The sequence below is a fragment of the Zingiber officinale genome, chromosome 7B (assembly GCF_018446385.1).
Source record: "Zingiber officinale cultivar Zhangliang chromosome 7B, Zo_v1.1, whole genome shotgun sequence".
Lineage (NCBI taxonomy): Eukaryota > Viridiplantae > Streptophyta > Magnoliopsida > Zingiberales > Zingiberaceae > Zingiber > Zingiber officinale.
Window position 1 is genome coordinate 100,829,738 of NC_055999.1, and position 67,198 is coordinate 100,896,935.

At 39.6% G+C, this 67,198-nt stretch overlaps 3 protein-coding genes and 1 pseudogene across 4 annotated transcripts; 1 reads left to right on the top strand and 3 right to left on the bottom strand.

The window, feature by feature from the left end:
• Nucleotides 1-23,490: 23,490 nt before the first annotated feature.
• On the bottom strand, nucleotides 23,491-26,829 carry LOC122003989 (AP2-like ethylene-responsive transcription factor AIL1). Its single transcript, XM_042558937.1, has 9 exons — nucleotides 26,437-26,829; nucleotides 25,065-25,647; nucleotides 24,909-24,991; nucleotides 24,780-24,788; nucleotides 24,612-24,700; nucleotides 24,440-24,513; nucleotides 24,319-24,369; nucleotides 24,163-24,239; nucleotides 23,491-24,089 (listed from the first exon to the last, which is right to left on the bottom strand). Exons 1-9 carry the CDS (start codon nucleotides 26,612-26,614, stop codon nucleotides 23,602-23,604), a joined length of 1,632 nt encoding a protein of 543 aa, XP_042414871.1. The 5' UTR covers nucleotides 26,615-26,829; the 3' UTR covers nucleotides 23,491-23,601.
• A 335-nt stretch (nucleotides 26,830-27,164) lies between these two features.
• On the bottom strand, nucleotides 27,165-27,996 carry LOC122003990 (annotated as a pseudogene).
• Nucleotides 27,997-46,097: 18,101 nt separating this feature from the next.
• Nucleotides 46,098-49,386, top strand: LOC122006529 (guanine nucleotide-binding protein subunit gamma 3-like). 2 transcript variants are annotated; one of them, XM_042562074.1, is made up of 5 exons: nucleotides 46,098-46,416; nucleotides 47,658-47,710; nucleotides 47,825-47,869; nucleotides 47,937-47,981; nucleotides 48,245-48,453. In XM_042562074.1, the coding sequence occupies exons 1-5, from the start codon at nucleotides 46,288-46,290 to the stop codon at nucleotides 48,291-48,293; spliced, it is 321 nt and encodes a 106-aa protein (XP_042418008.1). In that variant the 5' UTR covers nucleotides 46,098-46,287; the 3' UTR covers nucleotides 48,294-48,453. The 2 variants fall into 2 exon arrangements, with proteins under 2 accessions (XP_042418008.1, XP_042418007.1); XM_042562073.1 differs by lacking the exon at nucleotides 48,245-48,453 and adding an exon at nucleotides 48,972-49,386 and having other exon boundaries at nucleotides 46,115-46,416.
• Nucleotides 49,387-51,780: 2,394 nt separating this feature from the next.
• On the bottom strand, nucleotides 51,781-52,699 carry LOC122006530. Its single transcript, XM_042562075.1, has 2 exons — nucleotides 52,421-52,699; nucleotides 51,781-52,299 (listed from the first exon to the last, which is right to left on the bottom strand). The coding sequence occupies exon 2, from the start codon at nucleotides 52,233-52,235 to the stop codon at nucleotides 51,822-51,824; it is 414 nt and encodes a 137-aa protein (XP_042418009.1). The 5' UTR covers nucleotides 52,236-52,299; nucleotides 52,421-52,699; the 3' UTR covers nucleotides 51,781-51,821.
• Between the last annotated feature and the right edge of the window lie 14,499 nt (nucleotides 52,700-67,198).

Sequence of the window (67,198 nt, forward strand, 5' to 3'; positions counted from 1 at the left end):
TACGGGGGCAGTCCGCCTTCCAATGCCTAGTCTGCTTGCAAATAAAGCACTTGCCCTTCGGCTTCTTTATTCTAGCTTTTTGTCTTGCACCTTGAGGTTTATTCACCTTCTTTGCTGAGCCATTTTGTTTCTTCTTCTTCTTGCCTTTCGGCTTAGAAGTAGAACCATTTTCTGTTGGAGTGTATACTGAAAGCCTAAGCTTTGTAAACATTCATTATGAATAAAGAATCACATTTGGTCTAATTATCTACATTTGTTTGTAGTTGTTCATTTAATTTATATTGTAGATAACATAGTATGTGGTGTCACATACAGAAGATGATGTTATCAGTACCTTATAAATTATAAACAGTAACTCACGACCAGAATGGAAAGGAACAAACCATTAGAAGGTCGTAGTGTAATTAGGTATTAGTTTATCTTAACTATATAATTACACTAGTACACTCAGAGTGTATTGAGTAGGACCATTTGAGGTCGTTTCTTTTATACTGACTTTATAAAGGAACAAAGACCTCGGTTATTATGGAAGTGTGTGCTCTTAATCCTAATATAATAACAAGCACATATATTTGATATTTATTTCTTTAATTTATCAATGGGTGAGATTTAGTTCGATGAATCAATAAGCCTGATAAATTGGGAAATGATATCACTTATAGTGTGTGTTGTTGATTATAGAAGGAAACTGTGTCCTAGAGATACTAGGTTGATAATGTCCCCAAGAGGAGCTCATAAGGATTGTCATGTTAAACCCTGCAGGTGGACTTAGTCCGACATGACGATAAGGTTGAGTGGTACTACTCTTGGACTTAGACATTAATTAAATGAGTTGTCAGTAACTCACTTAATTAGTGGACATTCGATATCTTAAACACAGGGAGACTAACACACTCATAATAAGAAGGAGCCCAAAAATGTAATTTGGGATTGGTGCGGTAGTTCAATGATAGTTCTCTAGTGGAATGAATTATCATTGATTAAATTAAGTTGTGTGTTCGGGGCGAACACGGGATGCTTAATTTTATCGGGAGACCAAAACCAATTCCTCCTCTCGGTCCCTATCGTAGCCTCTTATTTATAGAGTTCTATACCCACCTATACCCACCTTCTATACCCACCCAATAGGGGCCGCCAAGCTAGCTTGGGATCCAAGCTAGGGCCGGCCTGTGGTCGGCCCTAGCTTGAACCCAAGCTAGTAGGGCCGGCCAAAATAAATTAAAAAGAAATTTAATTTTAATTTTTATTATGTGGTAGATATAATTTAAAGAGAATTAAAATTAAAATATCTCTCTTGTAAAAGATTTACAAAGATTAAAGAAAGAGATTAGATCTCTTTCCTTATTTGTAGATTGGAGAGATTTTTATTTCTCTTTAAAATTATTCACATGTTAATAAAATTAAAATTATAGATATTTCCTTTTATTAACCATGAAGAGATTTTAAAGAGAAATTTTATTTTTTAAAACTTCCGGAAACAAATAAGGAAAGTTTTAATTGTTGATTGAAACTTGTCCAATTTGCTTCCTCTTGATGTGGCCGGCCATTAGAGTTTATTTGGGAAATTTTATTTTATTTTTCTCAAATAAATCATGTCAAGGAAATTAAGGAAATTTTATTGTAAATAAATTTCCTAATTTGCCTAGGCCAAGGAATATAAAAGAAGGGGTGAGGGTGCCTTCATGAGACACAACCTCTATTATTTTCTCTCCCTCTTTTGTTCCTTGGTGTGGCCGGCCATCCTCTCCCTCTCTTCCTCTTGTGGTGGCCGAACCTCTCTCCCTTCCTTGGAGCTCTTGTGGTGGCCGGATACTACTCGGAGAAGAAGAAGAAGAAGGAGAGAAAGCTAGCATCTCTTGGAGCTTGGTTAGTATTTTGATTTTCTTCTTTGGTAAGTTCTTCCTTTGTGGCCGAACCTTGCTTGGAGGAGAAGAAGGTGGTTGGTGGTTTCTCATCTCGGTAGATCGTTGCCCACACAACGTCCGAGGTTAGAAGAGGAATACAGTAGAAGATCAAGAGGTTTTTCTACAAGGTATAACTAGTAATTTCTATTTCCGCATCATGCTAGTTATTTATGGAAATAATACTAAATACAAGAGGCTTACGTTCTAGAATTTCGAATATGTTTTTTCGAAGTTGTGTTCTTTTGTTTCTTTCTTTTCCTTGTGATTTGATTGCTCTCTTTGGTTAACCTAAAGTTATTTTAGGAAATTAAATATTAGCTTTCTATTAAAGGTTTTGTCTAGTCGGTGGTGGTTGCTCCCATATCCAAGAAGGCCATGTGCCTCACCACGTCAGTACTGGGAACCTTTTATGGAAATTAATATTTAATGGAATTAATAACTTAAGGAGACTTGGGTTGAACGTGTTAAGTTCCGCAGGAGATCCAAGTCAAAACCTAAAAGAACAAATAGATTAAGTTTTGGATCAAACGTGTTAAGTTCCGCAGGCGATCCAAAATTTAATTTAAAAGAACACATGGTAGCTAGGAAAAGGTTCAGACCTTTATACAAAATTTTTGTACAGTGGAACCTATAGGTTTTCCGAGTAGCAACCAACATTTTCAGCATAGTGAATTTGAGAATGTTGACGAAACAACCCTTCGGCTGTCTGAAGTTCTGTCAGAAGTTCCGCCAATGAATACATCCTTTTATTCATATTATAGTTCAGGCAAAAATACTCAAAACTTCTGGGCAGTGTTTGGAGGATGATATCGACCTGGGTTTCCCCATCAATTTCCCCTCCAAGAACTTGTATTTCGTTTAAGTAAGTCATCATCTTGAGAATATGATCTCTCACGGGAGTCCCCTCAGTCATGGTGGTTGTCATCAGTTTTCTCATTGCCTCTTGCCTAGCAACCCAATTCTGATGTCCGAAGAGTTCCTTGAGATTGTTCATTATATCATAGGCTGTTGGTAAGTCCTGATGCTGATGTTGTAATACATTTGACATTGAAGTCAAGATGTAACACCGCGCCATCTCATCAGCTTTTACCCATTTACTATGATACTGAATCTCCTCTGGGGTAGAATCATTGCTAGGTGTTTCTGGACATCCCTCTGACAGTACAAACTTATAGCCATCGGCAGTAAGAACAATGTCCAGGTTCCTTTTCCAATCTATGTAGTTAGGACCAGTAAGTCTGTTCTCTTTTAGTATGATGGCCAGTGGGTTGAAAGTCATCCTAAGAATCACAAATAACTTTTGGTCAAAACTCTAAATTTAGAATAATATTGATTCCTCAAACAATAGTATTTTAAATTAACCAACACCTCAAAACACCGTGAATTTTGTATGCCACGATAGTGTGGGCGTATACAAATTTAACATTTGTAAAAGGAGGGTTTTACCCATTAATTTTATTATCTTGTCAACCTAACTTTTTGACAAATAAAATTAATAGTTGGTTTACTTTGGTCACACGAATAATAGCAGTGACTCCGATGGGGAGGATACTATTAGACGTGCCTAAGTGTGTACCATTACTTGACACTAAGTCCATTAATAAGATTGTGCCCCTTCCAATGGGGAAGATCACACGCTCTTAATTAACTTCCTATAGTCATCCTAAGAATGGAAGTTTAATCTAGTGATCCGCTAACAAGCTCATCCGATATGGAAGAAGGCACTCAGAGCCAACGCGCAAGCTTGTTGCATCACTTATAAACCAGTAATGGAGACCGTGGAATTTATTTAAAAATAAATCACTCTCCCACTTAGTTATTTAAAGTGAGGAATTTTGACTATGCTAGTCTACTAAACATGCATACTAACAATCACACACAGTCACAGCATAAAGAGCAATAAATAGAAAAACTAATTTTCAACTATTATAGCTTTTATCTATTGTTGTCCTCCGTGTGTCGCCAACCCTAGCTGCTGCCATCTTTGGCCACTGCCACCAGGTCTAGTTGTCTCATCCATCTTGCCCCTTGTTCCGCTGCGTCTCTGGTCCTCAAAAAGGTTCCACGCCTTGCAAGATTCGATCCGCGACATAAATAAAATTTTACATTTTTCGATCCTATATTCCTCGAAGGAATGTACATGTGAACTAGATCGAACATAAAATAAAAATTTACATCCATCGATCCTATATTCCATAAACGGAATGTACATGTAACTAGATCAAAAAATAAAATCCTAATAAAACTAAATACAGCTCCTGCTGTATTTTATAATACAATCATGCACACATAATAAATGCCCTTGACATGTCCAAGGGTCCAATCACACACATAATAACTATAAGTCATAATAGTTGGATCCTGCATCCACAAAGTTAGCACATCCTACTATTAACCTGCCTAAATTATGTATGACATGTGCATAATTAAACTAATACCAAATACACAGAGGCAAAACCTGGCTCTGATACCACTTGTTGGTTGCTACTCGGAAAACCCAATGGCTCCACTGCACAAAAATTTTGTACGTGATCTGAACTTTTCCTAGCTACCATGTGTTCTTTTAAGTTAAACTTGTATCTCCTGCGGAACTTAACACGTTTGATTCCAAGTTTAACTTATATGTTCTTTTAGGTTTAGATTTGGATCTCCTGCGGAACTTAACACGTTTGATCCAAATCACCTAGGTTATAAATTCAATTAAATATTAGTTTCCAAAATTGGCTTCCAGTACTGCATGACGAGACACTTGGCCTTCTTGGATATGGGAGCAACCACCACCGACTAGACAAAGCCTTTTAAGGAAAGTTAATATTTAATTTCCTTATATAACTCTAGGTTAACCAAAAGGAACAATCAAATCACAAGGAAAAAAGAAAAAGAACACAACATCAAAATTAAATTCGAAAAACAAGAATTGAATGTCTCTTGTATTTGGTATTTATACAAAGAAAAATTAACTAGTATGATGCGGAAATTAAATACTAGTTATACCTTTTTCTTGTATGCTAAAAACCTCGAGATCTTCTGTCGTATCCCTCGCCTCCTCTTGGACGTCGTGTGGGCGACGATCCTCCAAGACGAACACCACCCAAAAAGCTTCTCCTCCTTCCCTAGAATTCGGCCACCACCACCACACAGGAGCAAAAGAGAGCAAAGGGAGGAGAGGGAGAGGGGTCGGCCACTTGATGATCTCCAACAACACAATATCAATTGTTATGTTTTTCAAGGTCTCCCCTTCCCCCCTTTTTATATTGGTTTCCCAACGGAAAATTATGGAAAGAGTTTTATAAAAAATTAGACTCATTCATATTTCCTTTTTTTTTTCTTTTTCTTTCCTTTTAATTAATCAATCCTAAATTGATTTATTAATTAAACAACTATTTGTTGATGTTTAATTATTTGACCGGCCCCTTGCTTGGGCACCAAGCAAGGTAGTCGGCCACTTATTAAAAGGGAAAGAAAAAAAAATTATAAAATTTTAAAAGAAGAAAACTTCTAATAAAAGTTTACAAACTCTCTCTTTTTTTTTCTAATGTGGATATTAAAAGGAAAGTTTTAAAATTTAAAACCAAGTTTTAAAATTTAAAACATCTCTAATATTATTTCTTTTTAAAAGAAAGTTTTATAAATTTTACAACTCTCTTTTAAAACCTTGTGGCCTAATTTAAATTAGGAAAATTTTATAAATTTTTAAAATCTCTCTTTTTACAAATTGTAAATATATGAGGAATTTTAAAAATTCAAAAACAACCTTCCTAATTTAAATATTGCGGCCGGCCCCCTTGCCCAAGGCAAGGACCGGCCATTTCTAGAGAATATGTGGCCGGCCATTGCTTGGTCACCAAGCAATGAACCGGCCCCTTCTTGGACACCAAGATAGGCTTTTCTTTGGATGGACTTGAGGCTTTATTAAGGCTACAACAGGGACCTAGAGGAGAAATTGGTTTTAGCCTTCCGATGAGCTTGAGTATCCCGTGCTCGCCCCGAACACACAACTCAAGTTCTTCGATAATAACTCATTCCACTAGAGAGTTATTACCGCACTACCGTACCAATCCCAAATTACATTATGGGCTCCTTCTCATCATGGGTGTGTTAGTCTCCCTGTGTTTAAGATTACGAATATCCACTAATTAAGTGAGTTACTGACAACTCATTTAATTAATATCTAGCTCCAAGAGTAGTACCACTCAACTTTATTATCATGTTGGACTAGGTCCACCTGCAGGGTTTAACATGGCAATCCTTATGAGCTCCTCTTGGGGACATTCTCAACCTAGATAACTAGGACACAAATTTCTTCTATCATCAACAACACATACTATAAGTAATATCATTTCCCAACTTATCGGGCATATTGATTTATTGAGCTAAACCTCACCCTTTGATAAGTCAAAGAAATAAATATTAAATATACATGCTTGTAATTATATTAGGATTAAGAGAACACACTTCCATAATAACTAAGGTCTAGTTCTTTTACTAAGTCAGTACAAAAAGAACTTGCCTAAATGATCCTACTCAATACACTTAAAGTGTATCAGTGTAATTTATTAGTCAAGATAAACTAATACTTAATTACACTACGTCTATTCTGATGGTTTGTTCCTTTCCATCTTAGTCATGAGCAACTGTTTATAATTTATAGAGAACCGACAACATGATCTTCTAAGTGTGACTCCACACTCCATGTTATCTACTATATAAATTAATTGAACAATTACATTTAACAAATAAATGTAAACATTTGACCAATGTGATTCTTTATTTCAAAATAAATATGTACAAAAGCTAAACTTTTAAGTATACACTCCAACACACGTGGCCCGATATCTGGCGAGAAGTCTAGTTGGATCAATGGGACCTGACAACCGATCGAAGTCCAGTTGGGTCAGAGGCAAGTCAAGTGACTACAAGTGGTGAGTAAAGGTAAGCAACTGGAGGAGAGATTTAGTGAGGGCGCGTTCTCCGTTGAGGGAACTGTAGGCGTCGATCTAACTTAGGTCCATTTGGGAAACCTAAGTTGAGATCTTAACTAGGTCCTGGTCTCGTGGAGATAGGATCTAATTAATACACATTTTATCATGTTGTGGTAATTCTGTTTTGCAGGGTAAAATATATTTTTTGATTTCCAGGACTAACCTTTTCTTGTAGGTGGAAGATGCTGAAGAAAAGGATCTGAGCACCTGGAACAGGCTCGCCCAGAGGGTACCGAGGGTTCCCATGTGATCTGGCCACTTGAACTCGGTCCAGGCACCCAGAATCAAAAAATTATCCACAAGTTGATGTGGAGCGCGTCGATTAGCCGAGCCACATGGTCCAAGCGCCCGGAGGGGTTCCAGGCACCTGGAATGGACTTATTTAAAGGTCTTCGACTCGGAGCTTCAGAACAACAATTCTGACAAGTTTCCTTCTTGCTAGGTGTTCTGAAAAAGCTCCTGCGACACTATGAAACTCCTCCGACAACCGACAACTCAGATTTTCATATTTTCCTTGTTGTCGGTAACCTTATTTTTTGTTCCTGTACTTATCTTGTAATACATTTTGTGAACTATTAATGGATTGGCTAACGAAAGTACTCGACAAGTGCGGGCCTTGGAGTAGGAGTCGTCGAAGGCTCCGAACAAAGTAAAACTAACTTGTATTAGCGTTGTTTGTTTCTTTCATTTTCCGCTGCGTAACTTCATTTTAATTTGAGTTTTTCGACGATCGCTATTCACCCCCCCCCCTAGTGTTCTTTTCGATCCTACAAGTGGTATAAGAGCGGGTACCTGGTTTCGTCGTGCAAACAATATCAAAAGAATTTAAGTACTAAACCCCCTCTAACTATGCTAATGTAGTATAGAAATGACTCAGGTCATCTCCCAACGAATGCAACGATAGGATGGTAATCTAGGATTGTTTGTTATTCCTATTTTTGGGGTTTTTAATATGGGAATGGGGATTTTTTATTTTGATTCTAAATCTAACAAATGAAAAACAAAGCAAGTAGGAAACTAATCTATTGCTGGAATGAAATCTAACTAAGTGTGAATAATTAATCCACAACGCATTGTCACACTATGGTATGGATTAACTATCAACACAATTAAACTAAGGAATGAAATGACAAAGCATTAAATGAAACCTAATATAGTAAATGAAAGACAATGTAAGTAATAAAAGTTAAGTATAACCTAACTATAATTGCAGAAAATAAAAGGCAACATGAAATAAAGTAAACATTTAACGAACTCTAAAGCATTAAAGAAGTCTAATCTAACCTAACTTAATTGCATTCAATCTAAACTAGAACTTAACGAAATTGAAAAAACAAGACAAAATAAGAATTAAACAAACTAAAATGCATCAAATTAAACCTAACGAAAGCACTCGACAAGTGCGGGCCTTGGAGTAGGAGTCGTCGAAGGCTCCGAACAAAGTAAAACTAACTTGTATTAGCGTTGTTTGTTTCTTTCATTTTCCGCTGCGTAACTTCATTTTAATTTGAGTTTTTCGACGATCGCTATTCACCCCCCCCCCCCCTAGTGTTCTTTTCGATCCTACAAGTGGTATAAGAGCGGGTACCTGGTTTCGTCGTGCAAACAATATCAAAAGAATTTAAGTACTAAACCCCCTCTAACTATGCTAATGTAGTATAGAAATGACTCAGGTCATCTCCCAACGAATGCAACGATAGGATGGTAATCTAGGATTGTTTGTTATTCCTATTTTTGGGGTTTTTAATATGGGAATGGGGATTTTTTATTTTGATTCTAAATCTAACAAATGAAAAACAAAGCAAGTAGGAAACTAATCTATTGCTGGAATGAAATCTAACTAAGTGTGAATAATTAATCCACAACGCATTGTCACACTATGGTATGGATTAACTATCAACACAATTAAACTAAGGAATGAAACGACAAAGCATTAAATGAAACCTAATATAGTAAATGAAAGACAATGTAAGTAATAAAAGTTAAGTATAACCTAACTATAATTGCAGAAAATAAAAGGCAACATGAAATAAAGTAAACATTTAACGAACTCTAAAGCATTAAAGAAGTCTAATCTAACCTAACTTAATTGCATTCAATCTAAACTAGAACTTAACGAAATTGAAAAAACAAGACAAAATAAGAATTAAACAAACTAAAATGCATCAAATTAAACCTAACTAATGGTTGAAGCAATTGATCGAACACGTTGCGTGCATAAAACTAATTAAGCATAATATGTGCAATTTAAACATGGGGAATCAAGTTTGATACAAGCATCTAATCAGAAGCATCAACATAAGCAAATTGACAAAATTAATAAACATTAACATGAATAAAACTAAGCTAATCCAACCACAATTCACCCATCAACTCTCAATTACCAAGGACTACCCTTCGCCATCACAAGAGGACCCGGCTCCAGAACCCCCAAAGTCGGTGGACAGTAGCTCACTGCCGGTTGTTGCACACTTCGACAATGATTATGTCATGAACGAATCTTCCCCCGAAAAACCCCCTCGAATGGAAGTTTACTGGAAATGGAGATGCTATGAAATGGGATGAACCGCCGTCGTTGCCTCCTTGCTCTAGCGCCTGAACCCTAGAAGGCAAGAGTGAAGGAAGAACATCGGAAGGTGAAGGATCTTGCTGAAGAACCCCTCCGACAAGGTGGATGATCGGATTTGTCGCCGCTGCTTGCAACTTCCGCCTGTGTTGTCGTTGCCATCGCCACTTGGGATCAAGAAGATGAGGCGGACTGTGGATGGTCGACCGGCAACAGTTAAGAGAAGAAGAAGGGTCGTCGATCGATGGTGAGGAAGAAGAAGGAGACGAAGTGAACTGGGCGTCGTGAGCCCTAGCCGACGCGAGGAAAAGGATCGCGAACAGAAAAGGGATCTATCTGTTGTTCGTTCGCGTGAGAGAAGAGGTAAGGGGAATAGGTTTCGGGTTTTGGATCTTGGATTTTAGGTTGAGAAATTTGAGTGAGATCCGGATCCAATAACCAATAAGGATTGAAATTGGACTTTTGAATTGGGTTTTAAGAATGGGCTTTTAGTGTAACGACCCGGCCCTTTGGCCTCTTGGGCGGCCCTTGCTGCGGCCCAACTAGCGGCCCTTATGTCGTCGGCTCATTTGGCCACCTCTCATGTCGTCGACCGACGACCCTTGGCCATGTCGTTACTCACTAGGACTTTTCACCCCTAGCCAGTGGATTTTTGTCTCCCCTAGGATTTGAACTCTAGACCTCCAAGCTTAAGTACTAGAGTTTATGAATCCTGGTAGCCAACCCCAATACAAAGTCTTGAAAATTGCTTCTTGTTTATATTTTTTGTAAGTATACCAATGTCTCATCAAGAAGGGCGGAGCATCCATGAACCACCACCATATGAGATGTACAAGAGGCACGAATTCAATCTGTGGAGGACGCAGATGGAATGTTTCATCCTTATGAACGACTTCGATGGCGGCATGACACTGAGGCGATCAACCCAAAACACAGAAGCCAATAGAAAGGTAATAAATTTAATTATAAAATTACTACCTAATGAAATTACATACAGAATTGAAAAATACCGAGATGCTACGAGTTCTAGACTCGGCTAACTAAGCTTCACAAGGAGCCGATAGAGCTAGAGGATCAAGTCAAAAGTGAATCTAGATTCGAGACAAATCCAACGGAGAAGCCTACTGAATTAGGAGATGCGCTTAAGGTTAGTATAATTTACAAAATACATTTATTAGTAGTAGTTTAAATAATGTGCATGATAAGTTAGATAAATATGAAATTATCTCAAATATGGTTCATGATAATCTAGATTTATATGATTCAAATTCAGAACTACAAAATAATCTAGATTCTGATCAAGTCAATAAAGATTTTGATCAAATTGATATTAACCTTGACTTGGTCAAACAGAACATTCAGAACATTGACCAAATCAATTCAAGTAAATTAATTAATTTAAAATATTTAAAATTAAATAAAAATTTAGAAATAATTAATTCAAACATTAACATAAATTCAAAACTTAAAAATGAAGAAATAGATCAACATAAAATTAATAAATATCTTAATAAAATATTTGACAATGTATATAATATCAAACTAGAAAATCTTATCCAAAACCAATGTAATTTAATTAATAAAAAATTTAAATCTTAAAGATAATAATATAGATAAAACTAATCTAATAAATTCAACTTATAATATAAACTTACAAGACAAAGAATATATTAGGATAAAATCAAGCAATCTGATAAAATCAAAACCAAATTTAATAAATTTGAAATTAAATATTAAAGATAACATCTTTAACAAAGATAATCTAGCAAATTCAAAATTAACAATTAATAAAAAGTTAAACATTAAAGATAAACCTTTAAAAAAATATAATTCAAATAATTTAACCAATTCAAAATTAAACAGAGATAATTTAATTGACTTAATAAAATTAAAATTGAACAAAATTTTAAATATTAAGTACACTTTAAATAAGGACAATTTAACCAATTTAATTAATTCAAAATTAAAAATGTGAATCCAACCTAAACTACAATTAATTAAACCTTAACTAAAACTTAATTAAATTAAACTTAACAAATTAAAAAAAAAGTTCCTAAAGCTTGTCTAACCAAGCAAGAAGAATCAAATCAAATCCACATAAAACTAAAAAGTTTAAAAATTCAGGGGTAGACTCCAAATTAGTTGGCACATATAAAATAATAGTTTACCCAGAAGGATAATTAAAATCTAATAAAAAGGGATAAAAGTTTGACTTGAAAAATAGTACTGGAGAAGTTTTGGATGATAGTGAGTTAGGAAAACTAAGTCTATGCATGTCTAGAAAGATATGGCTTCGATCTGGTGTATTTGACATAGTGGAACTAACTGAAGCTACCCCTTACCAATCCTAGCTGGTTAGATCAAAGTTTTATTATTAAATTCAGTGGATAGGACTATTTGGAAAACCTCGAAGGCGTGGTTACTCTAATGATGTCCAGGTGACTCACCACAACTTAGAAGTTTATCCAAAAAATACATGTTTGTTGAACCCAAAGATAAATTTGAATCTAACACAAGTTAAACCAAACCCTGAAATTTAATTTAACTCATATCACAAAACCATAAGATCCCTTTGTCTTAACACTTAGACCGATGAAATAAATAAGGATTAAATTAAGATTAAATAAGAATTAAATTAAAATTAAATAAGGATTAAATTAAATTAAATTAAATACCAATCTTAAGTTAATTAAACACTAAAATCAAAATTGAATTAAACATATATTAATTAACGTATTTTAAAAATATTTTTAAAAATTATTTTAAAAAAATTATTTTAAAAATCCTTTAAAAATTATTTTTAAAAAAAATCTTTTAAATATCCTTTAAAAAAACAATCCTTTAAATTTTTTTATAAAAAAATTCCTTTAAAAAAAAAGAAAACACTTAACTTAAAACTTAAATCTTTATTAACAAACGATCAAAATTCAATTAACTTAAACTTTAAATTCAATTAAGCAATTAATAAGTAAATAATTAAATTTTAAGTGTTTAGTCTAACCTTATTTAAGATTTAACTTATTTGATTAGTACCCTAATTTAATCAAATTAAAATATTAACTTTACTCTAATGAACTTTAAATCAAACTTGAATTTATAAGTTAATTAATGCTTAACCTTTATTTAACTTAATCAACTGTAATTTCAACGTTAATAAAAATTTTTAACTTTACTTTAATTAAATCATAATTTATATTAATTAAAATTGACTCAAATTGTACCTTAACTTATTTACTAACTTCAACAAATTTAATTCTGAATTAATTCAAACATACAACTTAGTTAATCCTAACTTAACTTTAATCAATAATTTGTTTAAGTTAAACCTAATCAAAACTTAAAATTAAAACTAATATTTTCATTCATTAATCAATTAACTCGATTAGTTAATATGAAATGTAACTTGTTTTAATCAAATAAGAATTAAATTATTGAATTGAGTCAAGTAAAAGTTAATCAATAAATCATTGATAATGATTAACTATTATTGAATTAATAAAAAATTATTTTATTTAATCTAAAACTTAATTTTAACTTAATACCCCTAAATCTAAGGTTATTTTTTTAATTAATGATTAATTAAACTTAAGTGAATAATTATAAAAGGTGTAAATAATATATTTAATGAACATTTGTGTTACAAATAGTAAATTTCCTAGGCACTAAGATAGAAATCCTTGTTGTTAACAAAGATAACTAGAATGTGCTAGGTTAAAGGGGAGTAAGGGCCTTGAAAATGTGTTCAATTTAATATGTCTAAATCCTAGTACAATTTAAGAGGGAGTGTTAACTTAAGGGGGAGAAAGGGTTCAATTATTTTGAAAATATGTTGAAACATTGATGTGGAAATTTAAAAATAAAATAAAATAAAAAAATTTACAACTTACGAAAAATTATTTACTTTGAGAAAGTTTTTAAAAAATCAAATCATTTTTTGGAAAAAAAATTTCCACTTTGAAAATCTTTTCTGTAAAATTACCTTGAATTTTTTTTTCAAACTTATATTGAAAATTTTCCTTAGAAAAATTTTCTTTCAAATTATTTTGAAAAAATATTTTTACTTTATTCTGAAACATATTTTGACAATATTTTCAAAATTAATTTGTTGAATTTCTTTGAAACATTGATTTGAAAAAACTCTTCTAAAATTTACCTAAAAATATATAATAATCCTTATAACATGCTTTGTTGAATCTTGTTTGAAAAATATGAAATGTTTCAAAATTAATTTGCTTTTCTTTGAAAATGTTTTTCAAAATTATTGCAAAATTTCAAAATTTGAAAAATCTAAGGAGACTAAACTTTTTAAAAATTACAAAATTACTTTAAAAATGAATAACTTACTGCTTTAACTTATCCTTTAAAAATCTCATATTAAATTATGCATTCCAGCATGTTTTTAATATTTTTTTGAAAACTCTCTTGAAATACATTTGCATTCTTTGAACTTATTTGAGTAAAGTTGCTTTTAAACATTACTTCCAAAAATTTTCTTTCAAAAAATAAGCATTTTCTATTTGAAGTTGTTAGGTTTTCAAAGACTGGTTTTCAGAATTATTTAAAGTACTTGACATCATTATTTGAAACCTTGTTTGAAAAACTAAGGTTGCAAAAATTCTCTTTGCTAAATCTTTATTTTATGTCCTATGCATTTATCTTGTTTGATATATACCAAAGGGGGAGGTTAGAAAAAATCAACCCATTTTAAAATTTCATGCTTAATGTTGCTTTGTCTGCTTTACTACTTTATTGTATTTTTTCTAACTTTAACCCGGGTTGTCATTACATTAAAAAGGGGAGATTATTGGTGCAGGTTGCACTAATAATTTGATTTTGATATATGACAAATAGGTTAAACTTATATGTGTTGGTTGTTTAACTACTTTACCAAGTGTGGAGGAATTGACTGGTTTGTGTTGGTGCAACCTTAGGTCAAGGTTGACCTGGTTGACCTGACTCGAGTTGACCTGACTCGAGTTGTATTTTGATGTTTGACTTAGGAAGATTGTTGGTGCAACCTTAGGTCAAGGTTGACCTAGTTGAGTTGTATTTTGATGTTTGACACTCGTGGAAGAGTTGTATTCTTGATATGGGACAAGAATAGATGTTTGGGAAATTATTGGTGCAACCGTAGGTCAAGGTTGACCTGGTTGACCTGATTCGGGAAAAAGTCCAAGTATGGAGACTTGGCAATGGAAAAGTCCAAGCAGGGAGCTTGGCACTAGAAAAGTCCAAGTATGGAGACTTGGCACTGGAAAAGTCCAAGCAGGGAGCTTGGCACGTGAAAAGTCCAAGTATGGAGACTTGGCACGGGAAAAGTCCAAGTATGGAGACTTGGCACTGGAAAAGTCCAAGCAGGGAGCTTGGCACGCGAAAAGTCCAAGTATGGAGACTTGGCACGGGAAAAGTCCAAGTATGGAGACTTGGCACTGGAAAAGTCCAAGTTTGGAGACTTGCCACGGAAAAGTCCTAACTGGGATGTTAGGCAGTGTGGAAAGTCCTGGTGAGTGAAGCCAGGCAGTGGGAAAGTCCTAACTGGGATGTTAGGCAGTTGGAAAGTCCTGGTGAGTGAAGCCAGGCAATAAGAAAGTCCTAACTGGGATGTTAGGCAGTGTGAAAACCCTAGTGTGTGAAGCTAGGTGAAAGTCCTGGTGAGTGAAGCCGGGCAAGGGAAAATCCAGATGGATCAAGGGTGATCGGACATCTGGTGATGGGAAGTCCAAGTAGGTCATAGGAGTGACCGGATACTTGGTGCGGAGAGAAAAGTCTAAGTGGGTCAAAGGGATTGATCGGACACTTAGCGGGGAGTCCTAGCAGGTCAAGGGAGTGACCGGATGCTAGGCGCAATGTACCAACAGGTCAAGATTGACCGGATGTTGGTTTGGACTTGGTTTGGGCGAAAACCATGAGCTGGATCGATCTGGTGATCGATCCAGTGATACCGAGAATATTCTGATCGGTCTGGTGACCGATCAGTAACACATCAGTAGCATACTGTGTGTTAACTGATCGGTTTGGTGACCGATCAGGAGTCGATCAGAAGCCGAACAGGAGCGAGGCGCAAGAGGGGTTGATCGGTCTGGGGACCGATCAGCACAAAGCCTGATCGGTCCCCGGACCGATCAGGGACGGAACAGAAGCGAAGGAGGAGGGAATGGATCGGTCTGTGGACCGATCCACATGGAGCCTGATCGGTCCACAGACCGATCCAGGCACTAGCCGTTGCGACGCAACGGCTAGATTTCTTCTGTGTTTCTTCGTTTTCTTCGCAGGTTATAAAAGGAGGGCTGCTGCTGCGAGCCTCCTTCTTCTTCTTCTTCCTTCTTCCTGTTCTTGGAGCTGCTGCTGTGCTCTTGAGCTTTGTTGAGTTCCGAAGCTTCGTGTGAGCTTCTTCGACTGGGTTCCTGCTGTTGTAGGCGTCTCGTGAAGTTGCTGCTTCAACCAGTCGACGAGAAGGCAAGCGTGTTTGTTTTTACATTCATATTGTCTTGTGCTTCTTTGTATTTTGTGTACTTCTATCTTGCTGTTGCAAGAGTTATTGTGGCGAGGTTTCTCCACCCACAAGGAGTATATATTAGCCGGTTCTCCGGGGACTCATCCACCGACGGATTGATAGGCTTCGTCCACCTTACGGACACGCCGAGGAGTAGGAGTTTCATCTCCGAACCTCGTTACATCGCTGCGTCTAAGGTTTGATTTCTCCATTTACGTTTCTGTTGTTATTTTTCCGCTGCGCTAACCTGATTTGTAGAAAGAAACGAGCGATTTGGGGCGGCTATTCACACCCCCCCTCTCTAGCCGAGTACGTAGGATCCTAACAAGTGGTATCAGAGCGAGGTCGCTCTTCATCGGATCAACACCCGTGGGAGCAAAGCTAGAGATGGATCTCTATGGAGAAGATGTCACGGTTCAACCCTTCTACGAGTCTCACGACAACTTCACATATTGGAAGGTAAGGATAATGTATTTTCTTAGGACTAATATGTTAAATTGGTTTTGTGTACAAGAAGGGTTTTCCCCTCCGATGGATGAGGAAGGAAAACCTATCAAGAAGAAGGAGTGGACGAAGGAGCAAATCCACCAATCAACCATCAATGATGAGGTAACGAAAATCATTGAATTCTCTTTACCTAATGATGTGTTGTGTAGGATAGGTGAATACAATAATGCCAAGGAGTTGTGGAACAACTTGGCCAAACTCCATGAGGAGAGCCCCACTTCAAGCCATGAAGAGGAGCCTAGTGAGCCAAGTAGCTCACATCGTGGAGGTGAGGAATTAGAAGTTAAGGGCTACTCAACATCTAAAGAAGAAGAGGAGGTGAGTTCTTCTTCAAGATCGGAGCACGAAGAAGAAGCTTCTACCTCCGGGAGGGATGAAGAAGAGAGCATCCATCCATCCTCAACCCTAGGTAACTCAAACACTTTAAGTTCAAGTAAATTGCATATAATGTGTTTTGAGTGTAGGGAATTTGGACATTACAAGAGTAAATGTCCAAAGAAGACTAAGAAGACTCCACCGGCGCCAAAGATCAAGGAAGTCGGAGTCCCAAAACGCAAGGGCAAGGAGCACGTGGTGTGCTTCCAATGCAAGCAACGGGGACACTATAGGAGTCAATGTCCAAGGGGGAGGCAATCTCACAAGGACAAAAGACCAAGCACGTGTAAAGGGGGAGCGAAGGCAACCCCTAAGGTATCCTTTAAGGCTCATTCGTGCAATTCTAGTAGGATACATGCTAGTAATTTTATTGCATTAGTCAATAATGATAAGCATGTTAACACTAGAAATCAATACATGTGCTTAGGTGCTAAACATGTCAACCTAGATAGGGATACTACTAGGAATGCTAACCCTAGGATTAACACTTCTAAGGTTAAGGAAAACCTAGGTAGAAACCCTAAATCAACTAGACACATGCCTAGGAACACCTCAAGAAAGAATGACAAATCAAAACTTGAGGTATTAGAGAGGGAAAATCAAGTCTTGAGGTCAAGACTTGATAATTTAGAAAAGGCTCTTAAAAACGTGGAGAAGTCATCTCTAGGGTTTAAGGGTCAAAAACCAATGTCCAAGGACAAGAAAGGTTTGGGTCACAAACCTAAGTCCCAAATGGTCAAGCCCACCTATCATAATGTTCCATTCGATTATGGAACAAAACCTAGGGCTAGGAAGACCACCACCAGGGTCACAAGGGGAGTCACCCCTAGAGTTGATCTTGATGAGTCCCAAATGACCAAGGCTTCAAAGCCTAAGAGGGTCATTAGGAGGGTTGCGAGGGAAGTTATCCCTAGTGAATATTTAGTGAACCCAATGAGCTCAAATAGGTATTGGGTTCCTAGGAGCATCTTCTCTATCCCATAGATGGGTTAGAGAGTGTCAACTCCAATTAGAAGGGTAGTTAACCCAACTTTGAGGAAATTGACACTCGAGGAGCATTTTCAAGGTTTTGATAACCTTTGAAAATGAAAAAGAATTATTATTTACTCCTTGAAGAGTAAATTGTGCCATATTTGAAAAATATCGATTTTAATCTTATTTGGCACAATTTAAGAAAACCTAGAGAAATACCATAATTGGGATTTTGGTTTTCTCTTAGGGATATATGGGCAATCTAGGGTTAGATTTTAAGTTAGCTAAGGCTAAGGATACTTAGATAGGGAATTTAGGTATTTTATTTGTGCTAACTTGCCATGATTGGTTGTCATATGCCATGCCATGACATCATATTTATTTTATTATCATTTGAAATGTCATGATAATGCTTAGGCTAGTTTATATGTCATGCTTTATTTAAGTTTCACACTTTATGCCATGACATCATGACATTGGCACATGTTTTTACTTATGAAATCATTATATGCCATGTCATCATCTTGTGCATTAATGATCAATGAAATTGATTTAAGGACTAAGACACAATTTGATATGGAGATCAAATTAATGTTTAGAAAATGCATGAGAATCTAGCCTAAGATAACCTAAACCCATATCTCACATCAAAATTGACTTGGATGTGTTTGATACACCTTAGATGTGTGTGAGATATTAGGATCATGAGTTAGGATCAAGGTGCATAGTTCTTGTACCTAGATGAGACTAATTCAAGAAGGAGGATCATAGGGAAAGCTTGTGTACAAGTCATGTACATCTAGCCCTAAGATTATGGTCCTAAATTCAAATGGTTTTAAAAACATTTTAAAATTGATTTGAAAAACCTTGATGAAGCTTTCCTAGTGATAGCATTCATCATTGAACATTGTGATACAAAGTTGAGTTAAACTTGAACGATTTCAAAGTTTTTGAACTTTGTATCAAGATTGAAAAATGGAAGTTATTTTCATAGAAAACTATTTTTTCCATGATAGTATATGTTATGAGGAATGTATACTCAAAATTTCACAATTTTTCGAATTTTCTGGAATTTTCTAGGAGTTTCTGAATTTCGGGAAGGAAATTTCAGAAATTCTGATATCAGTCTGGTGGACCGATCCGAGAGGATTCTGATCGGTCCAGAGTATTGTGGATCGGTCTGCAGACCGATCCAGTGAGTTCCAGTAGCACGAGTGCGATCTGGTGTAGGGCTGATCGGTCTGGGGACCGATCAGGGCGTGCCGAATTTCTGATTTTTCAGCTGTTGTCTGAAATTTCAGTTATGGAAATGGTGTTTTTGGATTTCTAAAGGTTTGGAACTCACAAAGACATTGTTGGTGCAATGGTCAAGAGGGAGTTGACCTTTAGGGGGAGTTTTACCTAATTGTCAAGGGGGAGTTGACTTTTAGGGGGAGTTTTTACTCCTTAAGACTTTTGAGGATTAGTGATATGGGATTATCACTAAATTGATTGTTGAGTTTAGTATCAAGGGGAAAATTAAGAGTTTCAATGAAAGGTATGGGACTTTCATTAGGAAGAAACTCTTGACCTTGATACCCTCCTTTTTTTTTTTTTTTTTGATATGTGTCAAAAAGGGGAGAGTGTTCATTGGAGAATTATTGGAGAACCCAAGTTAGGTTATCGGTTTAACCTAAGCTAGGGGAAGAATGTCAAGGAATGTTCAAGGAAGAACATTGGAATTCTTTTTGATGTGTGTCAAAAAGGGGGAGAATTATTAGAGAACCCAAGTTAGGTTATCGGGTTAACCTAAAGGGAGAATGTCCAGAGAATGTTCAAGGAAAGAACATTGGACATTGGAAGATGGTTGGAAAACCTAAGTTAGGTTATCGGGTTAACCTAACTTGATTATGGGTTTTGTCAAACATCAAAAAGGGGGAGATTGTTGGTGCAACCTTAGGTCAAGGTTGACCTGGTTGACCTGACTCGAGTTGACCTGACTCGAGTTGTATTTTGATGTTTGACTTAGGAAGATTGTTGGTGCAACCTTAGGTCAAGGTTGACCTAGTTGAGTTGTATTTTGATGTTTGACACTCGTGGAAGAGTTGTATTCTTGATATGGGACAAGAATAGATGTTTGGGAGATTATTGGTGCAACCGTAGGTCAAGGTTGACCTAGTTGACCTGATTCGGGAAAAAGTCCAAGTATGGAGACTTGGCACTGGAAAAGTCCAAGTATGAAGACTTGGCACGGGAAAAGTCCAAGTATGGAGACTTGGCACTGGAAAAGTCCAAGCAGGGAGCTTGGCACGCGAAAAGTCCAAGTATGGAGACTTGGCACGGGAAAAGTCCAAGTATGGAGACTTGGCACTGGAAAAGTCCAAGTATGGAGACTTGCCACGGAAAAGTCCTAACTGGGATGTTAGGCAGTGTGGAAAGTCCTGGTGAGTGAAGCCAGGCAGTGGGAAAGTCCTAACTGGGATGTTAGGCAGTTGGAAAGTCCTGGTGAGTGAAGCCAGGCAATAAGAAAGTCCTAACTGGGATGTTAGGCAGTGTGAAAACCCTAGTGTGTGAAGCTAGGTGAAAGTCCTGGTGAGTGAAGCCGGGCAAGGGAAAATCCAGATGGATCAAGGGTGATCGGACATCTGGTGATGGGAAGTCCAAGTAGGTCATAGGAGTGACCGGATACTTGGTGCGGAGAGAAAAGTCTAAGTGGGTCAAAGGATTGACCGGACACTTAGCGGGGAGTCCTAGCAGGTCAAGGGAGTGACCGGATGCTAGGCGCAATGTACCAACAGTCAAGATTGACCGGATGTTGGTTTGGACTTGGTTTGGGCGAAAACCATGAGTTGGATCGATCCGTGATCGATCCAGAATATTCTCGATCGGTCCGGTGACCGATCGCATCTAAGAATACAAGTATTACTCGATCGGTTTGGTGACCGATCGGGTCGATCAGAAGCCGAACAGAGCGAGGCGCAGAGGGGTTGATCGGTCCGATCGGACCTGATCGGTCCCGGACCGATCAGAGGTCCTGATCGGTCCATGGACCGATCGGGGATCGAAGGAGGGAATGGATCGGTCCGTGGACCGATCCACATGGAGCGATCGGTCCACGCATCGATCAGTACCAGCCGCATGCACGCAACGCCAGATTTCTTCGTTTTCTTCGCAGTTATAAAGGAGGCTGCTGCGAGCCTCCTTCTTCTTCTTCTTCCTTCTTCCTGCTCTTGAGCTGTGCTCTTGAGCTTTGTTGAGTTCAAGCTTCGTGTGAGCTTCTTCGACGGTTCCTGCTGTTGTAGGCGTCTCGTGAAGTTGCTGCTTCAACCAGTCGACGAGAAGGCAAGCGTGTTTGTTTTTACATTCATATTGTCTTGTGCTTCTTTGTATTTTGTGTACTTCTATCTTGCTGTTGCAAGAGTTATTGTGGCGAGGTTTCTCCACCCACAAGGAGTATATATTAGCCGGTTCTCCGGGGACTCATCCACTGACGGATTGATAGGCTTCGTCCACCTTACGGACACGCCGAGGAGTAGGAGTTTCATCTCCGAACCTCGTTACATCGCTGCGTCTAAGGTTTGATTTCTCCATTTACGTTTCTGTTGTTATTTTTCCGCTGCGCTAACCTGATTTGTAGAAAGAAACGAGCGATTTGGGGCGGCTATTCACACCCCCCCTCTCTAGCCGAGTACGTAGGATCCTAACAGTTTGAGGGATCTGACACCAGGCTGAAATCCAGCTAGGTCTGCGGGGCTCGATAATTGGTGCGAAGTCCAAATAGGTCTGCGGGGCTCGATATCTGGCGGGAAGTCTGGTTGGATCAGTGGGACCTGACAACCGGCTGAAGTACAGTTGGGTCTGCGGACCTGACAACTGGCGGGAAGACCTGGTAGGTCAGAGACAAATCAAGTGACTGCAGGTGGTAAGTGAAGGTAAACAACTGGAGGAGAGATCCAGTGAAGATGCATTTCCCGTTGAGGGAATTGTAGGCGTCGATCCAACTTAGGTTCATTTGGGAAACCTAAGTTGAGATCTTGACTAGGTTCTGGTCTCGTAGAGATAGGATCTAATTAATACTCACATTTTATCATGTTGTGCTAACTCTATTTTGCAGGGTAAAATATATTTTTTGATTACCTCGGCTAACCTTTTCTTACAGGTGGAAGATGTTGAAGAAAAGGGTTCGGGCGCCCGGAAGGAGTCCGGACACCCTGAGCAGGCTCTCCCAGTGGGTGTCAAGGGTGCCCAAGCGATCCAGGCGCCCGGACTTGGTCCAGGCGCCCAGAACCGAAAAATCATCCATAAGCTGACGTGGATCACATTGATTGGCTGAGCCATGTGATCTAGGCGCCCAGAGGGGTTCGAGGGCTCCGGAATTGACCTATTTAAAGGCCTTTGACCTGGAGCTTCAGAACAACAATTACGACAAGTTTCCTTCTTGCTCGGTGCTCCGAAAAAGCTCCTACAACACTGTGAAGCTCCTCCGACAACCGGGGACTCAGATTTTCATATTTTCCTTGTTGTCGGTAACCTTGTTTTTTGTTCCTGTACTTATCTTGTAATGCATTTTGCGAACTATTAGTGGATTGCCCAACGAAAGCACTCGACGAGTGCGAGCCTTGGAGTAGAAGTCGTTGAATGCTCCGAATCAAGTAAAACAAACTTGTGTTAGCGTTGTTTGTTTCTTCTATTTTTCGCTGCATAACTTCATTTTTAATTCGAGTTTTTCAACGATCGCTATTCACTCCCTACACAATCAACACAAAAATCACATCCTCGGTTAGCTATCTTTACGATTTTTAGAGAGGATCACCAATGATTTAGGGTGCATTTAGACATGGATTTTTTTCTAAAATTTCCATTTTGAAAAATGAAAAATTTAGAAAAACGGGTTGAAATTATTATTGAGTTCATTTGCTAATGAAATCAAACGTTAAAAAAAATTAATTCAGGTAATGATAATTGGTTTGATTGCGAACGGGTGAATCACTAGAGAGTAACTATCATGGAGAGAATTCCTGATAGTAGGGTGGTGGAGCAAGTTCTTCGATCTTTGCAATACTCAAACGTTAAGATTAGAATGGGGCCAAGACAGACCTTGGCATGATGACTCTGACGCTCAATTAGAAAATGGATTGATCAGAGGAAAATCCTAAAAAGTATAAAAGTTTCAGATGTGTAATATGCGAATGTCTGTGCCTACTGATGTAGGCTCCCTTTTATACTTAGCATGAACCCCACGTTTAGGTTGTGGGGCTGCCACATAGGCCCCCACGCACATCCGAAGGTATCTAGGCAAGGCAAGCTGAGAGAGTCGAGTGTGACTGAACCGATCATGAAGTCAAGTGTGGCTGAGTTGAGGGAGTTGAGTGTGGCCAAGCTATAAGAATCGGGAGTGGTCGAGCTGAAAGAGTTAAGCATGGCAAAGCTGAAAGAGTCGAGCGTAGCCGAACTGAGGAAGTCGGGCATGACTAAGCTGGAGGAGCCAAATCCCTCTTGAGCTTGCCCCGACATACCTGGACGTGTCTTGACCTATCATGCCGACACCTTACTGCTCCGCTTGACCCGTTTTAGGTTAGCTTTGACCATAGCTGATTACCTTTTCTCCTTGACTTACAACTCAACTTGACTTTTGACGGACCTGATGGTGCCACGTGTGAGCTACTTATCTCCACCAAATCAATAACAAGATTTCAAAATTCGGTCATTTAAATCTGCAATGTCATTTAAATCTTATTGCTATTGCTAGTAGACTTACACAGCTCAACTGCAGTGAAGTTTCAGAAATTGCAAGCTTCCTCATAGTTGCCGTAATCTTTGGGTTCAATTATTCCACAGGGTAGACGCTGGAGGTTGCTTGCCGGCAGCCACATTGGTGGATCGCGCAGCCGCAGCCGTCCAATTGGCTCCGCCGCAACCATCACCATATTGCCCGTGTTCGTATTTCATCGCCGGAGGATAGAAGAACCCATGAGAATAATCTCCATACATGTTATGGTAGGAGACATGGCGTTTAAAACTCTCCACTGGGTCATTGCTTGTTGAAGGCCAAGCAAACGGTAATGTGTCTAAGGTCGCAGCATTATCCGGCTTTGAATCCGGTGGTGGAGCGTTCGACAATTCATCAGCACCCGACTTTGTGGGAGTGGTTTCTTTTGGCAATCGTTTTGCTAGATCCCCTCCAATAAGGTGGGAGCTCGAGCAAATGAGTTTCACATCGTACTTACTAATGTCGAAGTTTGTCACTGCATTTGACCCTCTGAACTTGATCGTCGCGATGTCATAGGCTTCTGCAGCTTCCTCTTGCGTGCCTACCGAACAGATTAATGCGAAAATAGAACGTTCCAAGATTGAAATTAAGAAGTTTCCTGTAGAATAACTCACTGAAAGTGCCAAGGTACAAGTCCTTGTTGCCTGCCACTCTACCAATTCTAGCTTGCCTTCTCCCATGCTGGTGGTGCCTATGAACATGGAGGAAAGAAAGTTCAGGGATGAAGCAAAGAATCGACTTGAATGTTCCTTAATTTTCGATCGATCAACCTTGTCACTCCTCGATAAACAGATGCCCCTCTAGAGAACCCACTGCTCTTCCTGAACATATAGAAAGATGATAAGAAGACACATATAATGGATTGAGCATAGAGACGCAATGTGAGTTAACCTTCGCAAATTGGCAACAAACTCTTGTCTAGTCATGTTCTTCATCGCTTTGAGCTCCTTCTCGTAGGTGCTGAGCTGCAACAACAAGTACTAGGATCATCCTATGAATTCAAGTGACAAAGTGGAAGACTAAGATGCAATGAAGTCAGGGAAGGAGATTTAGTTCCCCTCACCGGGAAATTTGTGTGGGTTGTCGGTCCCCAGTACTTGATTGCCGCCAAATCATAGGCCCTCGCAGCCTTTTCTTCTTTGTCATAACCTCCTTCAATTCACAAACATCTATCGATACATAAAAGATTAAATGGAAACCTGAATCCCCTCAATTTGACATTTTCCCTTACCTAAATAAACTGGGCACCGAAAGAGAACAGAATGAGGAAATCCAACAAGGATGCCATGGAAGAACAAGAACAGGTCAGAAATCTTTCCTATACTTGAAATTTTACGGAAAAATTCAACTCGAACGATACCTTGTCTTCCTTTTCTCGACTGACCTTCCCTTCTACAGCTATTGTCCCATAGGTGGGCTTCATATCGTCCTGTCCATCGATGCCTAAAACACATATCGATAGTGGTTAAAAACTGTCACAAACATGATCAGCTAGCTATATTTCAGAGTAACCAACCTTGTCACTCCCCTATACTGTGAGGTTCTCTGTCCGAAAGTCTCGATAGACTTGCGGGGAACCAATCCACTGATTGTCCATTTTCCATTCAGGAATTTGGGATCAGTAACAGCTTCAACAAGTTCATGGGAACCCATCTGAAAACCAGGGGTCATTGAAAGGCTTAGCGATTGGGACTCGTTCACCTCTGCCGGTTGTTGACGGAGCCATGACTTCATGCCTGAGATAGAGGTTGAGCCTTGCGTTCCTACATTATAGATATCATTGGCAGCGAAGGCCGGCTTGAGGGTCTGAGGATCATGAATTGAGTGGCTAGAGTGGTGATGGTTGTGGCAATTCGAGTGTATGTAGCGATAACAGGCATCGAGATTCTCCATGGTCGGCAAACTCTCAGCAATGGCAGAGGAAGGGGGCATGTTAACATTGATCTCGTTGCCAAAATAGGAAATTGGCTGGTGCTGCCGGGGATGGTTCTCCTCATTGGAATTCTCAGAGTAGCCACCCAAGAAATCCTCAAGCTTTGGCTCTTGTTCATCCGGGTTTGGGCTGGTGTCGGCGCCCGCAATTGCATCATATTTCCATTCTTCAGAATGCAAGCACCATTGATACAGTCAATGCACGTGTAGAACACTAGATTTACTCACAATAAGACGTCTAGATTTACATACAGCACATAATTCCAATCTAAAACAAAAAAAAAAAATATTTTTCTCCAAGAAAATTGCCTGGATATATATATATATATATATATATATATATATATATAGAGAAAAAAATCTTATGTTGCGGTGCTTTACGTGCGATTTTACTGTGATACTTGCCACGTCAGCGAGAAAACATAAAAAATCAACGCTCAAGAGGCAGAAAAAGGTAGGGGGATCGGTCTGTGGACCGATCCACCTATAGCCTGATCGGACAAACTGATCAGGCTTCGAAGCCAACTCTCACAGAGAGTTGGTTGTTCGGTCTGGGGACCGATCAGCCTAGGGCCTGATCAGTCCACAGACCGATCAAGAGACTCCCAGACCGATCAGGTTGGAGCCTGATCGGTCTAGGCCGATCAGGAGGAGAGCAACGTTGATTTTTTTTTTTATGTTTTCTCTCTATGGACCGATCCACTTATAGCCTGATCGGTCCACAAGCCAACTCTCACAGAGAGTTGGTTGATCAGTCTGGGGACCGATCAGCCTAGGACCTGATCGGTCCACAGACCGATCAGGAGACTCCCTAGGCCGATCAGAGGAGAGCAGCGTTGATTTTTTTTTTTGTTTTCTCGCTGACGTGGTAAGTACCACAGTAAAATCGCACATAAAGTACCGCAGCATAAGATTTATATATATATATATATATATATCCCAAGAACATTACTCACCTGAAGCTTGAGGCTGCAGCAAGGGTGACTCCATGAGGCAGAGGGAGGCATCAGAGCTGAGAGGCATAAGAACAAGAGGATCAACACCACCATCTCTTCCTCCGTCCCCTCCACCTCCATCAAATTCTTCCTCCTTGGCGGAGAACAAGGAGAAGCCCAGCCAGCTGCTCATCTCCATCGTCTCAGAACCTAAGAAAAGGAAGCAGGAGAGCTAGATATATCATATATGAAACGGGTGCGCAGGGGGGGCAGTTTACAAACTATTCCTCACATGTGCTTTGTTTATTGCACGTAAGTAGAAGATTAAAGCTGTGGGAATCAGAGATTGGAATTGAATACGCAGGTGTTGTGAGGGTGCCGGTGGTGTGCGTCCCGGAGCGCGCAGAAGCCAGAGCCCAGAGGGGCTGCTCTGCTCTGTGACCTTCTCGGGGGTCGTTCCATGACAACCTTCGTCGATAGATACGTTTGGCACCACAGGAGCTACGGTCACCGCTCGCCCTCCTTAAAATATTCAATTCTTTTTTTAAGACATTTTACTAGAAATTTTTGATGTTATCCTACCGAATTTTGACATCTTACTAGCAAATTTTCGAATGTCCAACAGTCTATTTCATCTTAAACTAACTTGCGTTTAGAAAACTCACGAATCACTTAATAATTTATCTAATATTTGTCAATTGCATTTGGAGGTGAATATTCATAATATTCTTAATTTTTTTCAGGTTCAATCTATCGTACATCCACTTAATTTACTTTTACATTCAATCTAACAAACTAGCAACTAGCACAGGCACAGGCACAGGCGCTGGCGTCCATCTTCGTTCCTCATCCATCTGCTTCCTATAACAATGGCAATACAACAAGAAAAGCATGAGAACTAACTTGGTTGAGTTGATCTCTCGTTCGTTCCATTTTAGATTCATCCAACTAAAACTTTAGTCCATTCTTATTATCTGATAAAGGTTAGCAATGGTGAAGTAGCCTAATCGATACACCAATCAAAGGCTTCAGGTTGATGCTAATTGCGACGGTTTAGTCCAAGCTACAACATCAAAGTTTATGGACCAAGAACTTGGAACTCGGAATCAAGACTTAGCTTTTAGATCTACAATGCAATACTAACTTGGGGGAAAACAAGAAAATTAGATGAGTGGGCAAGAAATTGATACAAATGCCGGGATGCGAGCACGACGGCACCGCCGGCGGCCTAGATTTTCTTCTCGGCGATCTTCGATACCAGCTTAGTCTTGACGATAACCGTGCGATTGGGTGGGTACTCGAACCAGATGACGTCGATCAGAGGAGCAGAATCGCTGCCGACGGCCGGATCCTTCACGGCGTCGGGAACGAGGGATTGACGATGGGGCAGAAGAACTAGTTGCGGAGGCGGTGGAAGTAGCGCATACCGACCTTACAGAAGTAACTCGGATGGCACTTGCCGAAGCGGATGCGGTGACGGCGCATGCCGCCTGCGTACCCGCGGCCGCCGGGATGCTTCCTGTGCTTGCCGAAGCGCCCGCATCCAGCACTCACATGGCCTCGCTTCTTCCGGTTCTTTCTTCAATCGGGTTGCCATCGCCGGCGATCCTTCGGCGTTAGGGTTGGAAATGCAAGGAGAGCGGAGCATTTATGCTCCCAGCGGTTTCTGGATGTCTGAAAAGGTCGAATGAATGCGGACCGTTCGATTGGCCCAATAAAGGCCGACGTAAAGAATCATGGTCCTATTGGGGCTCCATGTCCAAAAGACTTATCTACCTTCCAAGTAAATAGCAACTTGTTGTCTCAAATGCTTAAACGGTTAACTTTTAATTAGTTGACCTCGAGTATTTAATTTATATCGATTAATTTAAAATCATCAGTTCGATCTTCTCACACTTGACGATTGATCCTGTCCAAAAATTAATGAGATAGATATTAAGACATGGTGCTCCTACTAATTTCCTATGAATTTCGCTCCCGCCTATAATATAAGCAGCGTTAGTGTCGAGCCAGGAAATGGGTCCCCGACGATGACCCTCCGACGCTCAAATCAGTCTCCAATGAAATAAGAAGAAGTAAAGAGAACTGTAGAGCAATAGTAGAAATCACGTGTAAAGTATACCTCCGTCGATGTTGGACCCCCCTTTATATAGAGCTCCGAAAGAGGGCGTGCACGCTTCCCAAGGTGAGTACGCGTCTCAAAACTTTCCCTGAAAAGATGTATCAGTAAAGTGTCCCTGATATAGTACCTTAATGGACCAAGCATATCTCTGAAGTGACAGTGGAAGCTTCCGCCGTATGATCCTCTGTCTGACCATGCCGCCTGTCGGCGGCACAAGCTCCCAAAAGGATGTCAAAAGATATCATGCTGTGTCTATTGCTTAGTCGAGTAGAATAGCCACTCAGTCGGAACTCCCTTGTCTGCGTGTTGTCTGTTGCCGGGCCGAGCGGGATAACCGCTCGGCTGGAAGTCCACTGCCTGTGTATTGTTTGTTGTCAAGCCGAGCGAGATAACCGCTCGACCGGGAGTCCACTGCCTGTGTATTGTTTGCTGTTGAGCCGAGCGGGATAGCCGCTGGCTGAAAATCCTATATCGTAATCTATCGCTGGGCCGAGCGAGATTGTCGCTCGGCCGGAGGTTCGCTGTCCATGTGCTCGGCTGATGTTGAGTCCGTTGCTCAGCCGAGTAGGGTAGCCGCTCGGCTCGACTTTTGCACGTTGTTCTCCCTTAAGCGTCGAGTGTTTGGATGCTGCGTCAAAGTTAACGATGGATCAAGGCCTTCTCACCGATCGGGGAATGTTCCGTCCGATCGGCCAATATCATCCACTCATTGATCGTCTTGACTTTAATCTTCACCGTGATAACAGGATGAGATCCCTTCTCATCATCATATCATTGATCTATCAACTCAATATTTTTAAGTCAATCGTCTATTTTCAAAAAAGAAAATTGCATTTCAACATCAAGTTCATTGCACCAATTGAAGTAATCTTACTAAGTTGAGCATAAACGAACTCATCCTTCGTTTTTTTTCCATCCTCCCCTCCCCCACTAGGAAGTAAACACACAGAGCTAAAATCCAATCAAAGCAGTTAATGGACGCTTGGGTCAGTGCGCAGAGCGAGAGGCATGACAAAAGTGCACAAATAATAAAATAAGAAAGAAGTAATTATAAAAGCTGCTTTTCCTATACAAATTTTCAGTGTGGGTTTAGAGCATGGCCCGTGTCCATTTTTTATTGTTGGATATATATATATAAACGTCCTTTTAGGATTTTAAAACTATCCATTAATTCAATATGTAAAAATTATCGGATAATTTCTATCGGATAATTTCTGTAATGTGTAGATCGAGAAAGATGTTATAACGTATTTATGATGAGTTTATGATTTAAGATTTATATAGTGTAAAAGATATTCAGTAGTTGTTATAAAGTGTAAAAGATACTTAGTAGTTACTGTAAATATCCCGGGATAGTTTTGAAATAGTCAACCTAGTTATTAGATCATATTGTGGTATATCCTTGTATCTAACTGTGTAAAACTTAGGAACACAAGAAGTCTAGTAGAAGACGTAGGTAGCAAGAAGGATAGTACGGGAAACAAGTCGACGGGGATCGGTGTATTTGAGGAACGAGGTGTTGTGAAAGAGTACACTAGTGAACGAGGTGTTGTGGAAGAATATACTAACGGACAAGAAGGACGTGCACGACGCTTCCGAGGGACGAGAAGCTAGAGCGGAAGACTACTCGAGTAGAATGCCAGAGTTGAGTTCGAATGAGCTCAACTTTGAATAATCGGAGAATCACCCAAGTGACTAAAGTAGTAATCAGACAAGTCAACACAGAGTTGACTTGTCCAAGCACCCAGACCAGTCTAGGCGCCTGAACCAGCTTGGATGAGAACAGGCTCCCCTTTCGACCGTAGCGACGAGGATAACTTTCGGAGTCCATGTCAGCACCAATCCAAACGCACGGACCAGTCCAGGCGCCCCCAGCAAAGATAAATACCTTATCACAAATCGTTGTGAAGAGGATTGAGGTGACCAATGGAGGCACCCAGACCTAGTCCAAGTGCCCGGAGATTGCCACATGATCAAACAACTATTTCAGCTAGTGAGATATGAATAGAGTCCTGCTCCTCTTAGTTAAACACAACACTTGACCATGAACATTATACTTTCATTTCAATACTTTGTAGTTCCTTTTTTGTTCTTAAACGTTGTAAGAGACTACTCCCTCTTCACTGAAGGAGCTAGAGCGGAAGACTACTCAAGGAGAAGGCCGGAGTTAGGTTTGGGTGAACTTAACTTTGGATGACCAGAGAATCACCCAAGTGACTGGACTAGTAGCCAAACAAGTCAACACAAAGTTGACTTGTCCAGGCACCAAGACCAGTCCAGGCGCCCAAACCAGCCTAGATTAGAACATGCTCCCCTTTCGATTGTAGCAGCGAGGATAACTTTCAGAGTCTACATCAACACCAATCCAAATGCCCAGACCAGTCTAAGCACCCCGAGCAAGGATAAATGTCTTATCACAAAATCATTGTGAAGAGAATTGAGGTGACCAGTGGGAGGCACCCGAACCTAGTTTAGGCGCCCGGAGATTGCCACATGATCAAACGGCTATTATTGCTAGTGAGATATAAATAGAGCTCTGCTCCTCTTAGTTAAACACAACACTTGACCATGAACATTGTACTTTCATTTCAATACTTTGTAGTTTATTTTTTGTTCTTAAACGTTGTAAAAGGCTACTCCGTCTTCAATAAAGGAGCTTGATAGTATGCATTCATCTGCGTTTGATTAACAACCTTTCCAGTTATAATCAAGTAAAATTCATTGTCTTATTCTTTTAATTTATGTTTTTATTGTTCAACTAACTTATATTAGTCTTTACTAAAACTGGAAAGTAAAAGAATTTGGTAATCTAACTTGTAGGCTATTCATCCCCTCCCCCCTTCTAGCTGACCTCAGCAAGACTAACAGTTGCTACAACTTATAGAAGCTACCTAGTAGATGTTATAACGTGTTTAGAGTGAGTTTATGATTTAAGATTTATATAGTGTAAAAGTTATCTAGTAGCTACTATAATGTGTAAAAGCTACTTAGTAGTTGTTATAACATATAGAAGCTATCCAATAGTTACTGCAACATGTTTAGTATGAGTATAAGATTTAAGATACTGAAGATTATTTTATTAAAATATTATTTTCCAATTTGATCAAAATTATTTAAACTAAATCAAAATAATTTTGAAATAGTGGTAAAAACTATTTTGATATAATAGTGTTCAAATATCTTAAATTCTAAATTCACACTAAACACACGTTATAACAACTACTGGATAGTTATATGTTGTATCAGTTATCGAATAATTTTTACACGTTGTAGCAGCTATTGGATAACTTCCAGGGTCGTCTCAAGATTGTTGATACAGTCTGACCTGGCTGTTGTTTTGATGTTGACACTGATTTAAGTTTGTATCAGATATTGATTAAACTAAGAATGACTACTGATCGAGGTTGATCAGTTGGGAGGGAAAGTCCTGGTGAGTAAAGCCAGGCAAGGGAAATCCAGATGGGTCAAGACATCTGGTGAAAAGTCCAAGCAGGGAGCTTGGCACGGGAAAAGTCCAAGTATGGTGACTTGGCACGGAATGGTCAGAGAGGGCTCGGTAGCTCGTTCTCTGGACCGGACGAAGGTCGGAGAGGGCCGGTAGCCTGCCTCCTGACTAGGCCGAGAGGGCTCGTAGCTCGCTCGACCGACGAAGTCGGAGAGGGCTCGGTAGCTCGCTCCTGGGAAGCGAAGGTGGTTGCCGATGCTCTTAACGATGAAGTCGAGAGGGCCTTTAGCTTGCCTCCTTAAGTCGAGAGAGACTTAAGTGGACTTTCATGGCACATTGGATCGGTCAGACCGATCCAAAGGACACAAGAATCATGGATCGGTCGGCACCGATCCAAGGAAACCAGTTCCACGGATCGGCCCGATGACCGACGATGACACCGATGAGCACACCGAGTGAATCTGATCGGTCCGCATCGATCGAAAACACCCGCAGCACATCGAGTAACCGATCGGCCGTGAGACCGATCAAGAGAAGAGCCTCAGAAGAAAGAAGAGGTGGATCGTCCGTGGACCGATCCCACTAATCTGATCGGTCTCGCACCGATCGAGAACACCGAGCACATCGAGTGCTGATCCGGTCGTGAGACCGATCGTGAGAAGAGACCAAAGAAAGAAAGAGGTGGATCGGTCCGTGGACCGATCCACACTCAATCTGATCGGTCACTAAGACCGATCAGAATGGTCTTAGACCGATCAGGCTTTGCTGATCGGTCCACACATTCTGATTTGTTCGCCTTATCAACGATTCCTTCACTGCTTTTGATATATCTGATTCATTTATGTGATGTAATCCTCTGTGCTGTTAGCTTTTGAGTTTGCAGGTTAACAGGTATCATTCCAAGCCTAATTTCAAATTAAGTTCGTAAGAGAAATGCGACAAATGGTCTTTCTGTTGGTTTCAGCGGCGCATGGTGCATTTCAGGCATCAACGGATACTGCTGTGATCTGGCTGCGATCTGCTTGACTCCTGGGGATTGGTTCGAGCTCAGAAGACGCCAGTGTTGACTGTGATATCATTGGTGTGAGTTCAGAGAATCAGAGAAGGAGGAAAAGGGATTGGCTGCAGCGCTGATTTGCGCAGTTTGGACCAGATCTGTGACAGCAGAGATCAGGTTTAGAGAAGCAGTAAAAACAGCGAGAGGGGAACAAGAACAGAACAACGAAAGAAAGCTTGAAAGAAAAGTGTGTGTTGTTGTGCGAAGTTCTTGAGCTCTCGGGTGAACTGCGATCTCTGTGTTTTCTGCTACTGATTCTCGCGTGGTTGTAAGCATTTCTATTCTCCTTTGCCACCGAGTTTCTGTAAGTCTCGTGCTTTAACTTAGATATTTCTTGAGACTTTGTGGGAAGGTTACTCCACCTAGAAGGAGGATCTTTAGCCGGAATTCTTCCGGGGTGCGATCTACAGAAGATCAAGGAGTCATCCACCTCACGGACACGCCGAGGAGTAGGGGCAAGTTATCCCCGAACCTCGTAAATCTGTGTATCAGTGTTTGTGTGCTGGTTTTCGTTTTGTTTTAGTTTGCTTATTCCGCTGCGCTAACCAGTTTCTGTGTAGAAGTTTTATTTAAGTTTTTTAAAGAGGCTATTCACCCCCCTCTAACCATCTAAGATCCCAACAAGTGGTATCAGAGCCTGGTGCTCTTCATTTCGGCTTAACAACCCAAAGAGCTAAACAATGGCCATGAAGGAGGAATTCAACACCAACCGTCCACCCTATTTCGAGGGAGCAGATTTCCAATACTGGAAAAGCCGCATGGAGTATTACCTCAAGACCGATATCTCCATGTGGTTTTTCGTCAAGGAGGGTTTTACACCACCAAAAGATGAAGAAGGTAAGGAACTTGATTCGTCAAGGTGGTCTACCGAACAACTCCGCAAAGCACAAGCCGATGCCAAGGCTATGGTCACCTTGCAATGTGGAATCGCCAAGGACCAACTCGTCAAGGTAGGTCCGTTCTCGAGTGCAAGAGACCTATGGAACAAACTCATCGAGCTCCAAGAGGGAACTCGAGATTCTCGGATTGCCAAGAGGGACCTATTCTTGAATCAGCTTCAAAATCTAACCATGAAGGACAGTGAAACGGTAAGTGAACTTCATGGGAGATTCAAGGAGATCATCAACGGTCTACACTCTGTGGACGAACGAGTAGAGAATCGCGATCTAGTAAGGTATGCTCTAAAAGCTTTTCCTAGAAATGCCTTGTGGTCATCTATGGTAGATGCCTACAAGGTATCCAAGGATCTTTCCATTGTTAAATTAGATGAATTTTTCTGTGAGATGGAACTTCATGAGTTTGCTAACAAAGGTCAAAAAGAGAAGGGTATTGCTTTGTTTGCAGGACCAAAGAGCAAGGATGAAAGAAGGAAGAAGGAAAAGAAGAAGGAAAAGGAGATTTCCTCATCCACCTCTTCCTCAGAATCCGATGATGAAAGTGGATCATCATCAAGTGAGATGGCGAATTTCGTAAGAAGAATCATGAGAAGGAGCAGGAGATACAAAGGAAAAGGTAAACCTAGTGAACAAAATATTGACAAAACTAATGTTACATGTTATGAGTGCAGCAAAAAGGGACACTATCGAAGTGAGTGTCCAAAACTTAAGAAGAAGGAGGAACGAGCCAAAAAGAAGGAGGAAAGAGCCAAGAAGAAGAAGGCTCTCAAGGCCACTTGGGATGAGTCCTCATCAAGCTCATCGGAGGAAGAAGAGAAGATGGAAAAGAGCACACGACAATTAGCACTCATGGCAAGGGAGGTTTCGGACTCCGGAAGTGAGGGAGATTCGAGCGACGCCTCAACCGTGGCTTCATCATCGTCGGATGATGAAGAGGTAACCTCTTCTCATATAGAAAAGTGTTATAAGACTATCACTCATTTATCTACATTGCTTAAAAAGTCAAAAACAGAAAATAAATTGTTAAAAGAAGAAGTAAAAACCTTAAGGACCCTTAGGGAAGATGAGGTCGATGACCTACATCTAGAAGTTCTTGAGGATGAGAACAAGGCTTTAAAGGGTGAGGTTGAGAAACTCAAGAAAATGCTTGAGAAGTTCTCAACTAGCTCTAAGACTCTAAACATGATTCTAAATGCCCAAAGGGCGGTCTACAACAAGGCTGGATTAGGATACCAACCTAAGGAGTTTAGCTTTATTTCTTTAGTGTCAAGAACCCAATTTCATAGATCGCATGTTTCTAGGGTTCATGAGACTAGGAAGAAGGTAACAAAGGCATGGGTGCCTAAGTCTTTCGTTGTAGAAGCATTAGGTCCCAAGATTTGGGTACCTAAAACCTCTATCTTCCGTGTCTTGTAGGCATTGGTCGAGAGGGAGCATATATCAACTTGGTTTGTTGATAGTGGATGCTCCAAGCACATGACCGGGAACAAATCACTGTTTACAACCATTCAAAACAAAAGTAGAGGTAATGTGTCTTTTGGTAATAATGGTAGCCTTAAGGTTGTAGGAGTTGGAGACATTCATATATCCGAATGTCTCCATATCAAGAATGTCCTTCTAGTCAAGGGGATGACTTTTAATCTCCTAAGTGTCAGTCAATTGTGTGATACGGGTTACACAATTGAATTTCATTCAAGTCAATGTTTGGTTAAACACATTGACACACTTGACACGGTACTAGTAGGCACAAGGGTTGATAATATTTATCAAGTATCGTTTAAAAGTGCTACTAATGCTTTGATTAAGTGTTTCATGTCAAAAGAAGAAGAGTCTTGGCTTTGGCATAGAAGGTTGGCACATGTAAACATGAAGAACATTCGGAAGTTGGCCAACAAAGGACTAGTACGAGGCTTACCAAGCATCAAGTACCAAAAGAACAAACTATGTGATGCATGTCAAATGGGTAAGCAAACAAAAGGTGTTCATAAAGGTAAAAGCACTGTAAGTACATCTACTGCTTTAGATTTATTGCACATGGACCTATTTGATTGCAGTAGTGTAATATCATTGAATGGAAGTAGATATTGCTTGGTAATCGTTGATGATTTTACTAGATACACATGGACTTTCTTTTTGAAAACTAAGGATCAAACCATAGATATTTTTATTTCTTTTTGTAGAAGAACTGAAAATGAAAAATCAACAACAATTAAAACCATTAGAAGTGATCATGGTGGTGAATTTCAAAACCATAGGTTTTAGAATTTTGTCAAGCAAAAGGGTATAGACATGAGTTCTCAACTCCAAGGACCCCACAGCAAAATGGGGTTGTGGAGAGAAAGAACCGAGTCTTACAAGAGGCTGCACGAAGCATGCTCAATGAGTACTCACTACCGAGTTACTTGTGGGCTGAAGCTGTGAATACAGCTTGCTATGTGCAAAACCGAATCCTGATACATAGGTTTTTAGGAAAGACTCCCCATGAACTTTGGTTTGGGAGACCATCTACAATTAAACATCTTAGGGTGTTTGGTTGTAAGGTGTTTATTTTGAACACCAAGGATCATCTTGGGAAGTTCACGGCTAAGGCTGATGAAGGGATACTGGTCGGGTACTCTCTCACCAGCAAAGCCTATCGAGTCTACAACAATAGGACTAAATTGATTGAAGAGTCCTCATATGTAGCGTTTGAAGAAATCCCCAACTCAAATGATCAATCAAGGGATGTAGGAGAAATTCAATTTGAACTTAGAAATCTAAGTTTGAATGATCAAAATGAAGAACGAGTCGAAGTTGACTCTGATGTTGATGAGCAAAGGCAACAAAGAACTCAATCTGATCCTTTGCCTGATATTGAGTCCTTGCCTGTGCCTAGTGAGACCATTCATGAGGCACCATCAACACCAAGACAATCTAGGATAGCCATTAGTCATCCCCAAGACCAAATTGTGGGAGACATCCAACAAGGGGTTAGGACTAGGTTATTCTTTAGAAATGAGTCTAATGAAGTCGCATTGATTTCAGAGATTGAACCAAAATTAGTTGATGAGGCATTGCACGATCCTGATTGGATCTTAGCTATGCAAGATGAGTTAGGTCAATTTGAAAGGAGCCAAGTGTGGGACTTAGTTCCTAGACCTAAGAAGACCACCATTATTGGAACTAAATGGGTCTTCAAAAATAAGTTAAATCAAAAGGGAGGAGTTGTAAGAAACAAGGCAAGACTTGTAGCCAAGGGCTATAGTCAAGTCGAAGGTCTCGATTATGATGAGACTTATGCTCCCGTGGCACGATTAGAGTCCATTCGTTTGATGCTAGCTTTTGCTGCACATAGAGGTTTCAAGCTCTATCAAATGGATGTTAAATCTGTCTTCTTAAATGGTTTCATTAAAGAAGAGGTCTATGTTGAGCAACCACCGGGGTTTGTGAGTACCGAAGCTCCAAACCACGTATACAAGCTCAAGAAAGCTCTTTATGGGCTTAAACAAGCACCACGAGCTTGGTACGAAAGGTTGTCAACATATTTACTAGAGAAGGGATTTGTAAGAGGTCAAATAGACCCAACACTATTTCTACGTAGAGATGGTGAAAACATTTTTGTAGCCCAAGTATATGTCGATGACATAATTTGTGGCTCAAATAACAAGGGCTATTTGAATGAATTTATTTCTCACATGGAAAGTGAGTTTGAGATGAGTCTAGTAGGAGAATTGACATTCTTCCTTGGACTTGAAATCAAACAAACTCGAGATGGAATTTATGTCCATCAGACAAAATACACTCAAGAGATGCTTAGAAAATTCAATATGAGTGACTCTAAGGAAGTGTCCACTCCAATGGCGACAAACACTCGCCTTGACAATGATGAGAGTGGAAAACAATTGATCTAACGCAATATAGAAGCATGATTGGTAGTCTTCTATATCTCACAGCTAGTCGACCAGACATACTCTTTGCTGTGGGCATGTGCGCTAGGTATCAAGTCTGTGCCAAGGAATCTCACTTGATTGCAGTTAAGAGAATTCTGAGATATCTTAAAGGCACAATTAGAGTAGGTCTTTGGTACCCTCGTACGGAGTCTTTTGACTTGGTAGGCTATACCGATTCTGATTATGCTGGGTGCAAATTGGATCGGAAAAGTACTAGTGGGGGTTGTCAATTCTTAGGTTCATCTTTAGTTAGTTGGTCAAGTCGGAAGCAACATTGTCTTGCTCTCTCCACGACCGAGGCCGAATATATTGCCATGGGAGAGAGTGTATCACAATTGTTGTGGATGATACACACCCTAGAGGATTATGGACTTTCTTATAAGGGTGTACAAGTGCTATGTGACAACATTAGCACGATCAACCTAACTAAAAATCCAGTCCATCATTCAAGGACCAAGCACATTGAAGTGCGTCATCACTTCATTAGAGATCACGTAGCTAGGGGTGACATTGTGCTCACATATGTGGAGTCAAAGTCAAACCTAGCCGACATTTTCACCAAACCCCTTCCGGAGAATGAATTTAGTCATTTAAGGAGGGAGTTGGGAATGTGTTTGGCTCCTTAGGTCCTTAGGACTTCATCATGATCAATAAGGACAAATTAAAATGACAAGAGAAATTGGGAAAATAATTTGGGCAACTTGGGAACATCTCACACAAACTATAAGGTTTAACAAAATATTTTTGTTTGCTAGAAGTGGGGTGAGATGCTAGGATCAATCAAATTATTCAAAATGTATCATGCATCCCTTGAATAATTAGGTTGAAGAGACATAAATTGAGTATGGGGAAGGCCACTACATAATTCATGTGTATTTGGCTCCTAGATCTTACTCATATATTCCAATCAAGGAATCTTGGTTGGACTTTTGCCTAGAAATTATCTATTTATGGTTGTTGGTTGATGTGTTGATTGATATGGTTGTATGATTCATTTCATGACTTTGATTGTCCATACGATAGGTTGTTAAAGGAAATAATATTAACTTGGATATATTTTGACAAACTTAAAACTGATCATAGCAATTCTAAGTCTTATTTAATACCTTGGCTCACTTTATAGTTTTATAAGGGTTTCTGAGATTGGAATTCTAAGATTCCAAATGTCTGAGTTTTTGGATTTAAAGTTTGAAACTTTCGGGCTCTAAACAAGCTCAGACCATAAGAGCTCATTTTTTTTAAAATATATTTGTGGGTGTTGATTCGTAGATTCTAGGTTATGAACTTGGAAGCTGTTAAACCAAAATTTCAGAAGATTTTCAGAGGCTGAAATCGCTGACAATCAGACACTGATCGGTCCAGGGACCGATCAGCATGATATCTGATCGGTCTCTACGACCGATCAGGGGCGTATGCTCGACCTCTGATCGGTCCAGGGACCGATCAGGAGGATCCCTGATCGGTCTCCATGACCGATCAATTTGACCTCTTCGATACGATACCTGATCGGTCTCCGCGACCGATCAGGACATTCCTTACCACAGAAGGTTCACTGATCGATCCAGGGATCGATCAGGAGACACCGGCACGCATCGACCCTTCTGATCCACATCTGATCGGTCCAGGGACCGATCAGGAAGATCCCTGATCGGTCCCCACGACCGATCAGGACGATCGCTGACCGATCAGGACGTTTCCTGATCGGTCAGGTTTTCTCTGTTCGGACAGCCGTCCGATCAGATCACACTGTGCACTATCCCCTCATTAACACCTCCCGACCCACTCTCTTCCCGATCTTCTTTCACGCGGAACCCTAGCCGACTCCTTCCCTAACCTCACTCTCTTCTCGTTGCACGCCGAACCCTAGACGAAGATCTAGCCCTCGGAAGCCCTAGCCTAAAGTTAAATGGCACCAAGGTAACTCTCTACCTCTCTAGACCTTTGGCGTTTCGGTTTCATTTCTCACCATATATGTTTTTTTTTGTGCTGGTGGCTCCGGTGCTCACTCATTGCCCCATTTTACCACATTGTTGACCCTTAGAAAGAAAGTAGTGGTTGAAGGGAGCTCTAAATCTAAGTCACCTGAGAAAACCAAGTCTCCTGCTCCCACCCGACCTCAACCTTCCTCCTCTTCAAGGTTCCCGAACCGCCATTTTGAGCAAGCATTTCAACAGAGGACATTCAAGCTGCTTCCATGTCGATCTGTGGATCGAAAGTATATGGATGAATTTTGTCCTTCTGTGTCCGAAACCCTAGCCTATTTTAAACTTGACTCGGTAGTCTACTTAGAAAGGGACATCAACCTTGACCTAGTTTCTGAGTTTTATAACAATCTTCATCAGAACAGTGATGGTGTTTATAAAACCCGAGTCGCTAAAAGACCTATCGATTTCTCCATCAGAGAATTTTTTGGGTATCTAGGCTGCCGGATGTGTTCGGGGGATCTTTTCCATTTATCCCGATTTACCAGAATCATTACGTCCTCCACTTGATGTCTCACCTGACTCCATCTATGAGTACTTCTTCGGTCATCCTAGACCAGATGACCTGGATGAGTTGGATGTTGACTTTCCCACCTTTGCTGCCCTACGACTATCTGCCCCTGACTATATTCTTTTTAAGATAGTCACAAACTGTATTCTTCCAATCACATCCAAACCTCTTGCTGAGATCCGACCCTATCATTGTTTGATGCTTTATGGGTTACGTCGGCGTCTCGATTTTGACATTATGTCCAGCATCTACTCTTCGATCATTTCATATTCTCGGCCCGTTTATATGCCTTATGGGCATATAATTACAGATTGGCTCGAGACCCTTCAGGTAGATGTGTCTAAGGGTAGGGTAGTCAAAATGGTCAGGCAGGATTGCCGACTTGGGAAACGGGCATTTTCCAAGTCTGGCATCATTGGACAAAATGGGGGTGTTCATTTGAAGGATGGGAGAGCTTTGGGTGAGTTACCACGGGACCTCCACGACAGGTTGCTCCCCTCCTCCTGCTGCCGACGATGGAGAGGCCGATCCCGATCTAGCTGCAGATCGCCGAGTGGAGAGCCGCTTTGATCGGCATGATGAGATGATATTCGCCGATGGATGGCTCGCGATTCGGATAGACCGCGCTATGATGACCGCGGGCATATTGACCGCAAGCGATGATATGCGCAATATCGTGTGGTGACATGCAGCTGCTACTGAATGGATGGCACGCTACCCGCCTCCGCAGTCATCCTCCAGCGTGCCGCCTCTGGATTTCACCCCTCCTGCCGATGATGGTGATGTTCCTCAGTGTGAGGATGTTGATTGATACAGTTTGTTTGTTGACTGCCTGTATTTTGGATTTTATTTGTTAGTCTTTATGACTGACCTGGATGTTTGCACTTCTGATGCTACTCATGTATTTATGGTATTCAGTTTTATATTTGCTTGCTCTTTATTATATTTCATTTTCTATCCGTTATTAATATGCTGTTCACTTGCATGTCTTATTTGTCCTTTGTTTCCTTATTACTGTCTTATAATACACTTAGAGGGAATTCTCAGTGCTTTAAGAACCAAACAGTAAGGGTTAAGGGGGAGTTCTTTAAGTTATCTTACCTTATTCGCACCTTTTCGGTGTTTGACAAAGGGGGAGAAGATAACTAAGTTTAGATGAATGCAAATTTGATTTTAGAAATTTGATTTTAGAAGATCCTCACATAGTGTTGTATCCGTCTTAGGGGGAGGATCTGGATTCCCCTAAAATTATGAAAATTTAACACTGATCTAAACTTAAATCGTGTTGTCAAACAACAAAAGGGGGAGATTGTTAGTCTGACCTGGCCGTTGTTTTGATGTTGACACCGATTTAAGTTTGTATGATATTGATTAAACTAAGAATGACTACCGATCGAGGTTGATCGGTTGGGAGGGAAAGTCCGTGAAGCCGTGCAAGGGAAATCCAGATGGGTCAAGACATCCGGTGAAAAGTCCAAGCAGGAGCTTAGCACGAAAAGTCCAAGTATGGTGACTTGGCACGGAATGGTCGAGAGGGCCTCGTAGCTCGCTCCGGACCGGACGAGTCGGAGAGGGCTCGAGCCTGCTCTCCTGACTAGGTCGAGAGGGCTCGAGCTCGCTCCGGACCGGACGAAGTCGAGAGGGCTCGTAGCTGCCTCCTGACTAGGTCGAGAGGGCTCATGAGCTCGTGCTTTGAACCGGATGAAGTCGGAGGCTCAGCTGCGTTCTCCTGATTGTCGAGAGAGACTTATGGACTTTCATGGCACATTGATCGGCTTGCAGACCGATCCAAGGACACAAGAATCGCGGATCGGCGGACCGATCCGCGGAAACTAGTTCCACGGATCGGTCCGATGACCGATCGATGACACCCAAGAGCACATCGAGTGAATCTGATCGGTCCGCATCGATCGAAACACCGCACATCGGTAATCTGATCGGCCGTGAGACCGATCGTGAGAAGAGCTCGCAGAAGAAAGAGGTGGATCGGTCTGACCGACCACATTCATCTGATCGGTCCGCAGATCGATCGAAGCCATGAGCACATCAGGGAGTCTCCTGATCGGTCGTGAGACCGATCAGAGAAGAAGAAAGAAAGAGGTGGATCGGGGACCGATCCACACTCAACTGACGGCCACGACCGATCGATCGAACCTGCATCGATCAGCTTTTGCCCGATCGGTCTAGCAACGGTCCGTGACCGATCCACATTTCGATTTGTTCGCTTTATCAACGATTCCTTCACCGCTTTTGATATATCTGATTCATTTATGTGATGTAATCCTCTATGCTGTTATTGCAGGTTAACAGGTATCATTCCAAGCCTAATTTCAAATTAAGTTCGTAAGAGGAATGCGACAAATGGTCTTTCTGTTGGTTTCAGCGGCGCATGGTGCATTTCAGGCATCAACGGATACTGCTGTGATCTGGCTGCGATCTGCTTGACTCCTGGGGATTGGTTCGAGCTCAGAAGACGCCAGTGTTGACTGTGATATCATTGGTGTGAGTTCAGAGAAGGAGGAAAAGGGATTGGCTGCAGCGCTGATTTGCGCAGTTTGGACCAGATCTGTGACAGCAGAGATCAAGTTTTGAGAAGAAGTAAAAACAGCGAGAGGGGAACAAGAACAGAAGAAAAAAGCTTGAAAGAAAAGTGTGTGTTGTTGTGCGAAGTTCTAGAGCTCTCGGGTGAACTGCGATCTCTGTTTTCTGCTACTGATTCTCGCGTGGTTGTAAGCATTTCTATTCTCCTTTGCCACCGAGTTTCTGTAAGTCTCGTGCTTTAACTTAGATATTTCTTGAGACTTTGTGGGAAGGTTACTCCACCTAGAAGGAGGATCTTTAGCCGGATCCACCTCACGGACACGCCGAGGAGTAGGGGCAAGTTATCCCCGAACCTCGTAAATCTGTGTATCAGTGTTTGTGTGCTGGTTTTCGTTTTGTTTTAGTTTGCTTATTCCGCTGCGCTAACCAGTTTCTGTGTAGAAGTTTTATTTAAGTTTTTTAAAGAGGCTATTCACCCCCCTCTAGCCATCTAAGATCCCAACAAAGATTCCCCGAGGTCCTAGGTAAAAATAAATTAAAAAATCTTTTAATATATTTTAAAAAAAATTCTCAAGTTTTTTTTTCATTTGAATTTGGGATTGAGAATGGCCGATTTTAAAAAAAAATTGATTTATTTTTTTAAAAAATAAAATATTATTTTTATATAAAATTTAGTTTTTCTCGTTAATATTTAAATAACATTTTTTAACACGATTAAATTATTTAATCTTTTTAAGATATTGAACGTAAATAAAACTTTATTAATTTTAATTTTAATATTTTTTATGAAGCATTTTACTTTACGTTGTATGGATAAACAAAAATCTTTAATTCATGTTATTATCGAGATAGAAAAAGAAAGAGTGAAAAAGAAATATTATCAGCGAGAGAGGAGAAGGACATTCTCTGAGAGTATCATCGGTAAGAGAGCATAAACGTACAAAATTATTGATGAGAAAAGAAAAAAGACATCGACGAGAGAATATAAACATACAAAATTAATTAGGAGAAAAGAAATAGACACGAAGCATTTGTGAAAGAACAATTAGGATTTTTTTAGAGATATTGAGAAAGAAAGAGTTTATTAGTTTTATAAGATATATTATTAAATAAAATAAAATCTTGGCTAAGTGCAATTATGAGGAAATAAAATTAAATAAAATAAAATCTTAGGTAATTGTAATTATGAAGAAATAAGGATAAATAGGAATAATGAATTAATTAATAAGATGTCATTAATGGGTTAGCATGATATTTATTAATGTGTATGTTATCATTAATTAATATTAATAGCTCAATTTATTTTTTTAATGTCTTTACTTAATTATTTAATCAATGAGCCCAATAATATTATATTGGGGCCCTAGGCATAGGCCATTATTAAGCAACTATTAGGTAGTTTCTATATGATATATAATCTTTAATCATAAACTCACCCTAAATATGTTATAGCAACTATTAAGTAGTTTCTACATGTTATAATAGCTATTGGTTAATTTCTACACGGTATGAATATTAAATTATAACTCACTGTGAATACATTATAGTAGCTATTGGGTAACTTCTATATGTTATAGGAGCTATTGTGTATCTCTTACATATTGTAAAAATTATTCGATAGCTTCTATAATAGTACTAAGTCAAGTGTAATTTTGAAATAAAATGATAGACCGAATGCTCATTATTTTTATTATTATTATTTATTTATTTTTTTGAAAAGAATATCTATTCATGATTTGTAAAATCTAAGACGTCCTTTCATTGTTTTTTACCCTTAAAAAATTAAACATAAATATATTTAAATATATTTATTTAATTTAATAAATATAAATAAATTATTTTCACATCCAATACCCGGATTTGTCCGCATGCAAAAATGGCAATCCAAGCAAGTAGCATCCAAAACGACTGAACGTGTTCTTGCATCACATTTGTACTTTCCCTGTAGAATTTCATACGATCTTTTGACCCATAAAAATTGCTACAATTTTTGACCAATGAAATCCTTTTTTTATTAATAAAAAAAAGAAATTTCAAATTCAAAGATTTTCACTTAATCACCTGTCTTCTCATATCATATCGCAGGCTGATAGAAAAATATAAAATAGTGTAATTTAAATAAATAGAGAGAAAATTAAAGAAAAGAATGTTAATTTTTCTTGGATAAAATACTTTAAACCCCTGTATTTTTTTAGCAATAGTAGTTTGTCCTGGTATTTAAAAAATAATATTTAACATTTTTTAATCAAAAGTGTGAAATCTTATAAAAAATAATAATATCCTTATTTTTTTATATTTTTTAATAAAAATAAAAGGAAAAGTATATTAAATTTTTATTATATTCTTCAATAAAAAATCTTACCAAATTCATACATACATCAATATAAACAATAAAAAATATATATTTTAAAAAAGATAACCAACCAAAAACTTATTTCACCATCCTCATCAAACTAAAAAAAAGAGCATAATTTTAAATTAATGAATCAAAATTAAATAAAGATGAAATAAAATTTATTATTAAAAATCTCCTTCTCATCATCAAATTTGACATATAATAAAGTAAGAGTAATTTTGATTCATTAATTTAGAATTCTAACTTTTTTATTTTATTTTAGTGAGAGTGATGGAATAAATTTTTGGTTGATTATCCCTTCTTAGAGTTCTCTGTTATTTATGTAAGTGTTTATATGAATTTTGTAAAAAAAATTATCGAAAGATATAATGGACAATTCAATATTTTTTCTCTTAAGTTTATTATTAAAAAATAATAAAAAAAGATAAATGCATAATTATTTTTTATTCATTATTGGTCACATTTGATGATGAGGAATAGATTTGTAATAATGAACTTTGTTACTTTGATTTTGATTTATTAATTTAAAATTCTAATTCTTTTTCATTTAATTAAGATGGTGAAATGAATTTTTTACTGTTTATCCTAAATTATTATTTTTTTATTGTTTATGTTGATGTATGAATCATATAAGGATTTTTAACTAATGATATAATGTTTGATTCAATATATTTTTTAATTATTAAAAAATATTAAAAATGTAAAGACATAATTATATTTTATAAATATTATTTTTAAATATAAAGGGTAAAATACTACATAGAAAACATACGGGATTAAAAGGTATTTTATCCAATTTTTTTATTTTCGAAATTGGACCAAATAATTGACGCCTTGGTTCGAATATGGTAACCTCTCTCTGTGCATCGTCTCCTTGCAGTGTACCAAGTTGCAGGCCCATTTTTGGAAACCACAGCGGAAGAACAAAGGCAGGTAGGTGAACTTACCGCCCTCCCTCTTAGTATTAATTTCGACGGCTGCCTCTACTCCACAAGTTGAAGAGGCGAAGCAGCGACTGGCGACGGCGACGCCAATGGACGCGGAGGCCGTGCTGCCCCCTCCTCCGCAGCCCCGATCGCCGCCGCGGATACCAGACCTCTGCGGCCGCCAACGCCTCCAGGCGCACCTCCACCTCTTAAGGGGACAGATTGCCTTCCTCGAGGTACGTAATCCCTTTCTCTCCCTTCCTCCGATCTTACCTGTTACAATGCCGATGCCGAGATGTGCGATAAGATTGAATGGTGCGAGCGTGCGAGAGAGGGATTGATTGAATCTGAAGGGGGGTTCGATCTTTTCGAGGGTAAAAGGGTTTGTTTTTGGCGTCAGTATTTTGTCCAGCTCAGAGAAGAAATTTTGTTCAGGATCCAATCTTTTGGCATTTTCCTCGATGCATGGAAAATGAGAAAAAGAAGAACAAAATCGATTAAAGGGCAAAAACCAAAGAACCTTTGTTCTTAAGAACCTAGTTTAATAACTTCCTAGGCAAAATACCTGAAGAACAATGGTGTTCCTGGATTGAAATGGTGATGCTTGCTTGAACCCACAGTATTGTCCACTGGAAATGCAGTTGCATCCCCAGTATTTAATTAATTTATTTTTTTCAAATCACTTATTTTTCAAGCTGGAATATTTTGGAAATGTGTTTGTGGCAGGGGCAGGGATCAACTTTATTCTAGTCATGTCACAGTTATCCTGGATCCATACAGAAGTGTTTTTTTTTCTGGTTCTGGTGATGATTTAGGCATTTTTTTAAGAGCTCATGCTATTTATAAAGACAGATAGAGATGATTTTAAAGTATTTCTAATGTAATTAATTTTTGTTTTTGAATACTCTAAAATTTTAATAACACGGAATATATAGCAGTTATCTATTAACTATTGTTTATACCTTAATGGGGTCATAGAGATGCTTTAGGGCGTTGTAGAGATTAACACAAGTGAGCTTGGGTGCCTTGATTGTGTAGTGTGGCTCTTTAATTTTATATGCCACATCCATTGTTTAATTTTTGATTAATTTATTTCTTATTTTTTCTTCTCAAATGTAGAAAGATATGTGAACTCCATGCATCAGGGGTGAGATCTTGATTAAGTACAGCGTCTTTTTTTTTTTAGCCTGTCTAATGGTTGTCATTTTAGTTCTTGTTGTTAGGTTTATAATGTTATTAATTTCTTGATCAGAGCTGCTGTTACAATTTTTACCTAACTCAGTTCTTGTAGTTCATCAAGTAGATCTGTCTTTCTCCTCTCTCTTCCCAAAATGAATAAGAATGGTAACTTACTAATACCATTGCATTATCTAGTTTTATTTTCGGTTTTTTTTGGATATTTATGTTGTATTTGTCTTTATCAATAAGAGTTTACTAAGCAGATTTCTAGTTAACTAAAGAAACTATATTTATTCAGGAGGAGATACAATCCATTGAAGGACTCCAACCAGCATCTATGTGTTGCAAAGAGTATGCTACATCCATTTTTTTGTAAAAAAGAAAAAAATAAAATACGACGACTAATAATTGAGATGGTAAGATGTATGTTAACAAAAGTCATTGCATTTATTTTATTAATTTCAGGGTTGAGGAATATGTGGAGATGATCCCAGACCCCTTAATCCCAATGTATGCTACTTCGAACCTTTTAGTTTAGAGTTTTTTCTTTCCGGCTTACTCCATTCCTTTTAATCAGATATAAGAAGAGGAAAACGCGATGTCATTTTTGGAGTTGGCTCAGGTAATGTCTAGTTCTTCTATTCCTTTCTAGGGTGTTATGGATTTTCAAATGCCTTCAATTATGTTTTTCATCTCATCTGTTTCTACTTAAATTTTAGAATTTCCAAGTTAACAAAACAAATAACTAAAAGCAGACAAAAGGAAACGCTCAATTATGCTCATAATTGAATTTCAATTCCATTAACTCACCGTTATTCATATCATTTATCTTCGTTAAAATATCCAATCAAAAGGTTAGTGACCTGTTTGCTTTTTGTTCTGTAGGTTAGCTGTTGTATATGCACAATGGTCCTTGTATTATCTCTTGCCATAGTGTTAAACTACGATTTCTGAATGTATTCGAAAAAACCACATTTCAGGGAATTAGTAGAACAATGGCTTTATTATGGACATGTATATGAATATTTTTTGCACTTTGAATAGATCAACTAGCTTTTGTAATTGGCATTATCAGATTTGCATAATCGTTTCTACTGTGGTTCTCAAATTTGATTAGCTGTAACATTAATCATGATGATTTAGGATCCTCTACAAACAGGAAATATCACCTATTCTTTATGCATATAGTGGCAATTACTAAAGCAATCAATGATCAAACAGTTCTAATCAATTATGAATAAGTAATTGAAAAGATATTTGCTTACTGATTCATAAAATGCCAAACTACTTACTCGACCCAACATTTAGAAAGATAGCGAAATTTTACCATTCAATCTGTCGACTGAGAACTCGAATTAGTGGAGAGTCATCGAAGTGCAGAGCAACAATTTGCCTTCAGCATAATACTGAATTGCTTGCTGACTTGCTGTATTCCTATTCAAATAATGGACAATGCAATGATTGACATTTGACAGTAATTGCTTACCAACTTCGAAATAATACAGAAGTCAGACATCTCTTCTTAGCAACATGATCTAATAAGGATAGGAAAACCTTATCTTCTTAATCTGTCTTTCCACTAACTTCCAAATTGTTGTTTTCCTGTATGCAGCGGGATGGTTTGCCTCAACATACCAACTTGCTGCTCTGGAGGCTTCTGTAGCTGGCACAAGAAACACTGGTGCGACTGTAGACCAACCTGGAGCTATCGCTCTACTTGTTTGCGATGCCCCTGCAGCAGCAGCAGCTGCAGTGGCTGCTGCTGCTCCAGATTAAAATGTGCGACCCCAAGTTTCTCATGTCCAGGATACTCCTGTGGATGTGTTTGTTCGTGTTCAAAATGTACCAAAGTGTGCATTTGCCCCAGAATGCTTGTGCTGCATCAGCTACTGTGTCTGTGAGTAAATTTCTTGATTGATCTTTCACGCTTACTCATCAAAAAGTCGTGAATCATTTGTCTATCAATGAATTCCATGTAAGTTTATATTCATTGATACTCTTTTTGAATCATTTTTAATGCTGTTAAATATAGTTTCCTTTCATCTTCCCTGTCCATATTTTCTACTCGGATGGGTTAGAAATTTCTAAGTGGTATCTTTTTCTACTTCATCTATTGGGTAGCATATAACTTTGTGACAGCCTAAAGGTGCTTAGTTCTTAGTCATAATAACTATTCAATTCCCTTTATATTCTTGTCGAATAGGTATTACTTTGTCTACTTGTTAAAAATGACTATGAAACAATTTCCTCATGGAATTTATTCAAATCTATGAGTAATTATTTCTTATTCTGTTCTAAAGATAAATCTTCCTAATCTATTATTTATTTCATCTTTCATATAACCCATTTGATTACTTTAATCGAATTAATTCAAATGAGATAATCAGATAGGTCAATCAACTCAGTCGTCACTTTGATTAATGAGCAAATAAACGTGAAACATGAGGCATGATCCGTCACGGAGTTTGGTGAAGTTGACATAGTTTAGCTTATTCTTTCTACATTGTAATTTCACAAAGAAGGGAACACTTAGGCTATGTTCTCTTTCGGCTAGTCCCTGGGTCATTGTGTCACGGTAGGACATTCATATTGTTACCTAAACATTTGTAGTTCGAAACCTAGCTACGATATATTTGTAAGAATTTTTCCTCCAAATGAGGAGTGTAACTAGGGGTGCAAATAAATCAAGCCGCTCAGGAGCTGCTCGTGAACAACTCGATCAAAGCTCGACTCGAGCTCAGAGTTGATTGAGCTTGAGCTGACTCGTTTAATATTTGAGCCGAGCTCAAGCTCATTTAATACCGGCTCGATGACTTATCGAACTTGTTCGAGCCAGGCTAATTTAATATTTTAATATTTAAAATAATTTATACTTTAAAATTAAATAATAAATTAATGAGGTATTTGTGGTTAGCCTATTTCATTAGGTAAGCAGAGGTTGAAGGTTTGAACCCTAACCTATGCAGCTTGTTTTTTTTAAAATTTAAATTCATTGTTTTGAGCCGAACTCGAGCCCATAATTAAATGGCCGAGCTGAGCTCGAGCTCAGATTTAAAAATTCGCTCGAGCTCAAGCCTCTTTAGTTTTCTCGAGCTCGAGCCGACCTAAACTCGAGCTCAGTTCATTTACACCCCTAGCCGTAATCAAAGGATGTTGGATTTCTAAACTGACCATCATGTACATTTTCCGATTTATCATAATGATTAATGAAAAACTTCCATAATACCGGATCGGTAACCCTAAGAATAATTAATGACACTAGTGAGATTATCATGTTTTTTTTTTCTTCAGTTATTTTGCAGTTTGTTCAATATCTATCCACTTAATTGCTTTTATGATAGCAGAACATTGTTCATCCAGTTGTTTTTACATTTTCTTATTCAACGAATTTTCTTACGAGTTACGATAACAGAACATCTACAGATAAGTATGAACTATTCCATTAATTAATAAACTAATGCACTAGCACAGTCTAGGACAATAAACATGCCTATTCAAACTTGAGCCAGCCTAGACTCAAGCTCGATTCAATTTATACAGGCTCGAGTAGCTAGATTCGATTTATATAGGCTCGTGGAAAAAAATATATTTATTATATGCAACAATAATTAAATTTTATCCCATTAGATGACGTTCAAGAAATATTTATTATATAAAAAGCTAAAATAATGAGATCTACCAGCAATACATAAAGTAAACAAAAAGTCTCAGATTCCTCAAAACAAAATTATAAAACAAAAAAATTAACCTAGAAAAAAACTTTACAAGTTGCGACAAATTGATATCTATTATTAGGTATCAACTTCATTTCATTGCTACAAATTGATTGCGACAACTCAACTTGCGACAAATTATTGATTATTATTAACTTTTCTATGATTACTGTTCCCATAACAACACTAGCAACAAATGGTTTCCACAGTAGATTATTAAATAGTGATTGATTTTTTTTTTTTAAGTGTCGTCGTCACCAGCAAACATGCATTAAAAATTGTGGCCAAATATTAGGAAATAAATGACTGAAACGCGGACTTTATGTAGAATTAATTAAACCACTTTGATTAAAATATAAATAAAAATTATTTTCTATTTAACATGCGCTGTCGAGTGAAAATCAGCAGCAAATTTCACAAATGCAACCAATTATACAAAAAGTTTGAGCTTCTCAATCCAAGTAGAACTAGATTTTTTTGTTTTCTTTTCTCTTTTCTACTTTTCTTTTAAACTCGTGGAAAATGGATATTTTCTATTCCCCATGAAACATCTACATTTGAGCATAGTTAAATGCGAATTTTAGCCAAATTCATTTGCCTGACATAAAAGATATTCTTTGAATCCTTGAGATTGCAAGTTGGTAAATAATTGTTTCTTTTTATCGTTAATATTCGTGTTTGTTTTTTCTGCCTCACCTTTTTTTTTTCTCTCTTTTTTTGAGATATTGATTCTCTGCTCTTTATCCTTCTTAGCCAAGCAAGGCAGGAAGGCCGTTACCTGTCCGGTCTAGACTGGACCGGGGCGTACCGTCGCTTGCGGACCGGGGGCTGCCCACCGTCCGCCGAGATTCGAGGCTCCGCCGGAGGAGCTGCTTGACGGCGGCGATCAGTTGCTCCGCCGAGCCGGCCGCCGGCGCTTTGGCCGACCGGAAGTTACGGCAGAATGTGGCGTGCCGGACCATGGCCTCCTCGGGAGAGATCAGGAGCCGGAAGCGGCAGATCTCGTCCTGCACGGCCTCCGCGCAGAGGCCGCAGATCCACCGACCGCCGTGCCGCTCACGCACTCCGGCAATATACGCCGGCGTGCACTCCTCCGTCATCCCGCAGCAATCGCACGCCGCGAACTCCACCTCTTCTCCGCCAGCAATCGGCATCCCCGACATGAAGAAAAAAAGGGGCCGGGAAGAAACAGGTCGTTTCTCCGGGATCTAAAACACCAACACTCACCTAAACAAACACACCGCGGATTCAGATCGAGACCTCTATCCGAACTCACTCAAACCTAGAAAAGACAGGACAGGAGAGCACCGATCTGCGAGAACGGAAAAGAAGGGGGAGCAAATGCTACCTTCTTGGCTCGGGAGACACCTCTTCGCGGTCTCCACCCGCTGCGATCGCCGGTGACAACTTCGACTCCTCTTCTTGCGGCGGAGACACTTCCATCTCTCGATTGAGGGATTTGCTTATTCTCTCTTGGATTCTCCGACTTCTCTTTTCTCGATTTTTTTTTTTGTTTTTTTTTTCTCTTGCTGCTACGGAGGCGTGGCGGTAGTTGGTGGGTGAGTAGGGTAGGAGGCTGGAGCGAACGAAGGGTATTTATTGAGTGGCGGTCGGCGGGCCCGGGGCAATTAATGAGTCTGGCGACGAGTGAGGGAAGGCTCCGCGTCACTAGAGGCCGTTGCTTTCATACACTTTCCGTTTCACCTCACCCCTCGTGCTATCTGCTGCTCTCTATCAATTTAAAGCAACCGTCAACCAGGTAAGATTGACGGGTATTCACTGAGGGATGCGTAAGAGGACGCCAGCTGTTGAGTTGCAGCGGCTTGCTGAGCAAGGCAGCCTTCAAATTATGGTTTTCATATCGCTCCCTCGATTTCACTAAAATTAATTAGACCGTCTATTAAATTGGTGTTAAGCTCCCCTCACCCCAATTAGCGTGTTCCGCGTGCAATGAAATAATAATAATAATAATACAGCGTCATCTTATCGTTGTGTTTTTTTCCAGGGTTGTATCATGATTAACCATCTAATGATAGAATGATAGATTAGGGATAAAAAAATTTGAGATTGTGGAGGGTATATTATTGAAATTTTTTTTCTTTAATAAATAGTGACTCTAAAAATACTGATTATCAAGATAAATTTATATATATATATATATATATTGATTTATTTTAATGATAGGTGAGAAACTTCTAAGAGGTCGGGTTGGCCACTCAAGTTTAATATTACCTGACAGATTAATTATTTTTTTATAAGTTTTTTTTTCTGAATTGACTTAGTTGATGAGTGCATGAGTAATGGTTGTAAAAATCGGAAGGTCAAATCTTGACAAGGGATTTCATTAATCTTTGCTGGATGCTTGGACCTTTGCCAGTGCACTTACCACAGTTTGGATTCCTATATTTACCTTTCTCTATATCCATAGGCCCGACCCTAAGGGTTGTTGATATGGTAGTTCCATATTTTTGTTAAATTTTTTTTTTTAGGACCGACTCAGTTGGTAAGTGTATGAAATAATGATGGTAAAAATTAAGAGGACGAAATTTAGTAGAAGATTTCATCACCTCTATGGACTCATGCTCATGCACTTGCAAATTTGGGTTCCTACTTAACTCCCTATCAATTATGTGGAGCAGTCGTGAGGGGCTGCTAACGTGGTGGTGATATCATGTTAGAGCATAATTTATTTTTTTTGTCAAGTTATCATCTAGGTACGTACGGTTTGATGCTCAGCTACGACACATTTACAGGGGTAATTCCTCCAAATAAGTCGTGCAACCATGCAATGCTAGACTTCTGGGCCGCCCACCACAACCCCTTACTAATTTACTCTAGCGGTCGGTGAGAAATTTCCAAGGACCAAACTGATCATCTCAAATTCGATGTTACTTGATTCATCATTTTTTTATTAAATCATAATTTTTTGTTGGTCAACCTAAATTTGATGTTACCTAATTCATCATTTTTTTCCAAGTTCGATGTTACCTTGGTTTAACATTTCATTAAAACATTTTTTTTTGTTGCCTTCGAGGCTACGGTATAGTGGAAGAGCACTAAGTTCACTCGGACATTTACGATTCAATCACTAATTACAATATATTTGTAGAGATCTTTCCTCCTAATGGGGCACACGCAACCAAAGAAAGCTGAGTTTCTAGGTCGCCCACCACGAGTGCTTCTCGATTTACCTTAAAGGACGATAGGAAACTTCCGTGAGATCAGGTCGGTCTCCCCAATTTCAGTGTTACCTGGTTCAACGTTAAAGCATAATTTTACCCCCGACCCCTGAGACTGTGGTGCAGTGGAAGGACGTCAAGTTGTCGCCTAGACACCCATGGTTTGATCCCCTACTATGACATATTTGTAAAGATTTTCCCTCTAAATGGAGGGCACAATCACGGGATGTTGGGCTTATAGTCGTCCATCGTGAACACTTCTCGATTTACCCTAGCGACTAGTGGGAAACTTCAATGGGGCCGAGTCGGTCATCTCAAGTTCGATGTTTGTTACCTGGTTCAATATTTTTGTTAAAGTATAATTTTTTTTTGTCCCCGGGGCTACGATGTAGTGGATTGGCTTCAAGTTGTCTCACATGCACATGTTGATCAATCCCGAACTATGATGCAATTTGCAAAAAAATTTCCTCCAAATGGGACGTGCAACCACGAGATATTGGGCTTCTGGGCCACCCACCGCAAGCACTTCCCGATTTATCCTGACGGTCGGTGAGAAACTTTCATTAGGCCGAACTAGTCGTCTCAGGTTCGATGCTACCTAGTTCAACATTTTGTTGAAGAATTTTTTTTTTTTTGCTACAACAAAAGTTAATGCATCATTTTCTTAGTGGACTGGTGCAGATAGTTCGTGCAGTGACATTGCCATAGATAAATTTGGGTTGATTCGTAGTGAGTGCAAAACTCCCATGCATTATCTCACTCACTGCATGTGTTATTGTTGTTAGCTGAAACTCTCCGTTATTTACCTGTCTATATCTAACTGAGGGTCAATAATACTGCACTATTTGGGATGAACATTATTGTATAGGAGAGAGGTGAATAATGTGTACTTTAAAATCATTCTTTTTCAACTTTTGAAAGCAAATGTGCATCCAAAAAATAAAGTGAGAAAGAACAAAACACATCAATCTAATTGGTTCAGAGCATTTGATGACTCTTAATTTTAGACTTAGGGCCTTTGGACCTTTCCTAATGTGTAATCCACTAAAACTCTCTATCGGTAAACTCCCAATAGAGTAATCAAATACAATAAGAAAGAAAAAGTAAGTGTAACAACATACACTCCATCTATGTAGCAAATTAAATGACTAAAGAAAATGCTATCAACACGAATATGAAGAATTTAGTAAGCTCGGGTATCGATGTCAGTCCGTCTGTAGTAATCAAGTATAGCAGTGTTGCAACACAGTAATAGTACGAAGTCGGAGTAGCCGGACAATTGATGAAGAACGCAAATAAGTTGTCTGAATTGATTTTTGAAATTGTTAGTCGAAGCTGCTTTTATAGGCTCTTCCAGGCACCTGGACCCCCTTTAGGCGTCTGCACTGAAGCTTATATGATCCACCTTCATCGTTGAGATTATCCATCTCCGGGCACCTGAATTCCTTCCGAGCACCTGGAATGCTGACATCTCTGCTCCTCTGTAAAACCTTATGTAAGTCGCCTTTATTACTTCCCATGCACCTGGGCCATCCCCGAGCACCTGGAAGCTGACGTAGAATAGCCAATCTACATCTGCCAACTCATCTGCATGTGAAGCAGGATTCGAATTATTCCTAGCGCCTGGACCCACCTGGGGTGCTTGGACCTTCGGGCGCTTGGAAGTCCCTTTTCCCTTTTAACTTCGATGTACTTCACCACAGAGTTACAAAATAGGCAAAAAAAAAAAAAAAAGTATAAAAGTTAGTCTGACAAACTCGGGATTGTCCAGTCCTGACTTTGACTTTCACTTGGAGTTTATTTTTCTAAGACTTCTCATTACCTAGAGTTATCCCGTAAGATTTTTCACTGTCTAGCTTCACTCACTAAGGCTTTCTCCATCTAGCTTCACTCACTAGGGCATAGCTTCACTTACTAGGATTTTCATTGTCTGGCTTTACTCACTAGGAATTCCACCACCTAGTTTCACTCACTAGGGTCTAGCGTCACTCACTAGCACTTCAATTGCTTGACTTCACTCACCAATACTTCCACCACCTACCTTCACTTACTAGGGCATAACTTCACTAGAGCCTATTTTTACTCACTAGGGCTTTCCCTTGTTTAACCTCCCATTAGGATTAGTCACTTAGTAAACTTCGCATTTGCCTAACTTCTAGGCGGGACTTACTCTTGCCAGTCATTTAATCCTAACTAGATTTTCTTCTTCTAAACATTAAGTCTTGTTTGGATCCACCCTTAGTTTAGATTTGGCTATATTGTCAAACATCGAAACCCTGAAAGCTTATTGCACCAATAGTTATTACTTTTTATTACAGATAATGCATAATTTTCTTCGTCACGAAGAAAATATGTTGATGTGGGGTAGATGGGAAGTCCATGTGGATAAGGGGCCTTTTGGGGTTTTCACCACTTTCATCTTTTAAGGTTTTGTACGTAAAAAGGGGAAAGAAAGAGGGGAGATGGGGCTTAGATACAACCTCTCTTCGACTCCTCTTCCTCATGTCACATACATTCCTTCGTCGCCTCCGCTGACCACTCCCCCTTCATCCTCGCTCGGATCCAGCCTCGCCAGCTTCATCATCCTTGTTGATTGCCTCGCAGTAGACTGCACCTTCCCCTTCCTCATGCCTTGCACACCCTCTCACCCTTACCGCCACCACCATCCACTCCCCCTTCATCCTTGCCCGAATCTGGCCTCACCGACTACCTCATAGCTGACCACGCCTTCCCCTTCCTCATGCCGCCACCTCTAGCCGACACCAATGTTGTTGTGTCTCGCCCTGCATCCTCGTTGCTTTGCCTCCTCCTCACGTCGCCTCATCTCCTCCCTCGTTGTTGGCGCCAGATCTTCGCCTATTGCCTCCTCTCTTCTTCCTCATCATCACCAGTCACGCTTCTCTCGTCGCCTCCACCTGCAACGGATCTGACCTCTGCACTATCCTCTCCTTACTATGGTAAGATGCATTGTCATGCTCCATCTCCTAGAGCCATCACCATCGCCCTACTGTGCTCCACCTCTCAGAGCCCTCTAGCCTTCGGCGCCCTTGTTGTCGTGCACCTCTTCTATACTCTGGCTCTCAAAGCCATCCGACCTCTGAGCCATCACTTCCACGCCGCCACCCTGCCAATCCAACTCTCCCTTCAACTCACTCTGTGTTCTAAAAGGCATCCATTCTCGCTAACAGAGATACACATACATATTTGCACGCATCCATTTCTATAAGCATATTTTTGTTCATCTTCTTCATCTCCCCCACTAGAGACAGACTTGAGAGTCAGAGCACCTCCTGACCTCCATTCTAACCCCTCCCTCGCTCTTTTACTTCTCGCAGGCTCTCCATACACTTTAGAGCTTCGTTCAACTCACCCTCTTTTTTGGAGACTACGATCTGGTCAATATCGAAGACAACTTACCCCCCACCTTCCTCAAAATCATGGCAACTTTGCCAATATCAATGACACCTCACCAGTGTCTCTTCCATCATGCGATCTCAGAGCTGGCTCAAATTGATATCGTCTATGAGAATACTGAGTTAAGACCTTGAACTGAGATATTAAGATGGATGACACTGAAAGACTTGCTTCCCTCATCATGACTAAAGGATTTCAACAAACTCATTGTCATCGCATTACAGGAGCGAGAGAGTAGAATTTCTTAAGTGTTATTTTCATTTGAACACTCGGCCAAAAAGCCCACGAGTCTTCGTCCTAGAGAGATCATTACTCTCCAGATTCTCAATCGGCATAGGAGATTCATATTTCGTCAAATTCCATACATCGAGTTTTATATATATCTTAGCTTGTCGATCAATGTCATTTTTACAGATTGACTCAGTGTTCGCCTTCAATGTCAGTCTGGTTTCTTATTATTATTCTCTCCCTAACTCTACGGACATTCAGGAGTTGTGGGATCAAGCCTATTATATTATCTCCCTGACTCTATAGACATTCGGAGTCACAAGATATAATTATTCTCTACCTCAGTGGGATCAAACTTATCATATTCTCTCCCCAACTCCGTGATCATTCAAGAGTCATAGGATCGAATTATTCTCTCTCTCAGTAGGATCGAGCATATCATATGTTGGAGCAATCCCAATGGTCTGTGCAACCATGTGTTTTGGTGTTTGGGCAAAGGGTTTAAGTTAGGTTCACCCTTGTATTTGATATGTGTATTTGAGTTGTGTAGGTTTGCAGGATACACATGTGACTCAGGTTGATGGCTTCGGGTCCGGTGAAGGATGGAGCATCTGAGGGATCGTAGACAAGGCGGCGAGGACAAGGACCGAGGGAAGCGACTTCGAGACATACACGAAGGATGGCATTGGGGACGAGCCGCGGGCTTGAATGCATCCGAGGGACAAGAGCCAAAGGAAGTAGGCTTGAAGGCAAGAGGTTAAAGCTGCAAATGAAGCGTCAAATGAGTCATAAGGGTGAGAGTACGAGTGCATGAGAGATTGTACCCGGAGTAAAATCTTAGTTTTAGGGTTTTACTGTAGCAGTATTGTAGCGCTACTGTAGTAGTACTGTAGCAGTCGACTGCATGTTTTAGCAGTTGACTGGTGCAGTCGACTGGGGTAGTCGACTGGTAGCGAACAGAATGTCTCTGTTCACTCGGTTAATGTGGAATCGAGACGTTGGGATGTAACGGTCGAATTTCCATAGAGGACAGTCGATTGCATATTTTAGCAGTCGACTGGTAGGCGGAGTTTTCCAACTCGCAGCCTATATAACCAAGGCTTGGAAGCTTGGTTGTCCCTGACGAAATTAGTGGTGGTAAACCCTAATTAGTAGTCTACTAGTCTCAAGAGTCTTGGTTGGTGTTGTGGTGAGGTTTCTCTACCCACAAGGAGCGACTTGAGATAGCCGGAGTTTGCCGGGGGCTAATCCACCGACGGATCGAGATCGTCCACCTCAAGAACACGCCATGGAGTAGGAGCCCTAATCTCCGAACCACGTTAAACGAACGTGTTAGCGGTTTGTTTGTTTTTTTTCCTTTAGTGTTTAGCTTTCTTATTCGTATTTTGTATTGTATTATTCCGCTTGCGCACTAACGAATACATAGGAAGCGAGTATTTGGGGGTGTCGTCTATCCAACCCCCCTTCAAGGCGGTCGTCCGATCCCCAACATCATATTCCCACTCTGACTTCGCCAACACTTGGGAGTTGAGGGATCAATTTTATCATATTCCCTCCATGAATCTACAAACACTTAGGACTTGAGGGATCAAGCTATTCTCCTAGCGAGAATGAGTTATTCTCTCTCCCTTAGTGGGATCGAGTATTATCATATTATTTTCTCTCTGACTCCGTAGGTATTTAGGAGTTGAGAGATTGAGCTATTCTTTTCTTGACTTTGCAGGCATTTAAGAGTCAAGGGATCGAGCTATTCTCTTTCTTAGTGGGATCGAGTCATTTTTTCAGATGAATCAACCATATTATTTTCTCTCCCCACTCCACTAGAATTCGAGCTAGATCAGACTATCATCAACCTCAGCAGGATCGATATTACTCTTCTCTCCTCGACTCCGCGAATACTTGGGAGTCGAGTGATCGAGCTATTATCTCCAGGACAGTAACTAGGTCACATTAAAACTACACATCAGTTTCAAGTGCATATAGTTCCATCTTTTTTTTATGAAAGGTAAATATATATCATCAAAAAAATCACTAACATATAAAAACCAAAGATCTCGACACATGCCATGTTTGAAGAAGTGTCAGGTCTGTGAAGGAATCTGAGGTATGACGTACAAGTGCTCACGTATGCACCATCACTCTCATGCATACCAATTGCTCTCTCCTCAAGTGTACTCTGGTCAATGACATGTCTTTCACACAAACCACGGGACATCAAGCATCGATCAGTCTCTACCATCAGTCACACCATCTCTATCCTTCATTTGTAGGTGGTATCATGTCACATGACACCCTGTCATCTATGCCATCAACGTCTACCTGTATCAGTGTCTCTATCATCCATCCATCCACCAATTGCACCACATTGAGTGTCATTTAGCATCCATCCATAGGTGTCTTCGTGCATGCTCTCTTCACTATCCATCCTCCTTTTGGATTGGGTCATCTGATGCAAGTATATTCGTAACCTCAAACTGGTCAAAATTCACCATCACCATCCCCCGCACACTTTTAACAAGTGACCAACCATCAATGGATTTATAATATCTTTACCATGAGTCATTTATTGCGAACTAGATAGATCATTCTGATGGATCTATTCACTCTCGTAGGATTTTTAGCAAAGCCTCAGTTATAAACGGATTTAGGATATTTTTACCATGAGTCATTTGCTACGAACTAGATAGATTATTAAAGGTGAATTTATTCACCTAAATCCCCACCCTCCCATCAAGGCGTGCATGCTCTCATGCTCAAGAAGTGTGCTCTGATGTAAATCCTCTCATCCCTTGCTCACACATAATCACTCGAGAACCCACTCACACAAGATGTATCACTAGTATACATATCTCCTCTTCCCCTCCTCAAACAAGGATGCATATAGGTTCCATGTGGCTCCATAACTCTCACTTAGGCTCCATGCGGCTCTGTGTCTTAAGCCTCCAAGCAGATGATGCTCCTCATGTCTCAATGTTGTTGAAGGCTCTGCCCCAAGTCTCCATGTAACTCTACATGTCTCAGATCTCCAAAGAAAGTAAACTCCATATAGATCTCCATGGAAGGTAAACTCTATCTATCTACATCTCCCTAAAGGCTCCAGATATATATAATGTGTAATTGTGAATGTATCTCCTCCAAACCCCTGAGTGGTGTGTTAAAATTTCCCGAGATGGGCTCCTATACTACATAACTCCATGCAAATGGAGGAAACAAACTCCCAAATATGTGTAGGGGTGTATCATAGGTCTATCTATATACATGCTCTTTAACAACTCTAAAATGTATGCCCGCTATGTGCAAAGTGATGCTACTAAAATGTAGCTCAGGCCACTAAAATGTGGCTCACACTCATCACCCTACCTAAAATGTCTAAAATGCACACCCTCACCATACTAACTAATCTATATGTATGATAAATGCATGCAAGTATAAATGACACAGTATATGCAAAATGGGGCAATAACCAAATCTGCATACCCTTGTGGTGTCATTCATGCCTGAGTAGCTAATGTGAATATACCTTCAGTGATTGTAGATGTGGTTCTGTACCTTCTGGAAGACCCGGTCTATATCAAATCGAAGCCTCTCAAACATGCTGTTATTCCTCGCCCTCCAAACATGATATACTAGTACTGAAATGGGTGAGGTGATGTGCCCTAGTCATGGTGGAGGTACCATGTCTAGGATAGATGCATGTGAGAGGGGGGTTGAATCAGGTGTGTTTAAGAAATGTGTTCTTTTTCACTTTTTAAGAGTAAGTATCAGTGCAAAGTATGCAATTGAAAGATAAAAAATAAAAACACACAAAAATAAGGTCGATCACTTGGTTCGGAGCGAAAGATAAAAAAATGAAAACACACAAAGATAAAGTCGATTACTTGATTCGAAGCCTACGATGACTCCTACTCCAAGACCCACGGCCCTTCGGATCGTATCATTGGGTAATCTACTAAAGATCTATTTCGGAATCGCTGGAAGAGAGAATCGAGTACAAGAACACAGAACACAGACAATGTAACAGACTACACTGTCTTAGTAATAAATTAAATATCTTTAAGTAAATTGTTACAAATCACAAAGTATGTTGATGTGAGATGCTCGTGTGTTGGTGTTGGTCTACTAGCAATAGTGAAATATTTCGAAGCAGTAGCACGACCATAAAGCATAGTTAAAGCAGCAAAAGAGTCATCGTAGCTCGTATTCAAGTTGTGTCCTTTCTGTTAGTCGAGCAGTCCTTTTAAGTAGTGTTAAGGGCGCCTCCAACCTCATCTGAGTACCTCCAAGTGCAAAAAATATCCCCCAAGCTTTGGACTTGATAAGCTCCATAGATTGCACTTTTTTATCCATGCTAGGGCACCTTTCATGCACTCTGAGGCACCTCCAATACACTCCGAGGCACCTCCAGTATACTCTAGGGTGTCTCCCCACCGTGTGAACTTTATTCTCAAAGTTCATACACGCGAGGGAGCCTCCGTGTCACTTAGAGGCTCCTCCTTAATCCTCAGAGATAGTATTTATTAGAGGGTTTACTTTATTTGTGCTCATATAAAAGTATGTTAATCTAACAAAAAAATATTTATCATGCAAAATAGAGTTAGCATAATTTAATAAGATTATTAATTAGATTATGTCTTCTTGAGACCAAGATCTAGTCATAGTCTCAGCTTAGACTTCCAAAATATATCTAAGTTGGACTAGCACCTAAATTCCCTAATGAGATTCATCCTCACTGGATCACTCTCCTCTAGTGACTTGTCTTACTTACCATGCAAAATCACTTAACTCTTCTTTGATCCATCAGGTCTTCCTGCCATTTATCAGGTTTAGAGACGCAACTAAACTTCGACCAGCTGTCAAGTCTTGCAGACCTAGCCAAACTTTCCGCTAGATATCAGGTCAATCCTTGACCTATCTGGATTTTCCACCAGCTATCAGGTCTAACAGACCCAGTTGAATTTCAATATGGTGTCAGGTCCTCCAGATCCGTCAAGTCTTGCATACTTAATAACAAGGTTAGATAACACAACATCTAACTTAATACATTTGTCATTCGTCAAAATCTAAGTTTGATCATTGGTGCTTACTATACCAACACCATGATACTGGAGTTTGAAGATCCTCAGCATACGTATGCAAGTGGTTATCTCCGACCTCATCTATAGCTATGCTCTGATCCTCCCCCATAGTTGGTAGATAGGAGTACATATGAAAAATACATAGTCAGTGTCTCCTCCTTCTACCAGAAAATATACAAGTACTGCTTGTCCTCCAGGTACTTCTTTTGGTCATGTGCAGAGAGACATACATGTGCTAGTAGCCAGACAGTGAAAGCATGACTTGACTGAAGTTACTTCTGCCATATTGTCCTCACCCATGACTTCCTAGGCCTTGCATCTCTAAAGTGGTCATAAGCCCTCTGAACACCCCCTTTCCTCTGATGAAACCAAACAGTACGTGTTTGACTCGCAGCGTTTGGACTATCTGAAGATGGCAAAATACAATTCTAATTTATAGTAGCTTCTTGATGAGTGGGGAGCATGTGTGTCTGACCTTCCATGGCCATATCCCCACTTGCTGTAAGTATGCACCGTGCACCCATCGTATCCCCAAGGTATCTTGCTTGTCTTGTATCCTCAATAGAACCTTAGCTAGCAGCACAAGGTTCCATGCTTTTAAATCCCTCAAGCTAAGGTCACCTTCTTCTTTCGGGCGACACAACTTTGACCATGCAATGGGGGGGGGGGGGGGTTCTTGGTAGTCCTCATGAAGGATCTACATATGCTATATATGTGGTCTAGAACTCCACATAGAAGTGGCAATATGAACATCTAGTAGCACTCCAAGCCTTGAAGAACAAATGATATCAGCTAGTGTTTCCCAGCATAAGAGAGTGGGTTCTGTTGGCACCCCGTGGTAGTTTTGATATAATCAACTAAGTTAGGTTAAGTCCTGTTAGTGTTTAATCCTGTGTCTAATTGTGTAGGAGCTTAGGAGCACAGAAATCGAGTGGAAGACGCAGCTAGCAAGAAGGATGATACGGGAGAGAGCTGACGGACTCGGTACGTCTGAGAGATGAGAGACTGCGGAAGAGTACATCGGTGGACTAGAAGGACATGCATGACATTCTGAGGGACGAGAAGCCAGAGCAGAAGCTTGTTCAAGGAGAAGGCCGAAAATTAGGTTCAGGTGAGCCCTATTTCAATTGGCCGACATCACCGAGGCGATTGGAGTAGCTGGAGAGAAAAAGAAGGCTGAAAATGCTGCTGGAGGCGCCTTTAAAGGGAGTTGAAGGCACCTTCGAGACGCTTAAACATGCCTCCGTACCTTCACTATGGAAGGTGCCTTCCATGGCTGGAAGGTGCCCTCAAGCTGCGGATAAGATTCTACAAGGGCTAGAAAAAGACCCCTAGACCTAGGAAATATGTAACAACTTTTGTATTAATTTTCTAGCTACTTTCTGAGCTTCCAATGAGTGTAAGAGGCTTTTTCGCCTTCATAAAAGGAGATATTTAGTGTGTTTACTTGTCTTGGATTAACAACCTCCCCGGTTGTAACCAAGTAACTCTTTTGGCCACATTTTTTTTTAGTTGTTCATTTATTCAATTTTTTTTTCTGAGTTAAAAGTTGAGGAAGGTTTTTCTTAACAACTACTTCACTCCCCTCCTTCCGTCCTACTTGGACCAACAAGTGGTATCAAAGCTAAGTTCGCTTCAAGAGGACTAACCGCCGAACAAAGCACACGAGATGGCCGGATCAAGTATCTACCCACCGAAGTTCGAGGAGGATTTCGCCAACTGGAAGAAGAAGATGAAGATATTTTTTAAAACTGATTTCAATTTACTTTTAATAATGGAATTTGATTTTGTAGCTCCTGAAGGCAAAGAAAAATACCACTAGAATAAAAAGGAGTAGGCCGATTTCGTGGTAAACGGTAAAGTAGAGTTCTATCTGCTAAGCGTCTTACCGCCATAAGAAGTCAACCGGATTGGAGCCTATGATCTACAAAGCAGCTCTGGGAGTAATTCCTGGAACTACACGAAGGAACCTCGAAGGCGAAACTCATGAGACGGATCTGCTCAGAAACCAGATCAGCAACATCAAACTGGAAGAAGGCGAAACTGTTACACACCTTCACTCAAGGATCAAGGAACTCATCACTAGGGGTGTCAATTCGGGTGGGTCGGGTCGGGTTGGATTTTTTTTATTTTTTTTAACCCAACCCGAACCCGACTCGAACTCGAGTTCAACCCAAAACACATAAACCCGAACCCGACCAACCCGATCAACCCGATCAACCCGAACCCGACCCATATAACCCGAAAATCCGATTCAAAATGACTTTTTAAGGCTATTTTCCCTATAATTCTTCACTTTTATCTCAATACTCCATCATTATCATACAAACATGATATTAATATACATAAAAACAACTAAATTTTTAAAATAAAATTTGATTTAACCCCAAAAACCCCCCACAAAACCCTATATTTAAGTCAACCCGGGTCAACCCGAACCCGACCCGAACCCGAAAATGCCCAACCCGAACCCTAAAATGCCCAACCCGAACCTGATTTTTTTCGGGTCGACTCGGGTTGGGTCTTCGGGTTGGGTTCATTTTTGACACCCTTACTCATCACTAGACTCATGAATCTCGGAGAAAAGGTAAGTAACTAAGATTCGCTAAGGTACGCTCTTAACGCATTCCCGAGAAATACTGAATGGACATCATTAGTAGATGCTTATTATATATCTAAGGATCTAGATTCAATTATTTTAGAAGAATTATTTTCAACCTTTGAAGTCCATGAAACAAGATGTGCAAGTCCGAAGAAGGAGCATAACATTGCCTTAAAAGCAAAGACGGACAAAAAAGACTCATAATCTTCTCTTGATGATAGCGAAACAACACTGATGGTATGTAAATTTAAAAAGTTATTTAAAATTAAAAGATTTAATCAAGTGCATGATAGAAAAAGAAGGGTAAGATGCTACCACTGCAATGAAGAAAAACATGTGAAAGATAACTGTCCTAAATTGAAAGACAAGGGCAAGAGTAAGAACAAGAAGCTAACCCAAACGAACAAGTACAAGAATATGAAGGTGACGTGGGACGAAACATCGTTCGAATCGAAAATTGAAGTCATCGTCGGACTTGCGCTAGTGGCAAGTCACCAAGAAGAAAGAGACGAAGCAAGCTCGTTCAAAATGAGCATCGAGAGCATCGATGAAGGGGGAGCGACATCGGAAGAAGAAGTATTTCAGGGGGAGCTTCAGATCATGGGATTGACAAGGTAAGTCAGGTACGATCTCTTCCTCTTGACAAATTATTTCAATTTGTTAAATTATTAACAAAAAATTACTGTAAATTAGAAAAAGAAGTTAAGGAGTTAAAATCAATACTAGCTAAATCTTGTCGACTAGAAGACTTTGATAAAATTAAAATTGAGAATGAAAAATTGTAAAATGAGATAGAAACTTTAAAAAATCACACATGCTCAAATATTCAACATATTAGAAAATATAGTGGATTGAATTGGTACTTTAAATACCATAAGGGCCAAATTAGAACAATTTTAAAGAAATATGCACTTAAGAAATTTTTAATTAACCTAGTAGGAAGGAACCTATATTAGGTTCCAAAATCATATTTGGACTGAATGTTTTTAAATTATGACTTTCAGAGTAAATTAAATATTAAATTTTTTTAAAAGGCTTTGTCTAGAAAGTGGTTATTGTTCCAATATCTAAAAAGGTATAGTGTCTCGCCATATTCTGGAAGCCAATTATTGAAATAAGTATTTAATTGACTAACTGTTGAGCATTTAGAAGTTAGAAAAATACCTTAATTTTCTGTTAAAAAATAATTAAATATTTTTTACTTAACTTTTATCTTTAAAACAGTTAAATTTTTTTATTATTATTATTTTTATTCTTAGATATTTAAATGGACCTCATTTTTAATATGATCAAAAAGGGAAGTAGGAAGAATAAGTCTAGAGGATGCTTGAAGAACAAGTCTAGAGGGTGCTTGCAAATTTTTTTTTTTTAAATGGTTTCTTCATAGTTTCGTTATGAAAAATAGAGAAACAAAAGCGTTCTCCACAACTAGAAATCTTGAACTTTTAAGATGAATGAGGAACCCTAAAACTCTTTTTAACACAAATGAACAACCAAAACAAGCACACGCTAAAAAATTTCATTTCTGGATCAAGTGGATTATGCATCTTCAGCGGTGATTGTTCCTTTTTCACTGACATAAATTGTTAGGATCCTTCGTACGGCTAGAGAGGGGGGGTGTGAATAGC

Bases quoted from the DNA above. Each gene is read 5' to 3' on its own strand.
- LOC122003989 (XM_042558937.1), bottom strand. From the start codon at position 26,614: ATGGAGATGAGCAGCTGGCTGGGCTTCTCCTTGTTCTCCGCCAAGGAG. The intron at 24,514-24,611 runs GTGAGGGGAACT...TTGTTGTTGCAG, and splicing joins CAACCCACACAAATTTCCCG to CTCAGCACCTACGAGAAGGA. The intron at 24,240-24,318 runs GTTGATCGATCG...CCATGTTCATAG, and splicing joins GTTTATCGAGGAGTGACAAG to GCACCACCAGCATGGGAGAA.
- LOC122006529 (XM_042562073.1), top strand. From the start codon at position 46,288: ATGGACGCGGAGGCCGTGCTGCCCCCTCCTCCGCAGCCCCGATCGCCG. The intron at 47,711-47,824 runs GTATGCTACATC...TATTAATTTCAG, and splicing joins GCATCTATGTGTTGCAAAGA to GGTTGAGGAATATGTGGAGA. The intron at 47,870-47,936 runs GTATGCTACTTC...CCTTTTAATCAG, and splicing joins CCAGACCCCTTAATCCCAAT to ATATAAGAAGAGGAAAACGC.
- LOC122006530 (XM_042562075.1), bottom strand. From the start codon at position 52,235: ATGTCGGGGATGCCGATTGCTGGCGGAGAAGAGGTGGAGTTCGCGGCG.